General features: G+C 39.5%; 1 long non-coding RNA gene across 1 annotated transcript; it reads right to left on the reverse strand.

The window, feature by feature from the left end:
- Nucleotides 1-5,661: 5,661 nt before the first annotated feature.
- LOC119705353 lies at nucleotides 5,662-42,656 on the reverse strand. Its single transcript, XR_005258194.1, has 3 exons — nucleotides 42,401-42,656; nucleotides 15,898-16,082; nucleotides 5,662-6,029 (listed from the first exon to the last, which is right to left on the reverse strand). It is a non-coding gene; the product is annotated as an uncharacterized LOC119705353 (long non-coding RNA).
- Nucleotides 42,657-72,089: the final 29,433 nt, after the last annotated feature.

Genomic DNA, 72,089 nt, shown 5'->3' on the forward strand with positions numbered 1-72,089 from the left:
GCCTCCAGCTTTATACCAGGCTCTTGTCTTGGACCTCACAACGTGCAAATCTCCTGCTGGTGACTCCCTCCATAAAGAAGAGGAAGGAAAACTCTGTGTTCCTTACTCAAACTCTTGCCATAGTGAAGGGCACAGAGATGCCACACAAAGAATTGGCTGACCAAAGGGATATCCATCCAGCTGCAGAGCTGGGATGCACTGCCAGGATGGGAACAATGCACAGCAGGAAAAAGAGCAGAAACGTCCTCAGCTGAGCTTGGTGCCACTGGAAATGGCTGTGGAACAGCACCCAACCAGAGCCCCTACTAAAATGTACCAAACAGCAGCAAAACAGCAGCACTGCCCTGCACAGGGAGGGGTCCTTGCACCCTCCCTGCACCCCAACCCAGGCAGAAATTTCCAAGCGAACTCAATAACAAAAAGATCTGTCTTTCCAAAATGCTTTTCAAATACAAACCCCATCCTCTCTCTCAGTACTCGAATTTTCTTTGAACAGCTGCTGTTTTTTCAGTGTAGTCATAGATTAGAAATTATATGTCTGGGGTCTGTTCTGATTATTTTTTATTGGGCGTGTGAATCACACAGAGTTGTTTCTGTTCCTTGATTAACTGAGTGCGACTCTTAGAACCAAGTTTTTAATAATAAATGTTGTATTTACAAATTCACAATTTGCAAATACTCTCCAGGCTTCTGTTAAATTGCTGTTTTCATGGAAACTTCTCTTGGCAAACTGACTTGTATAAGTTTAGTTCGATTTGTAGAAAGCAGACACAAATTGGGAGTGAAGGCAAAAAAAGATAATGCTGTTGGGCTTTTCTCCCTTGAATGTAAATTCTTGGAAAATTTGTTGTTAGGCCTGTTGTAGGTGTCTGGAAGATTCAAAAATAATGCTATTTTTTCATATAAAATGACAAATCTAATATATTTGGGCAATAGCAAAACCACTGACAATAATATTGTACTACTGATAGGCTTTAATAGCAATAATTATTACAAATATTATTAGTGATTTAGCTGACTGATCTTTATATATAGATATATGTTGTATACACACTAGAATTAGCAAAACAAAGACCAGAATTATGTACTGACATCTATATTTTCATGTAATCAACGTAACAGCATGCATGGACTCTATGTGAAAAGGCGTAAATGTTTTCCTGAAAATTATGCCAGCATTTGTTTTGAAGTGCCAAGGTATGCATTGTTCCTTCCAGACCTGAATAGGAAAGTACAGTCCAGGAACAAATATGAATAATTGAAACAGATTCTCAGTGTATTCCATACATGCAGTTGCTATTAGCATAAGAGAAACATTGCCTTAAAATAGGTGATCTATCATGACACAATTAGCAATTATTTATCACAGTAACAATCCAAATTGTGTCCTCAATATGCTTCATTGTATATTTAAATTAAATACAGGCAGTTGGTGTAAAGTAGAAATCAATCAATATATTGTAATTAATATAATCATATCTCTCAAGAGGTCTAGCAGGTGTGTTAAGACACAGGCACAGATACATATTGTGCAGCTTCTTCATACAACAGGACCTCCATGTGGTAGGAGAGCCTGAAATACAGACAGTAAATGCAGATATATTAAGCAATATTAAGCACAGGTACATCGTTATGGCCCATGAAATCGTTTGCCTTCATGTAGTCCCTGCATCTTTTCAGAGTACAGTAGAATTATCACTCTAGGAAACATTGCGTGTTGACATCCAATTGGTGCTTAACAATAAAACAATTGCCTTATTAAATCTAAATTAAATCCTGCTCAAGATAAATTTAATTTCAACTGTGGCTTAAATGGCTCACGAGAGTGATGAATACTCAGAATGAAGCAATCCCAAATCATTTATACTGCCTTACCTTTTCAGACAGAGAGCTGTTTATTGTTTTTTGCATTATTATTTTAATTTACTGATATCCTTCTGCTTACATGGAGTTATTTAAACAATCAGAACTACAGAGCTTTAGGATGCTCTCTAATTCTAACCCAGAGCTGCTAACATTCCTCAGAAACTTTCACAAGCAGACAGAATCATTAGCATCATTTGACCATTTCATTTCAGGATTCCTTTTACACAGCTGGAGTTGAGCTGTTCTGTGAATAAGACATGCCTATAATTGACAAAACACAGGACTAACCCTGAGCCAGAAAAAAAAAAAAAAGTATATATATATATGTTACATCAGCTAAAGATGCTCCTACTTCTGGAGTTTCTTGCAACAGATTTTGTTTTCTATGTGTTATTGTGGATTTGTTTGGTTTTTTTCCCTAAGAAAGAATGGCTGCAACATAATCTTCAACCAGTGTATAATTTAAATAATATCAAACAATAATCTAAAATTAATGCAAGCTCTCTGTTGCCATTATAATATTCTTTTAGATTTTTCTAAAAAACTAACTATTTCTTTCTTAAGAAGAGAATTAGAAAGGTATGGTCTGCATTTTATATTCCAGTGAATGGAACCCCTCAGCAGTCCAATTCCCTGAAAAATTTCCACATTGATTTGTAACCTTTGGGGGAAAAATTCTTAATTCTCCATGGTTTCTGATCACTTAGGCTTTTCTGGGCTTGGGTAACACAGCATGCCACATGTTTTCCTAACAAATTGCATTCGGACACTTTCCGACACTTTCATTATTTTAACTCAGGTAATAATTAGTCACTGTCAGAGCTAAGACTTAGGTTGTGCAAATCAGAATAAATTTACCTCGCTGTAGCAGCAGTCACAAATGAAGCAATAAATTAGAAATAGCAAATTGTTACGGACTTAAGAGATCACAACTCAGAATCGCTACCTGAAATCCAGGAAATGTTACAGCCCTGCCAAGATTTCCTTGAGAGCTTAATTTTTCCAGATAACTTCATGTTTTGAGAATGTTATTGCAAAAGGCCCTGGAGATATTATACTCATGACATTCCCTAAGAAAACATGGAGGGACTTTGCTATTGCAAAAAAAAGAAAAAAAAATAAAATAAAATTACCAAAGACTGTTTCTTATTAGTATGAAATGCATGTCTTTTGAAGGTCTTCAGGGTTCAGAGTCTCTCCCCCTCCACAGCTTCCCTCTCCCTTACCCTTACAGTTTGTATAGATTAAATGCATAGTGCAACCCCATGGGTTCTCTGTTGTAAAGCTATGTCTAATATGAGGCCACTAGACACTGTCACATAAAATCCATTAAAGTCCATCAGATGCACTGTCTTGGTAACATTCAGCTCATTGTCATTGGGCTGCTGCAATGAAGCATAGAGTGCCTGCTTTGAAACTTGATTAAAACAATTCATTAAAAGTAAGGCAACTAATCAGAACACAAGGGTTGTCTTCATGGGACTTGAAAAGTTCATTAGTGCCCCCACTATGAAAAGCAGGAGTGGGAAAAAGAAAGAGGCAGGAAAGGGAAAGAGAGAGGAGTCCTCCTCCTCCTCCCCTCGTCTTTGAGCTGTTATCTAGGGGCTGGGAGCCAGTATCCTTCCCCAGTGCTTTAATTGGTTTGATCTGATCCCCTAGCATCATCCCAAAGCCTCTGTTTGAAATTGTTGGTCATTACAGTTTGATATCTCTTTTTTTTTTCATTTTCTTAAATAAGTGTAAAAAATCCATTCCTAGCAAAGTTATTCCCAATTTCACCTCTCACCAAACCCAGAGATTTCATTATACAAATACCCTTCTGTATGAAAGCCCAAGAAGCAGCATGTCAGTCTCTTTTACAGTGAGCACGCAGCTTGTTTGTATTGAAGATCTCCTCCAACATAATTTTTAATTCCCCAAAATAAAATCATTTAAAATTGAAAATTATTTTGAATTTGTTAAAACAATGCCAGTTCTAGAAACCAGAATTTAGGCTTTAGAATTCCTAAAAAAAAATTGTTTAAATTCATGGTTTTCTTCACAAACAAAATTTTTAAAATAAGAAAAAAATACAGTTATGCAAATGAAATACACATGGAGAAGCTGCTTGCTGGCATTCTAACATAATGTTTTAAGATGGAAGGGGCTGCTGCAGGTCTGGCACACTGTGTCAGCTGTTTGCAGAGGTGCACCAGTTCCCAATCTGAGCAGGTAAACAGCAGTAAATTCACAGAGACTATTTCAGTGGTGTTAATGTTCTTGTGCATAGTAATAGTGGAGCAGCACTGCAGACACCCTTCAGGAGGGCCGTGATTTACGGGCTATGGGAAAGGTCCATTCTCTTTGTTCAATATAGACCATAAACAAAATTCCTCCAAATGACTGTTATGAAAAGTAGCACCACAATATTGCATGAATCTTTCCACATCCTACACCTTATCTAAAGTTTATGCCTGGAAGATGGACTACTTGCATTGCAGGAACTCTATAGATTATCTCCATTACCGATTAAAGAGAGTGTCTTTTCCCGTGCCTCCTGCCTACACATTTGTTACCTCCTTAAATGAGTGAAGGGTCTTTTGATTAAAGGGTTCTTTGCCCAGGAAACCACCGTATTTGCAAACACAAATGCATATATACACTCTAATGAATAATGAAGGTTATTTATTGCTTGTGCTTGAAATAATGGTTGATTTTGGAGTGCCTTTCATAAAACCCGCATCAGAAAGTGTGTTATGTCCTGACATTTTCATTGCAGTTCAAGTAAAACAGTCCTCGGAAATTGTCTTGCTACCAAATTGCAATCATAAAGGCATGGCTTCAGACTCTCAGAATCACTTCAGATTGTGAACTTCTGGATAATATATAACATAAAGAGTTTAATTGAATCAGCCAGTTGGGTTTTTGCCCAGAAAAGTAGAAATTTAAATGCTGATGCAGCTTTAGCTTCCAATGACACCAGTCAGCACTCCTTAGATTGGATTGTAAATAATCTTATTTGAGGATATGCAGTATGATGGGGATATACTTGTCTGTAAACTTGCTAGCAAAAGTAATTAAATAATTCCATTGTGTACTAAGACATATGAAAAATCACTGACCCCAAAGAAAGATTCGATAAGTATTTACCAGCAGCTAGAAGAAAATACTGACTTTTTAGTAATTCTTGTCTTATTCTTGAGTTGCTAGGACAAAAGAAAACAAAAAGAAAATCAGGACACAGCAACAGTGAAATCTGTTTCTGCCCCATGATTGAAGACCTTTGTGGCAAATGCTTTTCAGCCCACCTGGATGGTGATGTGAATCCACCATCTGAATGCATGCTTGGTTCACATCCCAGTGTTTCAAAGTTCACCTGGATTAGTGTCCTGAACATCTCAATAAGTCAGATTTTTCTATCTTCAGCTGCAACTGACAGAAACAGAAAAATAAATTCAAAGTCTCCTACCTGATCTAACATAAAACATTGCATTAAATTAAATGGGAAAAAAAAAGGAATGTGGTCAGTGATTTTTACTGAAAAAAATAATTAGCCCCAGCTCCCAAATGTCTCGATTTTTTTTTTTCCAGAAGTTTCACACTTGCTTAATGAGAAATGCTAAAATTGAAAAATGGAACGATTATAGTGCACATTTAAACACTTGCAACACCTTTAATATTTCCTTTTGCTTTTTTTTTCAGAGACAATGTGAAAATGAACTATTGAAAGCATTAAGTGTAAATAGAAGAAAGTGAAGCAAAAATTCAAAAAAGTGAGAGCATTTATTCTGTTTAAAAAGTACAAAGCTGCACAATTTCAGTGTTGTGAGGTTTTTACAATTTAAAATACAATTCTCTCTTTAAAATAGAGTTTTCTGATCTTCAGTGAGGTGCAGCTACTCAATGCAAGAGGCACCTGAGCTGAAGAGGAAAAACTGTTGCTTTAGGATGAGAGATGATTGTCCTTTACTGCAGCTTTTTGTGTAGACAAGCTGAAGGATTTGTATGAAATATGAATTAAGAATTCACATTTCAGATGTTCTTGCGTCTCTGCCCAAACTCCTCACAGAGCTGAAAAGCTACAGCTGCTGTCACCCGTTCTGCTTCATGCTGTGCCATCGTTAGTCCATGCAACGTCAGCCACATGTGCCAGACTGGATCACTCATTTGGCTCCACTGGATCTCTAAGAGGAGAATTGGATAAAAACTCAGGCATTTCACAAAATTATTCACAGCTCCTCTAAGACATTGAATCTATACCCCCCAGCACCGGTACTTTGCTGCCAAGATTGTTGTTTACAGAAAAGTATTAACATAAGAGACTGTTGATTTGTAATTTCAAAGATCATGTTTCACATAGAAGCACAATAGTGGCAATTTTATGGATCTAGTCAAATTCCAGTTGGAGTCATCTTCCCTTCCTAGCGCAGTAATCCACATTTGCTGTTACAAAACAGAAAATTCATTCTACTTGGAAAATGGCTCCCTGTTGTAATAGCCAAGAATATGTCCTTGGGAGCAACCATTCTCTTTTCCTTATCTTTATTTTCATTTAAAAAAAAATAACAAAATACCTGCTTTTTCCTACTCAAACTTTTTGTTTATGCAAACTGTATGGAGAGCTCTCAAGCTATCTCATCAAGTTCCATTTTCTAATACCTTTGTTTTATTTCCCTGCATAGTCTTTCTGTTTCTTTTCCTTTTGCCTGTTTTTTCATTACAATTAGCACAACGCCTAACAAGAAAATAATCTGTAGCTGGTGCAAACCTCAACGCAGTTGTTTCATCCCACTAAAGATATGACCAATTGTGTCTTTTGCCAGAAACACTCAAGATGTCTCCAAAACATTATACTTGCTAAGTAAGATATGGATGCATCTTTTTTTTTCTTCTTTTTTTTTTCACCCCCAATATTCAACTTATCAAAAGTGTCTGAGGGCTGAAAAATGTGATGCAATGTGGTTAGCTCACCTTGGTCACTGCACAAGGTAAAAGGTACTTGGCCAAGGCAGTCTTGCTGCATTGTGGTCATTTTCTTAGTGGTCCAGATGTAGGTGGGGACCAGTGGTTTTGGTGAAAATTACACTGATTCTGCACTTCTTTTTGGTGCACAATTAGGAGTTCCTTCACCTGCTTCTCCAATGCAGCACTGGCCCTCATTTTTCCACAGCTTTGTATCATAAGTAGCTCAGCGAGGATGGAGAGCCAGCAGCCCTCTTTCTCCCCAAAACTTATTAGCCACCAGACCTACTTCAGCTCCAAAAAATGTCAATATGTATCCAAAATCAACTTTGCAGATGGGTTTTGCTTCCATTAAATTCCATGGTGGAAAAAAAAAGCCATATATAGGGTTTAATTTAATTGTGGGCATACAGTACTTGCAAAAAAACAAATAGCTTCATATTTGGATTTATGGAATTATTTTACTGAAAGAGAATTACGTTACATATTTCAATCCCTGATGGCTACTAATGTTTTATTAAATACAGTGTAAATCCAGCTGCAACCATGCAATAAAACCTCCAAGGGGCAAAAAAAGGAATGTTTTATATTTGAGTTCTGCATGCAACCACTCAGTCTCCTGAATACTGCCCATATGCCACTGTGCTCTCCTTGACACTGATGTTTAATGGGGGCTCAGTGTACTGAATCTCAGCCTCAATGTACAGAAGGAACAGGATAACCTGCTGCACCACCTCCAAAATTTCACATATCTGATCCACTCACAAAACAAAACCTTGTACTAAGCTGTCGTTCAAAAGTATTTAATGTTGGATAGTAAAATACACAGAAATTCAGTTTGTACTAAGAGAAGTTTCGTTTAATTACAGAACTTCAGGAAACAATGATGTGACTCTGAGGACAGTCACCCACAGTAATTAGCTAGAGAGTAAATCCATTTGTTTTCTGCATTTTTTTTCATCAGGACATGCATTTTCACTCTCATGTGCCCGGGGTTTGAAAGGTTTACATTACATAAAATTAGGACTATATAAACTATGAGCTTCATCTGTTTTCTAATATGATTGCCCCTTCTTTTCAGCAGAGTGGCCTAATTGATAGCCTCCATCGTATGCAATGCACGTCAATAAATACTGAACATGAATGTGAATCAATATTGTGTTAGTACTGGGATTAAGCAAGCTATTTTCTCTCTTTTTTTTTCCCCCCCTTTTTCCAGAAGAGATGAATATAAGTAAATAAAATGACTGTTTGTCTGAAATTCTGCCTGGGGATTTAGTTTTGCATTTCACTGCAGGACCACAACACCAGAAGTCAACCTGGTCCCTGGTTCTTTGGTCCAATGTGAACAACAGAAGCAAATACCTCAGCAGAGTGCTGGGAAGGACAGCTCTTTTTCCTCCTTCTCTGAAAACATAAGTGCAGTTGTAGAGGCAAAGAGATTTGACTTCTGCTATCTTTTTTTTTTTTTTTCCATTTTTCAAGCCACAAATTAGAGGACAATTTACGAGAGCTCAGCCAAAAATTTATAGGCCCAATATTGACTGCTCTTGACCCTGTGTGCTATTTTGCAGTCTAAACAATGCCAAATCTCTGAGATGACCCAACACCATGCCAAAATCCATAGACACCTGATATATACTGCACAAATTTTTAAAGCACGATAAAAGCACAACACAGTGATAAATGTACACAATATTTTAGATCAGTCCTTGCAAAATACAGAGCCCAGAGTGGGCAAGACTCAAAGGTTTCAGGAAATGAGGGCTGGAAAAGGAGGTCTATAACATGTGAGCTGTTGGATCAAAGTTCGGATCTAAGCCCAGAACCACAAGAGATTTTAAAAAATCTGTGGGCAGGTCGTTGCACACAAAAGCTCAAGTGCTTCATCTGTGGAGAAGCCTACTTGCTAAAGTGCTTTCCCTGTCCTCAGGGGAATTGCCTCTGATTTCCAAGGGGTCAGAACTCGTTATCCCAATGGTGACAAGTTGGATCAAAACCCCCCTGCATCCCCCTGCCCCCTCCACAGGCGCTGCTAAGTCTTCCTTGCACTTATCACCTGCTTTGAGGCAGAGGGCAATTGGGTTTGGGTTTGATTTTCCAAAAATACCCAAGTGAAAATGAGAAGATCTTAGATATTTAACAGACATAGGAATTTAAAGTAATTTTTTATTTCCAGAAACATTAAACTATACAGTCATCTCCAAAGATCTGGTCTTCAAAAGGGCTCAGCACTGACGTAAATACAAAGGTTAATGGATAAATTTTCTAAAGACTCTAAGGCAGTGACAATGTTTGGCTTTCTGAGAGCTAACTTTTGGATTTAATCTGTTCATCAGCAGCATATTTAGTTAGGAGGTAGAAACACTTCAATACAAATCCTTTTCATCCCAATTTTTCTACAGAAGTGAAATCTATCCTACATCTGAAACAACCGCCCTAAGCACAGGTCTTGGTAGAGAAAAAAATCAGTATTGCCTTTATAGCTATTATTTTGTACAGAATGGTTTTATTAGAGAAGAGGCTGGGATGTGGGTCCCCCATTTTGCTGTCCTAATTACACAGAATCATTCCTGCACTTGGTTTTCCATTGCAGAGACATGAAGTAATTTTCACTTATTCCTACCTAGATGTATGGAGATTTCTGATTTTCTAACCAAAAGTTAGCAAAAACTTTTTGATTCTATTTATCTGAACATCTGTATGCTCGTTTACACATGCAAATCTGCATTTTCTAAGACTGTATTTTGTGTATCCATAAATGTATCGTGCACAGCAGGTAAAAAGTCATTGCAGCGACCTCTTAAAGATGTGCTGCATTTCCTGCAACTGAATTTATTTACCTTAACACATTGAAAGGGAAAAGTACCATATTTTAAAGATGTATTTTGCAGATTATTTTTCCTGGAGCAGCAAACCATTTCTGCATAACTACTCATAGTAGATGAATTATCGTTTTCCTGCCTTGAATCTACAACAGTTAATTTAATCGGTGACTTGTGGAGAATGTATGGCTAAATCAAGCCTTCAGTTGAGGGCTCGGCTTAGTTTTCTTTGGCATCTTGTGTCACAATATGTCACATCAGTGTGGCTGCATGGGTGGATGGGTTACTCTTAAAGAAGGCATCAGTCTTAAATGGGTTTTTCTGAAAAGCCAAGAAACCAACCAAACAAAAAATGTTAATGAACTGGATCTCCATGTGTCAATCTGTTCTTATGGTTAATTACTGTACCAGTGGAGGAGTTTGGGGAGAAAAGGGGATGCAGATATGTGCTGCACAGTCATTTCACATGGATCTTTTGAATTCCAATCCGTGCTGACAGTGTCTCTTAATCTGGAGTACTGTCCCAAAGTACCTGGTACATTAACAGGACCACAAATTCCAACTTTTTTTTTTTTTTTTAATTTGCCTCCCACCCCTTTCCCCTTTGTTGCTATAGTAAAAATGTTTCTACTTTTCTACATCTGTCTGCTGTTGCCAACAAAACACTGGTGAACAGGAGGTGATCTTTCTGTTTTCGTTCCAGCAGCCTGGCCCTCAATGAGTTTAATCGGCTGAGAAACGCGACTGAAAAGGGCTTTGCTACCCTTTCTAACTTCACTGCGCTCAGGCTTTCTGTAGCCTAGAGAGTGACACCCTATGCCTTATTTCACTGTGGATTATTTAGAATGCTTCAATTGTGACTTGTCAATGTGGTCCGGGGTAGATCAAGGCAAAACCTCCGACAAGAAAACAGCAATGTGAATATGATGTGACTGACTGCCACACAATAGACTAATACCTCTTAATTTGGACTTTTAGCAATCGTTTACCATCCTTACGCACTTGAAGATTCCAAATCCACTCTTACAGAGAAGAAAAAAAGACTTTTTCTTCCCTCTCCCTCCTTCCCCCCTCCCCATAACTCGAGTGTATCGATCAATGTCTCTGTATGCATTTAATAGCTTTATTTCAAAGCACTTTACTCTTAAAAGCCCCTCTCACCAAGGCATACTATTGAAATACTGTGCAGGTGTAATTAAATGAGCCAATTTTTTGGCCTGGACTGTAGCCCTGTTCTCTCTTTGGCATTAGAACTCTAAGACAAGGTTTGGTCATTTCTTATTTCTGTGCAGCACTGAATTTGAGTTTGTCTCTTTTTTTTCTTTTAATTAAAAAAAATAATTAAACTGAAATTAATTGGTTAAAGGTTAATAGATATAGAGATTGACATCCTTAGTAAAAGTACTCCACCTGAAATGACAGTACAGGAGACTTAATATATTACTAGCTAGTTATGCCTGTACTACACCCAGGAGTACTATGGCCAGGGCACCACTGAATTCCAAGTGTCCAGTGACTTTGCTGTGGAGACTGTTTCAAAGTTATTCAGCTACTGCTGAATGCTGTGACTCTATTTACAATGTTCACTGAGAAATGGAGGGGAACCACTCATTTATTTCACACGGGAATTTTTCACACGACAGTTTTTTGCTCACTTCAAGATCGAGGGAAAGAGTTCAAAAATAGCATTTCAGAACACCAGCATGAATAAATTTCATACATCTCTTCAGATATTGTTTCTGTTCTTCATCAGGCACTTTTCACCAACACTTGTCTGCATGAAATTTCGCCCACAAAAAAAACCTGCAGGAGAGCCTTGTGGGCACTTGTGCACATATATTTTCACCAAAAGGGTTAGAAGGTCAATCAAAGGCTCTTTGCAGTACGGGTGTCATCCACTGAAGCCAAATGAAACAGAGCTATGCATCTTAATCAGGCCTCGTGAATAGGAAATACTCAAAGCAACAGTCATGGTGAATAGTCTGTGATTAGTCCACAAGCTGAAATCAGCCCCCACAACCCACACACCAAATAATTTTGGATTGTGCACATATTTGTAAAAACACCAACTTTGTCATTACATAAGTCACAAGCAAAATAAAGATATAAATTTCTTGGATTAATTGTTCAAAAAGGATAGAGTGCAGAGCTAGAACCCGGGATGGTATTGAACTCGGTGACCTAGAGGTGAAGGGCTGAAGGGCCCATAACCAATCACCTTTGAATTTGATGTCCAGGATTGTCTTTTTGAAAATTAAACAAAGACCCAACTGTAGTAATTGTGTCATCTTATGTACTTAAAGTAATTTCCCCACTCAGCTCAATATCTGTAGGAGCAAATGGAGAAATTGCCTGTTGTGCCACTTCTCTAAGGCTTTATATCTACTCAATTTTTTCCTCAGTGCTTTCCTACTGCTCTTCACAAAAACATTGCAAAGTTCCTGAGAACAGGCAATAAAATCCACAGATGTCTGAGCCAACAGAAATAAACAAAAATAAGACTTTCACACAAATCCATAAAGGAGACCAAAAAAACCCACTTTTGCATAGCTGTTTTCTTTAAGCATTGGTCCATTTTCACTGGAGTTACTCAGAAAATACATTTATTTGTCAGACCACTGCTCTAATAAAATTAATTTATATTCTTTATTTTTAAAAAAGGAAAAAAAAATTGCTGTTATAAGTGTCACTGGCTGCTTGAAGAAGAGTTTTCATTGGTAGTTCCCAGGTTCAATGTCTGCCTCGGAACCACACAGGCTTTTACAGCTCATGAAGAAAATCAGACTTGAAAGACCCCTCTTGCCCCAAACCCAAAGGACTACCCTGAGATGCTCCCAGATGAGATGCTGTCAGCATTTCTACCCTCTCTGTAAGGGACACATGTGAGATGCCCCAAGGATCCCAAAACCAAGGCAGCAGGGCTAGAGAAAGCACCTACACTGATTCACAGGCCCTGGAAAAAGAAAGTCTTCCCTGATGCCTCCTACTTCACCCCAGAATTCTGGCTTTGAGTTCACTTCTGTATGTAGCATGTTTCCATCCTGGAGGAACAGACTAATAATGAAGACCAAATTCTGCTAAAAACACCATTACTTTCTTGGAGCAGAACTGTTTCCTTCACTTTTTGTCTAGAAAACCTCGGGCCATCTCTACCTCAGCTGAACCATGTGCTCAGCCAGGGTAAGCCAGCGTGAACTCCACTGAACTTCAATGTTGTTGATTTACAACACCTAAAACACTGCCAGAAGGCATAATTAGGATAAGAGCAGCTTAAAAAATAAATTTCCCTCTTAGAGTCATAGAATCATAGAATGGCCTGGTTTAGAAGGGCCCTTAAAGATGTGACCTAAACCAGAACAGAACCAGCTTTAAAGTCTCCTGCAAGACTAAAAATAACTTCCAACTAATTATGCTTATGTTACCTCCTCCAGCAGCAACTATTTGGTTTCATCCTAATCTTCATACTTACCCATAATTACCATCTCCTTTGACATGACTAACTAAAAGTGGGTATTAATATGGATTTAATGTTGTTTCTGAAATTGGTGGGGGACCGAGGGTGCCAATGACCCTACTTTAACTTTGTACTAAAAATGTGTTGATCTGTGGGTTTTGGCTGCTGCTTGAATTTGACTTGAAGGTTGAAAGTAAACACATCACTCAAGCACATGGTGCATGAATTAAGGTCTTTCTGTCACCAGCCTCTGCTTTTTTTCCCTACTCTTGGGTCACGCACCCCAGAGTCCCCCCTCCTTTCCCCTTTCCTCTCATGGGACCCTGGGGAAATATTTCTCTTGACATGAACTCCTGCATGGCAACACCTGCATTTCTTTCAGAGCACATTTCCATGGGGGAAAGTTTGCTTTTTTCTTCTTTTTTTTCCCTCCCCAGAAAATGTTTCTCTAAGAATGAGCAGATTTCCCTAGCCACTCTACAGAGACCTGTTGCATTTCCAACAGTGGAAAGCACACTGCCTGAATTTGAATTCCCATACAGGAGATTACTTTCCAAAAATATGTGCTTTAAATGAACACGTCCATTTTTAAATCTTTGATAGTATGGATTATGATGGAATAGGACACTTGGTAAAACCATAATAATAATACTAATAATAATACTACTACTACTACTACTACTAATAATAATAATAATAGTAATAATGCATTCAACACACGTTAGACAAGACTACATGTATGAGGGTTTGCTGTGTCAGAAACCTCCCCTTAAAAAGAAAAAGATAAAAAATGATCATTTGTTATAGTTGAAGTAGTTCCTTAACAAAATAAAACTATGCTGTAAAACAACTTTTCTCAACATAACTGTCTACACTAGGGCTTGTGCTGATATAAATGTGTTAGTCGAGGCATCCAGGAGGGAAGATTGTTCTTTTTTTTTTTTATTTTTACACACTAACTGACATCTTTATTCTGGGGAACAAAATTAAGTGTAAACCAAGCATTACTGTCTACAGCATTTTCTTGAGGTCAGGGTTTCCAGGGAATAATAGAAGGAGAAAGCTTCCTAAAGACATATCTTTGTGGAGTAGGGATGGGGGTTCCAATTTACTAGTCTTCATCTTATTGAGGGCAATAATTTCCCTGAAGACTTTATTGGCAGGGCATCACTGCAGAAAACGTTTGCTGCCGGCAACCCTATTATTTTCCATGAGAAATACAGTCCCGTGAGAAAGCACGTTCTCACTCTATTTCTGTGGGAAACACCAGGAGAAGAAGAATTCCAAATCCCGCGAGACCGAGCAACTGGAAACAACACCAGAAGCCCTCTTGTTTGTGTAACTTATTGCAAAAATATCAAAGGAGCTGGGGGGAGGAGAAGGGGGAGAGGGAAGAACATGTTTTCATAAAATTTTCAGTTTGCAAGAGCTCTGTTTTTTAAAAAAAATGGATTTATATTTGACAGGCCAAAAATCCCAAGGATGTTCAGTCTATTTCAGTTGTCAATTTACGATCTTTAAAACATTTTTAAAATTGACTGAACCTTAACTACATCCTACCTCATCTTGTACTAGCCAAGTTTTACAGATGCCATCTTAAAAATCAATTCAAAGAACAGCCATAAACTTGAAAGCTTCCTATTTGAAGTGTATATGGCAGAATGCAATTTTGTTTAATTTTAATTGACAGAGATGTCAGCCTAAGAGAATATTTTAGAATATTAGTAGGAACAGTAAACTCATGCCTTGACACTTTTATGATATAATGGTATAATTCTCAGGAAAAAAATCACCACTGTCAGGATTTACACAAAAGCAGTACATGTTTTACTTTTTCCTCAGTAAAGGAGTGACAAATGTATTACTAATTACACAATTACTTTATTATGGAGAACCAGTAATAAAACCCTTGATGTACCCTCAGAAAATCTTAGTTTCATTAAGAAAGACAAATTTTTTATTTATTATGTTTTTAAAATTAGTGCTACACGTTTTATTGGGAGGTTTTAGCCTATGGGATATAGCTCAGTTCACTTCCCTCTGCATTTTAGAATTCAAAAAGCATATTTGTGAGGCCTGTTTGTTCCTAAGGAGACAAATCCTCAAGTGGTGTAAAACTGCTGTTGCTCCCTGTTTGGGCAAGCTGAGAATTAAATTTGAAGTAATATAATCACTTACTACAAAAAGATCCAAACAAATTATTTGTCTTGATTTTCTTGGATACTGATTTTTATATGTCTATTTTCTGATATGATAAATCAACTTCATGTCCAGAAATAAACACATGACAAACTGTTGGTGTGTGAAGATCAGATGATACAGAACATAAATAGGAAACTTCCCTAATTGTGGAAGTGGCTAGATTCTGAATCTACTGGAGTGGATGATGTCCTGCTCCAAACTATACTCATTGCATCCTTGAACTGCTGCTGTAAAGAAAATTCCCAGGCACCAAGGAGGATGAAAGTGATGTAAAGGGAAACTAAGGAACTTGGTGCTGCTGTACAATAAATATAAATGTTCCCTAAGTCCTTGAGGCCTGATGCAGAAAACTACTTCAATATGCAGCTGACTTTCAGCACATGAGTAATCCCTTTGACTTTAAAGAATTAGTCATGTGCTTAAAGTTTAGTGCCCTGCTGGATTGGGACCCAGGCCTCTGAAACAAAGTATGGCTGCGATTCAGTGATTAATTATAGCCCTCAGATGGACAAGCCAGTTGGGTGAAACAAGAATTGGCCCAACCCTTTGCCCTTCTCCAAAAACAAATCTGAATAAAGGTCAAAAGAGTTTAGTTAAGGATGTACTTACCAAACTTTCCAACCTTTTGAGGATGCATCCACCACTAGTAAAGGCTCTGGCATTGTGTCCCTCTGGGAGTCCCATAGGCGTAGTCGGTTGTAAACTCATTTTCCTGTATGGTCAGGCACGCGTGTGGGGGACAGGAATGAATGACAATGTGGAATGGCCAAAGCTGCTGTCCTGTGACCATGGAGCTTTTAATATGGAGGCAACGGAATCAGGATTAAGAATTGCAGCTGCTAAGATGCTAAACCCCACATACAGCTCCTATGGCTCAGATGTTATCAAGCGTAAAATCTTTTGAATAAAGCCTTACATGGGGGCACCATTGTAAACTGCTTTCCCAGTTAAAGCCCTTGCGTAGCAGTAAGAGGGAAAAGGTTGTATTTTGCCGTATTATTTTCAGTAATATGTCAAAGGCCACTGAAATCAATTCCCATTAATTCTAAAGGACCTTCCGTAGTAAAAATAATGCCCAGTAAAAGCACTATAATGAAAACACTGTTTAAACTATTCTGCTCCTCTAAAGATGGCCAGAAACTGATTTTCTGCTGTGAGATGATATAGTAAAAATTCCAGTATTAATTTCTAGTATAGAAGCTTAAGTCAGACAGGTTTCTGATGAATTGACTCTGAAGGAGTCAGTGTGATTTTGAAGTAGTTTTTGCTTTAGTCTCTGTTTACATTTGCTTATATCTAATCCAGATTTCCTCTCTTTGGTATTTATGTCAATCTCTGTGTGACATGGCATCAAATTCTAATCCCAGCACTGCCGCTAACTGGAGCCGTGGTTCTTGTCTTGAAGTGACATGAGGGGAAAAAGAGACACTGTTAATATTGCAGCCTATTTAGGAAAGAAGTGGTGGAAGTTATGGTTATGTAGAAAAATGACACAAGATTTCTGTATCCCACAGCCAAATGGATTGGCAAATCCAGGTAAAGGCTCCACATCATGGATTTTAAATAAATCTTTTTTTGTTAAAATCCTGTTCAACATAATGTTCTAATGCTATCTGATGCCTTCCCAAAATCTTAGGATTGGTCCCTACATCAGGAGCTTCCAATTTAAAACCCATATCCACTGAAACAATGCCAGATTCCTGCAGCCCAAAAACTGTTTTCACACCAAGCCCTAAACTATCCCCTGAAATCCATTAAATGGTCCCCAGAAAATCCAACATTCAGATCAAGCTTTCCAGGATTCTTGTAACACAAATAAAAGTTGTCTACAGTAGAAAACTTCCTGTTGGTTTTCCTCACCAGAGTTGTGCTTATTATACATGCTGGAAGGGAACACCATGGGGAAACTACCAAATTTCCAAGGTGAGCAGGTACTCCCTGAAGAAATTGCTGGTCGTTGACCCAACATTCAGATGACTGACCACATTAACTACATACCTCATATTAATTTACAGCCTATGGTCACCCTCACTTGTATGCATTTATCCAATACACAAACCATGATAGAAAACTTCCTCCATACAGATGAGAATTGTATACAATATGTATCATGGAGATTCAGAGGACAGCACAGTGTTCAGTATTTTTCCCTTAAATATTCTTTTCCTTTTTGATGTTCAGCTTCCTCTATTTTATGTATAGAATTTAACCCCATGCACAAATAGTAAAAGTATTTTCAATTTAAATGGATTTATACAGTTTTGTTGACTGAGGAAAAACAACAACAACAACCAAAAAACCAAACAAATCAAGGCCACAGGCTTCCAAGACTGAGATCACAGTGTATAAGGCATCTCTGTGATGAGCAGCATAACAAAACCAGCTGTCTCTGTCTCCTTGAAAAGTTGAACTAGGAGCAACCACATGAGTGGAAACACCATCAACAAGGATAGACATTATGGGAGATGAGAAATGGACTGGCAAGAGTAGCAGGAAGGTTGAAGATGAAGAGATTTAAGACACGAGAATAGATAACAAGGAAAAGATAGGTTTATTCTTTATTTTTGTGACAGAGATGTGTGGGAAAACAAAAGTCTCCTCCACCAGAATTTCCCCTTCGCACTCACAACAGGCACTTGGCCCATGTGAAGGATTAACTGGCTGCTTGTAAACTGTCATGTTCTGATATTAAAGCCATTTTTAGCAGCAACTTGGCCAAGCAACGTGTGTGCATCTGCCACCCTGTAACACAGCCATGCCTTCCGTCACGCTTTCAAGAGAGCACTACACCTGGGTTGGCATCTCCCATGCCAGCTTTCAGCCCTCTGAGGCTTGCATCAAGTTTAGGGGATTATCACAGTTTAAAATGCAGGCTTTGTAAACAGAAAGTAAAAATAGTCATCACTAAAGCAATAGAGTCATGCTTTATGCAGATGAAAAATAACAGTGGAAATGCTTGGTGGCATGCCTTTTTCAGGAGCTATTTTTAAATGCATCTAGTATTTTTTTGGACAGTATAAAGAGTTTCAGTTCATGTTCTTGACTAATAGGCTATATAACCTCAGGTGTAATCAAACAGTAGAGCTGATTTTTGTGATCCTTAAAGGGTTTCAAAGCCATCACAAAGAACTATGTAAATGCCCTTTCTTTGATTGTCCAGAACTTTATATAGCTTACTAGATAGAGACCCTGGAATCAAAATCTGTTAAAGTCAATGAAAATATTTCCATTGGCTTCAATGAAAGCTTCATTTAGCCTAAAAATAATCCATTGTGTGAGGCAAATTTGCCCACTGAGTTCTGGCCAGATCTGATTTTAGAAGAGTTCAACTGGAAATCATCATTCATTCTTTTGGATGCTGTGAAGAAAAGGGCTTCTTTATCCCTCACCTCAGACTCATTAGGTTTAAGATCAACCACAGAACTTACCACATCTAACTAGCAACTATTAAGTAACCTTCTTTTTTTATTACTTTTGTCCTCTGCACTGCATAAAATCAGGGTCTTTGTGTTTGGGGATGCATTGGTTGTAGGTTTTTCTAACATCAGTATCTTACTCTGCTTTATTGGCTCCACATTTTTTCATAAGATGCTGCCAGTGTGGATACATGACAGCCAAGCCCTTCCTAAGTCATATCAACATTACAATGTAATACAAAAGAAAAAAAAGGGGGCAAAACAACCTGCAGCATCTGACTTCTAGTAATATCTGGCATGATATTTTAAGGTAAGCAATAACAAGAATATGTCATCTAAACATATAAAAGAACACAATTCTGAAATCTGTAAGAAAATCTGATTTGGCCACCAGCTTTTACACAGATTATCTGTTAGCTTCTATTTCTAACAAACCATGTTATGAGATCATGCTTCTCTGTCTCATTTATCAGCCAGTTTCAATTTTGATGACAGGAGGAGGAGGGAAAAAGTCTCAAAAGATAATAAAATCTCTCACAAGTCTCACAGATGCTGAAGTTCACAGAAATGAGGGTGGGTTAGTAGAAAAGGACTTGAATTAGAGCCCCCGCCACAGAAAAGGGTGAAGTAATCTGTGTGTGGTTCTACAAAGGACAAAGCTGTGAAAATTCTATACAGTTCTTTACATTTGGCTTTTGCTTGCAAGCAGCGTTTTGGGAGGCTCACATTATACAGAACAAACAATATTGAGCGAATACACATGAACTGAGACAAATTTATTTTGCTGTGATGATCACATCACAGTGGATGTAGAGGCTTGCTTATGAAGGCAAAGTTTTGGGAATGGACAAATGGTTTAGAAAGGCAAATTTGCTCTAAATTCCCACCCCCCTTGAAACATGAGATTCGCCGTTGCGTAGAAAAACTGGAGTGGTTTATGGATTTTGTTGCTTGGAGGCAAATCTCCCCACACAATGACCTTCAAAGTATATTTTTATACCCCCATGGGCCCTCAGATTCAAAAGCTCCTGAAATTATTGGTAGTCAAAAAGGATTTGCAATGGAGCTAAGATTCAACCTGCCTTCTGCAATCATTGTTCGTACGAAATAATAATGTGCTCCATGAGGACTTTTGCTGAGGGCATATGACTGTACTCCACCAAATCCACCCCAAAGCCTAGAGAGAAACCCAAACCATGGTTTGGCACCTCCCTTCTAAAATAATACTGTTTTATCCACAGAAAAAAAAGTTCAAAATGGGGAAGCCATCCAATTTATCGAATGACCTAGGGTCTGTCACCAGTCTTCACAGTGGCTCTGGATTTCACTTCATTTCCCATGCCCTCATTTCCTCAGCAATAAGTTGTATAAACCTCCACCACGGATCAGTGCTAGATCTGAAAATGGAAGTCACTGCACAAAGCCCAGGTGTTATTAGTTGGGTTTTTTAATAGAATATGAAAAGTGGTCTGTAAACCCCAGCAACAGGAAGCACATGGGAGAGCAGAAGAGTAAAAATAGATAAATTGGATCACTTAAGCAGTAGAAATAGAAAACCTTTCTTTCATTTTTATGTGATACAGAAGGTTCATTATGTGCCGTATCGACAATATAGTATTTTTCAGTGTCACCTGTTCATTAAAGAGTCATTTTAAAGGCAGTTGATGGATTCCAGTATCCCACAATTCATCCAATAAAACTATTCATTAGTTTGTATATTATATCTCTTTTCCTGCTGTTCTAATAATCCTTAAATAAGATGTCCCAAAGGTACTGATTCGGATCTCACATCAGTGTGTATCAGTAAATCCATTAAAGTTAATAGGTTATTGTCCATTGATGTAAGAAAATCAAGGCTAATGAGGCTACTTGAGTATGCAAAAATTACAGGATGGGAACCTATTGTCATTAAATATTTTGGAAGCTTATGTGACTTTTCCAGATAGGACATAATTTTCCTTAACACAGCTTTCAATAGAGGTGCATTAGCCTCTAGTGGCAGTAGAGGTGATATATTGTATTGCTAATTTAAAGGATTATGCATGAAAAGTGAATATATTGCAATAATTATGAAGTCTTGTTTGACTTCACTTTTCCACAAGTGTACTTCGTCATGCTTTAAATACTTCACGGATTTGAAAAGCACAATCAAGATGCTGTAAATTGGGGTGAAATAAAAAGCTTATTAGCACGTTCTTAGAGCAGATTTAGGTTAGGAATATTTTCTGTGTGACTGCCATCATTACTGCATTCATACCCGAGCAATGCCTCCACCTCTTTGATTGCGAGCATGTGTGAGCCCGTGTGTGCACGCACGTGCAGGAGGGGTCAGGACATTTATTAAAGCAGTCAATAAGGCAAGCATAGGACAGGCGTCTAACCCTGGAATATATTTATATTTATACTCATTTCTGATATGGAAACTAAAGAGGAAAAATCAATTGGAATCTAACGTTTCATTGTCCTTCACCTTGACTCTTTGGTTTAAAGTAAGCAGTTAAAGAATAAACATTGCTGGGGAGAAATAAATAAATAAATAGATGAAAAAGCCACTCTCTAACATTATTAGGACTTCCAAAGTAAATAAAAAGTGGTAGAGCTGAGAGCAAATTGCTGCAGTGGTGCTAGGGAGATTCCTGATTTTAGCACCGCTGTACCAAATTTGTCATTTAGGAAAGCTCTTGTTCCCTTTATTGAGTTCCACTGTAGTGAACAATTTCTGCCTGCATCCCTCGTGTGTCCTTTTGGTTTATTATCTTTCACTGTGAATTGAGCATCCACAATCAGTTTCACAGGAAGCCTAATTTCACACACTGCTTATACATATGATGAGGACTTCCCTCTCCCTTCCCCCCCTTCCCATCCCTTCTCCCAATGTTCTTATCAAATGAAGAATTGTGGATAAGGGTTAGGTGCAGATAAACATGAGTGTAGCACTTCCAGAAAGGTCATGATCCCCCCATAAGGTGCTTCTTGTTATGCCTGACCTTCAGATTTTCATCATCAGCCCGCCTGACAACTTAATAATGCAGAGGTGCAGGATTCATTTCTCCCCTCTGAGAGCGCCAGTACGGGACGCCCTTTTCCCTGATTATTTCCCTGCACTCCCGGCTGCCCTTTATAAGCCAACCAGAACTCCATCAATCATGCTCTTCTCTCCTTTCCTCCTCAGCCCCCAGTCCTGAAAGCTCGAAAGCTGCAGTGTCCCCTTTTGTCTTGCGCTGCCACACAGCTAAAACAACAACAGAAAGGGCTCGACGCCTGAAAACAGCCTGTGCAAAGGCAGCAATCCACTTTCCCATCTATAACCCAGAGCCCTTCAGCCTCCCTCCATGCTGATCCTGTTACCTTACAGAACAACTCCTAGTGGGCTCTGTGAACTATCAATGGAGGGGACAGATTAGAGTTGAAATTTGAAGTTTTCATCCCATTTTATTTACTTATTTTTCCTCCTTCCCCTTTATTTTCCCTTCCTATTCTTGAACTTATATTTCCTATGTTTAATGATAATGAAATGATATTTTAAAAAAACTTTCTGGAATTAATCGCTTACTTTTTTTTCCTTCCAAAGATAAGGGAGAGGCAAAGATTTGATATTTTTGTGGTGTTAAGCATGTCAGTTTATAGGAATGAAATAACAGAAAAGTTTGGAAGAAAGTCATTTTAGGATTAGGAGGATTTTGGTTCTGACCGGATTGTAAATACTGCAACAAACTTATGCACAAAATATGTATTCACTTTTCCCCCAGCCTTCCCAGTGCTTTTACAGCCAATGATTCCTAGAGTGAAAACAGGATGATAATGCACCATGAGCATCTGGTGAGAGCAAAGTACAGTATGTTCCCTGACAGAGCAGGGATATGCCAAGGCCATCTCCTATTGCCTAAAGCAGCTGCCACTTGTACCTCCAAGAGGGGAAGTATCCCCTGGTAAGCTCCAGCTCAGCTGGGTATGAGAGCTACACCATACCCAGCAAGCAAACTCAGATCCTACCCTGCCCAGTGGCAGCAGGATGCAAATCTGTGCCCAGCTGGATGGAGGAGTTAATGCTACAGCCCAGCTCACCCATTAAGGCACTGTGCTGGATCTGTAAGAATAAATAAATAAATAACAGAGCTGCATGAAGCACCGTAAAACCGCTCGTTTGCCAAGGATCAGCATTGTGGCTGAAATTAAGTTTCCCTCACTCCTCCTGTGCCTGGATGCACTCACATAGTGCTGGTGCATGAGAAAGCCTAAACTCATGGCTGTGGGGTTTCTTAACTGAACCATCACCATCCCATGGAAAGCAAAAACCTGCTTAAAAGCAGAGAAAACAGCCTCGGCGCTATTCAGTCATCCAAACAGGTATTGTGGGACTAATTGGGAAGCCCCTGAATAATGTTTTGCCATCTGAATTATTTCATACATCATAGACCTGGAAAATCCCAACACAGATTTAGAGTCTGTAGTGAAATATGGAATTATATTTACTCATTGTGAAGGCTAAATATCTCTTCAGAGCCTTCCTTTTCTTAGTAAAAATAAGGAAAAAAATAAAAGCTTTCTATGAAGACTTTCCTTCAAACTAATAACATGTCAAAGATTGCAAACTACCATCAGCAGAGGTCTGGAAAAACTAGCAAATGTTCAGGAGATTTGCTGAAAGAAAGAACAGGGAGTTCACCCTAAATCCCATTGAGTCAATTAGTGTTGCTTCTAAGTCCAGTATTCTTTGGGCAAAATCCCAAAGGATCTTCTGGTTCATTTTCAGGCTTTTCTCCAGTTCAGTCAGGGGTCTAAAACAAGTCTAAGGAACATCTTAGAAAGAACAGAAAACATGTGTCAAAACTAATCGGTTGGGGAAAAAATCTCAACAAACAGATGAAAGAAGGAAGGAAGGAAGAAAGCATAGAAAGGATGAGGCACAGCAGAGAAAAGGGAATGATCACACTGAGAGACTGGAGAAGAAAAACAGATAAGTGATAATGATCTACAAGTGAGGGAGAACCTGTCAGAGGGAGAGAGGCAGGTTTGATCAGTGAAGGGAAGCACAAACAAATGAAACAGAAAAACAGGAAGGAAAGTGAAGCAAACTTGTAGATACAGAGGAAAAGCAACAGGAAACCTGCAGTGCCCAGTATCCTTTCTTGAACACTGGGTGCAGGAAGTCACACTTCAAAAGGCCAGGCAAGAAATGGGGACCTGATAAGAGTGATAAAGATGCCCTTATCACCAGATCAAAGTGGTGGAGGGAGGGAGGGAGGAAAAGCGGGAAGGAGGGAGGGAGGAGATAGAAGGACAAAAATAAAAGGAATAAAGCACAACTTGATCTTAAAAGAGACTGGAGTTCTTGTGTTTGTTTTTCTAGGTTTCATCTCAAAATGTGTTAGGCCTCCTGTTATGCCTGCTTATGTCTCCAAGTGGGGAGCACTCCCTGGGATAATAAAACCACTCCCATGCCAAACTCCATTTAAGCTTCACAACCTGCAGCAAACGCAAACCCTCTGCTTGGCATCTCTTGTTCATTTCAGTCTTCATCAGCTGCAGCAGCAGTGCCAGTGGCTGCCCACAGCCCCTTGGCAAGGATTTCCTGGCAGTCCCTCACCTGGGGCCTCGACTGCTCTGCTGCCCTGCAGCCCCCAGGATGAGCACGAGGAGCTGCCACGGCCTCTGGGTGACACCTTTGTACAGCCCCACACAAATGAGCCACAAAAGGGCACCCAGGGTCAGGCTGTTCTCTGGGTTTGAGCTTCCCTCCATGAAGCACTGATTTTGTAAGGAGGAGGGAGGTTGTCCTCTACTAACATTTGCCAAGGGAAAATGAGGAATTGCTTGGAACCCGACCAGAGGGCCATGGCTACATCCAAGCCCTTGCAAACTGACTTGGCAAGAGAGGATTCTCTCGAGGAGTGAGGAAAACCAGAGAGATGTCAGTCAGGGAAGTAAACACCATATGCTTGTCTCCCAGCATCTGACGGTTGTGAAGTGGACAGAGCAGAGAGGCTGGCAGAGCTGAGAAATAGGGCAGAGTAAATCAAGAGACATTCTCCTTCCTCTGCTTCCCAGAGGAGCTGCACAGACATGAGCAGTGAGTTCCTCCTAAATCCAGGGGCTCTTCAAAGCCGATTGGTGTTTTCCATACTGATTATTTACGCTAAGCCTTGATTGAATGAACTGTAGGTTACAGAGAGGTGACTTTTTTTTGAAATGTATGAGATAAATCCTTCTTCGTCTAGAGGGCAAACAGCTAGTGAGAGAAAGGGAAAGACTTTAATATGGTCTACTTGGTTTTAAATAAAAAATAAAACCTTTTCCAGGTGTTCTTTATTTTCTTTTCTCAATGCTGCAAAAGTTTGCAGGCAAAGGTTGTCCAATATCTCCAATTTTCATAGCAAAATGTTGTCATTTGACTCACTTGAGGGTAGCAAAGGTGGGAGGTGACTGCTCTTTTTCCACCTATTGTCTCCTTCAGTTTAAATTTGTATCAGGACCGTGATTCCCTCTCTAGCCTTCTCCAGAAATGCTATTAAAAAGAGGGGACAGACTGCAGAGACACCAGTGAGATTCCAGTGCATGAGAAAAATTCATTCCTCGGGTCCATTGGTAATTACCCATCAGGTTGCTATTGTTTTAAGAATTGGTTTTAAGCATTTTGAAAACATTTTGAAAACACAGTGCAAAGGTTAGAGCTATGGAAATAAAGAGTTGAGAAGGCAGCCAGCAGACACAAAGGTAGGCTGTTGATAAGACAGGTCGGTGAGCAAGGAAAAAAATTGCTCTAAGAAATGATTGAACTTCAGGTTAGAGCAAAAGCTTCTGCAATGTGTAATGTTGTATTAACTCATCCAAGACATATTTTGACAGCTCGAAGAGGAAATAGCTGAATTAGAAGTTTTACAAGTGTAATCTCTGACAGGTTTTACACCAAATATTTACTTTTTTATTCATCAGGTTAATAAACTCATAACCTTCTCTTGCACTGGTCATTTCCTGATGGGATCCAATTTTCTCCTATCTGGCAGCAACATGCCCATGTGCTCAAAGCAAGTTTCATACACAGGTTTGGCTTCAGAGCAGCCATTCAGCTCAGAGGAGGTGGGTCTGAAGCCACCAGCTCTGAGCCTTTTCAGCTCATCACATGATGATGAACACAAATTTAAATTTTCCTGGAGTGTCATTCTGTTCAGCAAAGCTTTCTGTTCCTCTTCGCTTAGCCCAAGAAATTCCTGCCTTTTAACTTACAATTAGGAAGCTTTTCTGTGCTCTGTTCTCAGTTCTAAGCTCCAGGAAACTGATATTGAGAGTAAAATATTCTTCCTTTTCCTCTGATTCTGTTCTTTTGTTTATCACATATGCAATGCACACAGTAGGTCCAACTATCATTAATGACTTAGAAATGATACTTCAGGACATGAATTTTATTTAGTGTGGCAAAGCATGTTCTCCCAGTATCTGAACATGAGCAGCCATTAAAAATCTCCGAATTCACTATAGTAACAGGAATGGTGTCAGTGAGTAAGTGGGTAGTAAGCAATTAGAGAGTAGGCCAAATTGGAGAATCTTTAAAAAAAAAACCTCACCTAAATTATGTGTACACCTAACGCATATTTTGGTAACGAAAAATTCTATCAAGGAAAGGTAAAAAAAATAAAAGCAAAAGAAAATTATAAAAAAAAATACTGGGTCATATTCAGTAACACCCAGAAAACTTTTTTTCCTTTAAAAACACTAAAACTTCTTGAAAAAAAAACCTCTTTCATGTCAAGTCAAACCCAAAGGCTCTTCTTTACTGAGTTCTATTTTTGATTTATTATTTTAGAGTTAAAAATTCCTCCTGACCAAAGACATATGGAAAATCAATCTTTTGTCATTTTATTATTTTTATATTCTTTTTTAATGATATGGTATAAAAATCCAATTCTAATAAAGGACATATATAGCATAAATACACTAGGACACTTTTATATCAGTGGAAAAAATCTGTAGCCATTTAATACCCTGATATGATGGGTAAGGGCTTAAAAAAAAACTTCAGAGGAGCAACCTTTTTACTAAATTAACAAAAATAAATATTAACGTCTGAAATATGTGATAGAAAATCTTTAATGCAAAACCCCCAAAGTATTCCTTCAAAGAGATCTATCAGTTCCTAATCCAACTCCATAGAAAATGGTAATTTTTATCTGCTAAATATTTTCCCAGGAATAGTCATTGTATTTAGTGAAAAGCTGGGCAAAAGATAATGTACAAAGTAAAATTTGTGTAGAAGGAGTATATCCCACATGAAACTGAAGTATGAATTTCCATAGGAGTCCTTTATACCTTTCTGCTAAAACCTTTCTTTTTCAATTCTTCCTAAAACACTTCATCCAATTTTGTCATGTCCCAGTTCAGTGATCAGTACCACCACTATCAAAAATTTCCTTTTCTTTTTTTTCCCTGTTGGACTATTTTATGTCTCTGCCTTTTTTTTACCAATATATTCCAAGTTGTGTCTCTTTTGTAAACCAAGTATAGGCTTGTTTATAAAGCAAAACTAGCAGAAAGTATTTTTCTCTATGAATTATACATTATTATCTATTTTTAAAATATTTCTTATTAAAAACCCACAAAATAAAATTTTCAATACATTTTCCAGTCATTTTTTTAATTACTTCATTCTACTCCACTGCAAAGTCTTCCTAACACCTCCCAGCGTGATTGTTTCCTGCTAACAGAGACATTTTGCAGACAGATTGAGTGTCAATATTATTAGCAGCAAATTATTCACGTTGCGTGAATAGCCTTACAATCCTTATTTACTGCGAATATGCAGGAGCCTATTGTTTTTAAAATAAGTTTTACTAAGTTCTCAGGGGCATGATGGCATCTTCTGGGTGTTGTCAAGGCTTTTAGGGCAGCAGAGATGAAAAGTCATGTTTTGATTCAAGGGGTGACAGTGACACCAACACCAAGTTTGTCCCTAAAATCCTAAAGACTGCAGAAAATGTGCAGCAACCTTGTGTCTGTAATACCAGGTGCTTGTCTGCTTGTGTGGTGCATAGATAAAGGTAGGGAATGAGTAGCTGTATCAACCAGTTTGCTGCTGAAATAGCCTTTCACTGTTTATTTTCCAGCTAAGTCAATTAGGCAAGGTGGTGCATCAACATTCAGTATGTGCTGATTTCAGATATATTGGCAGGGTTTTAAATAAACACCAATGAAGGAAGTATACATCTGTTAAAAAAAGGCAAGCTCTTAGGGAAATAAATACCAAAGATGGCATGCTACAATCTAAAAACACAGGAGTTGGAAGACTGTTTTGTTGTTGCGTGAGTAATTTTTTTTCTGCAGATGACTTCATCTCCCAAATAAGTTATTTTTTGGCTTTTTTAAACACAAGACTTTAAGCTTTCTCAGTTACAATGCTGTCTTGTTTGAACGCATGCATAAATAAATTTTGCTTCTGCTAAATCATCTGCTTCAAATCTAACTTCATGTGAAAAAATCAAGAGGTAGTTGTGAGCTACCTAATTAAAACACTGAGACCTGCCCCACTAAGTGATTCCAGTTCTATGTCAACATTGTGCTGCTGTAAAAAAGAACCCAATTGTCCCAGTTGAGGTAAAGGTTTGTATAATTTTGGAGGCAGAATCTGTAAATACATTTTTAGAAGGAGATGCCCTGAACAGCAGGATTATGGAACCACGACCCTTGAACCTTGGCCTGAAAATAGATAAAATAGATAGGGAATAGGATAAAATAGAAGGGGACAGTTAAGTGTTTAAGGTCAGACAGCTACATATGACACAATCAGGACTAAACCCTGAAGATCCTAATCCCCAGATCAGTGTTCCTCTCACCGGATCTATAAATCAGTAATTATCCCAGTGTAACACATAAATAACATTTTTGGTGCATTTGGCCCACAGGCTGATGCACACCTTTCTCTCTCATTCCTGTCCTATGATTCAAAGCTCCATTCCATGGATTTCTTCCTGCCACGGTACAAAGGGTTGAGAGATGCAGCCCACCAGAACAATGGCTTTTATGGAAGGCATTTCTCCTCCTCATTCCCCCAGCTTCTGCTTTATTTAACACTTGATCAGTTGGCTTAAAAATTAACCATATGGTGCTGTTTGTAGGGTATACAGTCAAGTCTCAAGGAAGAGCATCATGTATTTAGCCTGGCTGGGCAAACATTTTCAGTATGGACATCACTGTCTACATACTGTCATTAGTGGAACATGAGCAGGAGAAGACTAGAAAAGTTCTTGAACCATGTACCCACAAATAAGGAAACAAAATTCCCTTCAGATGTCTGATGACTGAAGCTTATAGAAAAAGCATGAGGAGCTGTGAGTGCATTGATTTGTTTCCAGTGTGTTGCTCTACTTCAGCCCATTCACCATCACTTATTAATTGTAAAGTCACAGGATCTCGCTGAACTAAAACATCCATGAGCCCCCATCTTGATTCAGAACATTTGTTTTACTCATGTTCAGGACATCCTATTATTTTCTTTATAGAAACATAAGGGTACATAGTTTTTATGCAGATAAAGGTTTGGGAGATAGATATTTTGACCAGGGAAGTTATGTTATATTACCAGAAAAGTAGTGTTGCATGGATTGAATATTTTATGTTCTTTCTTTGGCTCAAAAAATATTATACTAATCCAAATCAAGACATGGGATCTAGGTTACTAGTCATCTGCCAAATAACAATCCTGAGCAATAAATATATGACCAGTTTATAGGATGAAATGTCCTGCTGTACAATCATACAATCACTAAAAAGTAACAACTTTTTTTTTTAAATCTGCATGAAAGCAGAAAAAATATTCATCCCTATAGTCACTGTAATATGAATAATTTAAGCAACTCGAATAAGCAACATCAAGAATCCTTTGCAATGTCAGTGAAATCATAGAAATAGCAGTCAGAAATTTTCTGTACTCTTCTGACTCTCTGACTCAAGGAAAGTCATGGTACCTCTAGATGACCCATGAGTTTGTCTGCCCATGAAATGTGTATTTTAAATAATATGAATCTAATCTCAAGGCTGTTCTCAGTCCAGCTAATTTTTGGGAAGTGTTCTCAGACCAACGGATGAAACTGCTATATTAGCTCAAACAATGATGATGATTATCTTTCAGGGATTTTTATCCTCAGTGAAAAGCAAAAGGAATTACTGGCCAATTTTGCCTAGTAAATGCTGAATACTTGGAACACTTCCTGTTCATACTCATTCTGTGGCTTTCCTGTGTCTGACTTATGTTTATCTTCATTAAGTGGAATAATGCAAGTCAAAATAGCTACAAGTAAACTGTCTGCTGGATAGGGAACAGTTGTTAGTTCATGGGAAATGGATCGTAAAAAATGTGCTACTCTGACTTCAGAAAAGAGCTCTAAATTGATCCATTTCCAGTTCAAAGCTCCTTAAAACATACTGAGCAATTCTCACCTGATATTTCATCACCATCATCGCATGTCTTTCTAGTTCGAGAGGGATGGATTACACTGGAAGTTTCTGTCTCTGCCAAAGTTCAGCAGAAAGTTCTGATTCACATGGGGAGGCAGGGAGAGCATCTTCAATCCTAACTGAAAGGCTGCTTGAGCAAGCAATTGTCCTGGGTTCTTTGAACTTTGGAAGAGGTGGGGATGCAGTCATATAGAAGACGAACTACTTCCCTTGAAGGAGTACAGCACAGATCTGTGCAGATTGATGGAGTCATAAGTCACTGGGAGCTAACCTGGGTAGAGCCTTAGGTAAGGCTGAAAGCTAAAGTCATTCCAGGTGGGCTGGTGGAATGAAAAAAACAAATCCTAGACATTCACAGATGAGGTCGTAACTTCTGTTCCATTGCAGCCCACGTATAAATATTTGAGATTTATATTTTAGAAGCTTTAAGCCTCTCTATAAAATGCATTTAACTTTGGGGTTTATTTTAAAATGCCTCCCGAGTCAGAGTGGTGCCATGCTCTCTCAAGGATTTCAGGCAAATCTCTCTTGACCAATCCAAATCCATAAGCCAAACCATATGATTCCAAAATCCCTTCAATTGCCTCCTGGATCATATGTTCACATCTGGAAATGATGGATATTCTCTTGCCAGCTGCAGAAGAGGGAAATTCTGCATTAGGCTGAAAACACTGAGTAAATTGCAAAGGAGAAGGGTCAGCTTTCTAAAATTACAGTGGTCAAGGCAAGTCAAGCACTTTAATGGCAAGCTCAGGTCCAAGATCAAAATCATTTTACAAATCTCCAAGCAATTCTACCTGGAAACATGCAGAACCTTTTTGGTTGGTTTCACGGTGAAGAGAGCCAACGGACAACAAATTCTCAAAGCAAGAGACTAATCCCCCTTCACAAGGGACACAAAGCAGGTGCTCTCTGCAAGGATGAAACTGTGCCCCAAATTTGGTTGACATAAAGCAGGAGAGAACTTTCTGATGGGAAATGGTTGTAAATCACAGGAAGATCAATGGAAAAGAACAATTCAAAGCTGAAATCACAGTTTTGAGCTCACCTTGCTGAAATCTCCTTGTCTAAAATATTCTTAAAACATCAAATAATTTGTTGGTCAATAGCAACAGGAAAAGAAAGCTTTAACAAAGGAACAACTACAGAATTTATATTATGTATGACTGAATTTAAATTGCCCAGCTATATTACTGTTTCTTACTTTTTCTGTATAATTATCCATGCTGAGATGTCTCGTAGTCTCGCTCTCCCATTAAATGATACACAAATAGAGAAGTATTCATTGGAAGATACATCATAATATATTATTGTTAGGATAACACTACATAAATAATTAAGATGAAACAAACAGTCCACTTGTCTGTCTGTGCCTCTGAGTCATTACTTCACTAAGTCTTGTCTGGGAAAAGCTTATTATTTCCAAAACGAAGCCTCAGACCTTAGGTAGAATGAAAACATTCTCTAGAAAGGATCATGCTATAGACAGCATTTCCCAAAAGAAAATATAGGGTGGGGTGGAATTTCCATGTGTTTTTATTTTTCTTATATTTCTCCATTCAGGTATCTGGGAAATGTATGAAAATGGTGAGGCGAAAGGAAAAATGAACAATGTGTTGTTTGAAGATCTCTGAAACTACAAGAGCTCAAAGCTGGGGTATGCAAATCAATATGAATTACTACCAAGGCAAAGAAAACTATGCTGAAGTTTCAGGATTGGTATAACTGCACATTCTTGTCAGATATCCGCCTAAAAACTCTTGAGTGGGGAACAAACCTCACAAGATAGCTTTCTCACAATATTTCTAATAGCTTCTGTTTATAGAGAGGCTAGAGATAACAGGAAAACAGTACATATCCATGTTATTTTGACTCTTGCAGCTAAGTGCTGGCTGGAATACAGGGAACTAATTCCAGAGCTGACGTAAATAAGCTCCCTCAAAGACAGTGAGACAACACCGATTTACACAAAGCGTGGTTCGAGCCTGGGAAATTCAGATCCTTGCAGAAGTTTAGATAAGATACATCTAGGCAAATATTTTAGGTATGTATACAAATCTATATAAAACACTTTCTAAACCACTTTAATCTCAATCTACGTATATGAACTTCCAAAAAAAAAAAAAAGAATTTGCTTTTGGGAACTGAGTTGGAAAGATGAGAGACAGATCAGAGAAGCTGATTTATTTCTGACCCACATATTTAGCCCCACAATGAAGGAGGTTTATCTCTCAGCACCATCTCTGGAAGAAGAAGGAGAAAAGGAAAAGTCCTTTTACCAAAGGGCAGTTCAGAGATGCTCTGAGCTGCACTCTGGAGGATCTTTATCCCCTGTTTTTTTAAACATGGCTCCTTAGGAATGACACTCACATAATTTAATACTCTTAAATAACAAATTTCCCTAAAATTATGCCATTTGATAGCCCCAGAAAAATCAAAAGTATATGAAATGGAGATGATCAGCTTAAGCATAAGACTAAACACTCCTGTATTTTAATTCCATTTTGAAGACCAGACATACTTCTACTGCTCTGGTCAAGGGATAAAGTTGTTAGATTCAATTCCCCAGTCTTTAGAAGGAGAGTGGGCCTAGCTCCCAAAAAAACATAAAGGTTTCATTAGCATTTGGAAAGCGTGTCAAAGATGGATTCTTCAACATGTTTTACTTGTCCTGGTCCCCCATCTTTCTCAACCTATTTCCCATGCTTCTAGCAGAGCAACATGAAACAAGAGCATTGCAATACCGTGCATTTTTCTTGGCAAAAAAAAATTAACCACAAAGTCCAGGGGTTTTTTTTAAACAATATTCACACAGGGCTCAAATTATGTGCATAAACATTGCTAATATGTTTGCTATTAGTCTGTATGACACCTTATTCCTTTAAGTTTGCATCTCTTGGCACAGGCTAGGAGAAGTCACTGCTCTCTGAGAGGGCTAGTTAAGATGTATCTTGCTGTTTCCCCGTATCTTTAGTATGCAGGGAGCGCAGAGATGGAGATAAAAGGAGAAATGTCTATCTTTGAGTCCTCTGCAATACAGAATAAGTTATCAACCTACTAACATGCATGTCTGAATAGACTCCTTTGGCAGGAGGGAGATTTTATCTGTCCTGACATGTGAATTCCTCCCTCATGTCAATCCATGAAAGTACTAAAGAATAAACTCTCTGGTAAAATGAATGTGGCATACCACTGGGACTTAGAGAGCACCATATTTTCCCCTAGTTACTTTTTTTTAAAATTTTCCAACTGAATCCTCGATATCCATATAAATTAGTCACTCTGAAGGGCTACTTGAAAAACTATTGCTTTAATCTCATAGGCTTGGGGAGGGTGCTCTCCACTAAGGCTGGGGAGTTTGTTGTCTCTATTTTCCCTCTTCAGCCGAGCGATGTGCCGTCGCATCCAGCCCCCGCGCAGAAGCGTTCGAGGAGCATTTGTGCTGGAAGCTTTGCAGCTGTGCAAGTTAAATGAGCAGGCACTCGGCTGCCCTCAGATCTGGTAGGCCCCAAGGTATAGATATGAGCAGTCAAAATGTCCTATTTAGCATCCTGAACTGCCCACCCATGCGCGAGGGAAGAGGAGGCAAGGTTTTGAATGAAAGCTGAGCGCAGCTGCAGTTATTACATCGCGGGGGCACGAGAGGGAAAGTCACATTGGTCTGTTTGCAGATGAATTGTCAATCTGGTTTCACAAATACTTGTTTCTGTGCTCATCACCAGTGCAAGGACTCTTCATTCACCAGTCTCTATAGCACCTCAAACAAGGCTGCCTGGCTGCTGAAATGGATCCTGTACTCTTCATTTATGCCATAATTTCACATTGATAGCGGTCATACAAGGAGAATAATAATTATTTTTATACAGCAAAATGTAACTGAAACAGCAAAAAAGGAAATAAAAGAAGAGGTAAAATAAAAATGATCCATCTTTTCTTCTTTTAGTCTCCAGTGTTTATCCCTAGATATTTATGATGTAGTACATAACAACATATTGGTTGTCACTATATTCTGTTCAAGGAAAAACTTATACTTTGATTTATGTTTTGCCTGAGCTCTTGTGTCTCAATATAGGAATTTAAACACTAGACTATTCTTACTACTCTTTATTAACATTTTTAATTAGTCTCTTTAAAACCAGGCACACTGCAATCCATAATAGTCTTTTTCACTTTCCCTTAATTTATTTGCACTGCATACGTTATTATCACCTGTTATTTTTGTGTGGTGCAGCTGATCCAAGTTACAGTCCATGGACCACTTCTCTTCCACTCTTTTTTGTGTCCTGTAAATGTATAGCTGGAGTTCTGATTTCAAAACAAATGAAAAACTCGAAGAAAATCCATCAGCTATTTAATGACCTGGATATAAAACCACAAAATAATCTCATGGACAATGACAGCCTCTTCCTCTTTGTGACTGTCCAATGGATATTCAGCTATTTTGTAGGGAGCTACACATTGAATTCATTAACAGAACACCAGATTGTAAAAATAATGCAACTCAGGACTACATAAACAAATATAGCAGAATGTATGATCATATAGATTACAGGAATCAGGTGAAGATATTGGATTCAAATGAGATACATGCTGGATTAACAAGACTGTATCTATTCCCAATTAAACCAGGGATGGAAGGACCTGGAGAACAATCCTGACAAAGCCAAAGGATCTTCTACCTCTGGCAGCACATTCTTCTGCTCTTAGCTCTCTAATGGAGGACTTTGAAGCTTTGCCACAAAAATAGATTGATAGCAACAGGTTGTAGTGGTACTTCCCTCATTACTTCATAGAAATCATTTGCACCCAGGATGACATTTTCAAACTTCTTTTTTCAAGTTTTTTCAGCTTAGCCAAGCTAAATCTTAATCAAAAACTTACAGAAGAGAAAAAAAAAATAAAACACAATCCTCTTACTTTATGGATCAGAGGATTTCCCAATAGATTAAGACTTTTCCTTTCTAATATTGCAAATTTCTCATTTTGAGTGCAGAACTAGAAAAAAGAAGAGACTCAGGTGTCAGGTTTGGAGTCTGGAAAAATGTTGGTGGGGTTTCCCTTAGACCTGAAATTTAGTGAGGGAAATAATAATAATCATACAAAGGACAAATGCTTATCTTCTAACTTTTTCCTTTACCCTGAGCACGAACTGGAAAAGTCAAAAGACTGGAAATTTAAGTAACATTGAATGAAATCCTGGAATGAGTGTCAAAGGAGGAGAATCCCACACTGGGTTAAATCCAGAGCAGAGAAAGCAAACAGCAGTAATCAGCTGTTTGATGTCTGTCTCTCTCTGGACACATATGCAGATCCACACACAAACTCAGCCAAAGTCCTTGATCCTGCCCGTTTCCACTCAAGAGGGTCTCCCAGAGCAGGCGAAAAATCATCGCTCGGGCATGTGCACACAGAAGCCAGTTTGGAAAACACAAAGAGCAGAGGAATTGCCATATTGAATCAGCCTATTGGTCCATCAAGTTTGGTATCATTGCCTCCAGCAGTGGCTAAACCCTGATCCTTCAGAGGAAGGCAACCCTCAAAATCCACAGAGCACTTAGCTTGGGAAAAATATTCATCCTAACCCCTGCAGGCAGTAAATGTGTGTCCTATAGAGTGAGCTTGGGTTTTCCCTATGCAGAGCTGCAACTGTAATTATGAGTTTGAAGCAGGACAGCCGAACACTGTTTGCAAACATTCATTCACTTAAAAAGCCGCTAATTCACTTTGACATCATTTGTGACCCTTTTCCAGGAAGGTTCATTGGAGCAAGCAGTTTTGTTTATGGAAAGTAAAAGTTTGCTAACTACTCTGGAAGTGCTTCTCTGAAGGTTTGTTTCAGAAATGATGCACTCCAACTGTTCATTTATCTCTGTGTGACCCAGGGGGTGGAATCAGGGCTGGCAAATGGAAAATACTCGAAGTGAGAGATAACAAAATGCACAACAGATAAAAAATGGTGAATTCCTGAAGAGTTACTGCTTTTTTAAATAGAGGAAAATGCAGAGAACTACTTTTTCAAATAAACCATCCTGTGACCCAAAGTGTCCTTGAGGGACAGCCTGACATTCCTGGAAAATCATCCAGAGTATTTAACCTGACTTCCTGTGTCAGCAAAATTCACAGGCTGGATACATACTTCTGGGCTGAATCCAAAGTTAGCATAAAGCAGAGAGTCCTTGTCACCTGTTTCTAGATCAATTTAAATAAGCCATGTGCCACTGCTGAGTTAAACATTGAGGAGAAATACTTTCCTGTGTCCTTTCCTGTCCACTTACACTCACACATTTCATTGCCCCTGCTCCTTGTGTCAAATTTCCTTGTGCCAAAAGTCATCTGCAACAGAATCCTTCTACAAACCCCCAGTTCCCTTCCTTTTTATGAACGAGGCGGTAGCAGGGAAGCATGGATGGCTTTCAGAAGAAATTGGTGTCATATCTAGTTTAACAGCACATAAAGGTTATATCAAACTTTTCTTTCTTGTTCTTAACTAGAAGTGAGTGTGAGGGACAGGAGGCTGTGTGGATAGGGTGTAAGAACAAAAGGTGGGCTCACAAAAAAAAGTTAGGTTAAGAATGGCTGCTGTTATGTTTGTATTAAAAAAGACATTAAAAACTATCTTAATAAGACTGTAACCTTTAAAACCTGTTAGATCAAGTAGACAATTACTTGCACAAAGAGGTTTATCCTAAAACATTTATCTACTCTAACAGGTCATATCTTCTTTTTTTAACACCATTTAGACTCCCAGTGTCCCTAGGATTGCAGCCCAAATACTCAATTTCACTACTAGCTTTGCTGAAATTTCTCAGAGAACTCATCAATCTGATTGGCTTGAACTGGGAGATAGCAAGTCCAGGTTAACTTTATTAAAATGGAATAAAGCTTTGGTAGGTTGATAACACTTACCTACCTACCTGGATTTGTGCAGAAGAAGGGTAAGAGCCTCATCCTGCTTCCCCTAGATCCCTCTCAGCCTGTCTTTCCTCTCCCACCTCTTTGGGTCAACCTTTTTCATCAGGAATTTCCCAATGCAGGGAACAGAACTCAGTGCAATGTTCTTCTGTTAAATAAATTCCGATTGAAGGTATAATTTGTTTTGTAGCTTCTTTAAAAATAAAATTAAAAACAAAAAGAAAAAAAATTCTCCTGTTGAGATTTTTTTTCTCCCCCTGCTCCCTATCTCCTCCCCAGGGCCTCAGCTTGTGCCTCTGTGTAAGTCCTGGGGTCCTGGGTGTCAAATGTCAGGCCTTGTACAGAGCTGTCAAAGAGGAGAATAGGCTGAGATGATTGATGACTGCAAAGCCTGAAATCCAAACCTCTGCTGCAAATGCTTCTTTTACAAAAAAGCTGGGGCAACCCACAGTGGCTATATTCAAGGTCAGCTCGCATACCATTACACCCACCGCTTTGGGCTTCTAACAAGCCAACGCATTCATGGAGGATTTCTCGTCTCTCTGTCCCTGTGTGCGTCTCCCTCTCTTTCTCTCCCTCCCCTTACTCTCCTGGCAACCCCCTGCCAAAATTTTCAAGCACTTAATCCCAATAAAAAAAGGCATGCCCTTTTTTTTTTTTCTCCTCCCCTCCCTCCCTTTCCTCCAGGCTGCTTTCTCTACGAGGAGCCACGGGCTGAAGCTTAATGCTGCACAAGTCAGATGACAAGATTATTAATGGGAGCAGGGGAATGTCATATCTGATTTCATGCATATTCATGAACAGATTCATACAGCTGGGACCATGCGCCATGAAGAGACAAGAGCAAGAGAGAAACTTTTACACCCCCTCCTTGCCGTGAAGAATCTGATCCTGGAGATTAGAAGTCCTGCCTTGCAAAATTTAATTGTTCTCTTTATATGTTGATAATAAAGGGGAACTGCTTGCATGATAATAATGACGTTGTGCCAAGTTGGTGCCAATATCTCTTTTCTTCCTGTCACTAAAGTAACTGCCCTGAAGCCGATCTTGGCCTGGAGAATGCTTTCTACAGGAAAAAGGACATATGCCCTCACTAAAACCAGAATGATTTCCAAAAATACCAGCAAATGTTTAAAAAAGGGAACTAAAAATGGAAGAAAAATAAGGTTTTCAACTACCCCAGCATGCACACTAGGCAAAAGGGGAGGTGCTGAGTGCAGGAGGAGTTTATTAGGGTTCTGATTCGTACTCAGAAAGTGCCTGTTCAAAAGAGGTGAGACATGAGGGTTAAAGTACTAATACTATTTTACTCTGCAGCTTTAACTCTACAGCCATCTCCTTTTGCTTTTTCAGTAGTGTCTTACAAAACGCGAGGAATTTTATTCCCATTTTACACCTGGGTAAATCGAGGCATAAAGTTGTTATGGTTTATTGGCCCCATATCTGCCTTATCAGAAAGGATCCCATTAACTTAGCAGGATAGGACCTGTAGGCACTTGAGCTGAAGTCAGGAAGTGAACAGCAGAGCAGCAATGCAGCCATACCAGGTAGCTAATTCCATCTTCTGTTCTATGCTGAGAAATAACACACCTTCCTACAGGACACCAGAACAAATAGAAAAATGTAGGCGCTGTGACACTTAGCAAAAGATCTACAGTATTATTCCTTTTAAAAATCCATCAGTACTATTGCTGAGGCTTTGTGAAAATTAAACTCTGTTACACCTGCCTGGCACACTATTTCTATGTAAAAGTCTATTTTTGCAGGCACTTAAAATATTCTGTTCAGCTCTACAGCAGCATCTATTTATGAAGAGACAGAGGCACCCCATTTCCTCAGACAGGTGAGGACCAAAATAAATAACAGAAACAGCATGTGCAACTGTGAAATCAATTTAGAATTTAATTGCTGAAAACCATCTGACAATAAACTATAACAGTGCATGAAATGGTCCTGTAATGGAAGTGGTGGCTATTCCTGGAGTCATTTAGAATTAGTTGTGGATAAAGCACAAGATTACAGTAGGAGACCAGACAAGATACTGGCCCTAGCAAATAGACAGATGACTTCTTTGCACCTTTAATTGCTATCATTCAAGACCAGCAGCATATTCTCTCATGAGGATGCCAAGCAACCCACGTGATCCAAATGCTCTTTGGTACAAGCTGATCTGAGTTGCCCGTAGGGCTATCACAACAGGCTTTCTGGCACAGAGTGACAGAATGGGAATGCCTGGGCAGATTCAGGCTTTCTGAAAAGCACTGGGTTTTTTTCTGGTTTGGGGAAAGGGGAGGAAAACAGGGATTACTGTTATTTTTCCTGGATGGCTCATTTCATATCTACACAAATACATTCTCAGCTCTGCAGGCCTCATAGTGGGGTATATATAGTGAGAGAGACAATCCATATCCACACAGCAGCAGAAAATAAAACCAGAAGTATCTCTGGTAAGAACGACTGGAAACTTGCTGGGCTGTGGCTCCAGCAGGTACAGTTTAGCATGGGTTGGGAAAACTGGCCTCAATGTGCAGCTAGTCAAGTTTCACAGCAAATATAGGAGAAAGCTTAAACACATCACAGGAGTCTGGCTCTGCCACTGGACTGGGAAATGACCTCCTGTGACTCACTTAACTTCCCCATCCCTCAGTTTCCCCATCTGCAAAAGAACAGCAACAACTACCTCCATTAAGTGCTTTCCAAGCATTTTATAAAAGGAAGATACTGCTCTTATCACTGTGCAGATGGCCACAACTGCCGTAATCAACTATCAGATGATAATGACAGTCTTAAGGATTCCTCTTCAGCCCATACTTAGCATATGGTTAAATATCAAACCATGTTTTAATTTCTATATTTGAGGATGTCACCTCCTATCTCTAAGCATTTCTCAAAAGTGGTTAATTTAAAGGGCTGAAAAAAATGTCATTTTTCTCATTCAAACAAGCAAAAAAAAAAAAGCCCACAACTGATAGAGATTAGAGCAGTGGGAAGAACATGACAGTGATATCAGAACAGAGGAAATAACATGTTAATGACATTCAATATTCTCCCCGTGTCAAGTCATCAGCATTTTTATTGCCACTTTTCCACTGAATACAGTATCAGAATTTATTGAGACAATCTGTCTCCATCACCTGTGATATAATATATTTTATTCAATAAGATTTGGAATAATATTTATCTTTCAACTCCAATGACTAGTTATAAGGGCAATAACAGTTTTTTACACAACACTTACACGTGTAGAGTTTGTAAGTTTTTATACTAGACCTAAGGGCTATAAAGACTTCTCACCAGGTAGAGAGCAGTGAAACCAGTTTTCTGATTGTTTGTCCTTTGCTGTGTCTCTCATTCATAAAATAGCTGGTGCCAAAAGACAAAACAAATGGTCTGAATGCAGCTCCTGTGAGCAGCTGTTAATGGAAACTGAGGCTAGAAGAAGCTGGTCCTTGTCATAAATTCAGGAACTCAGCAGCAGGGCCTGTGTTTGATCTCCAAGGAGGAAGAGGACAGCCAAGAAAAATGTCTCACACTATTACAGAAGGAAGGCAAGAAGAAGAGGAGCTGGAAGAGGGAAGTGAAGAAGGCTCAGGGTTTATCAGCTCTGGCATGGAGTTCATGTCTGCAGTTGAACCAAACCAAGCCAACTTTTCACCCGGCCCCTCTGCGTACCCATAAGAGCACAGTTCTGCAAATGTAAATGCCAAAATCATCACCTCTGCAAAGCTTTGGGGTCCTCCTGTCTCCTGAGGCAGCTGCATTTTGCAGCTACAGAGCACAGGGCCATTGTCCCTGGTTGGGGGTGATGCCATGGAAGGGAAGCCTGGCTGTCTGCCAGACTCCACACCACCTTCCTTCAGGGCCTTTCCTACCAGCAGTCTGGCCACCTTGTTTTGATCCTCACTCATCTTAGGGTCTCTGCTCAACCACTCTGGCATTTAGGGTATCTCTTAAAGAGCTGTAATTCACTCCACAATCAGCCCATAGCAGCTGTGAGAACCAGCAAGGGAGCTGTGCTTGGATTCAAATCAACCCTCTCCATGTACCTGTGATACCACCAGTCTGGGGCACTTATCCCTAAAAAAGGAAAGAGGAAGGAGAGGAAGCAGAACCATGTAGGGGTCTTGGGAGGGAGAGAGGAATTCTTTTATTTGTTTGGGGTTTTGTTTTGGTTTTGGTTTTGGGATGGGTTGTTGGGTTTTTTTTTGGGGTGGGAACGAAAGAGCAGTAATGCAAGAAAGAAGATGGAAACCAACTTTGAAATATAGCCACAGCTGCTCCTGTTCTCACTCTCCTTCCTTCCCTCAATCACTTCACAAGAGAAGGCAGTGTACTTCAAATCATTTCCTGCCTGCAGCATCCTGATAAAGGCAGACTTCCTGCTGCTTGCCCACTGAGCTGGCACTCTGTCCTGTGCTTGTTCCCCTTGACATGTCCTAAGGCCTTCAATCAACCTGCTCTGCAGATCCTGGAGCTAGCTGTGATCAGAGACACCAGATGCTATCAAGGCCAAGAAGTAGCTTTGCTTGTGCCTACAACATCATCCAAGGCAGCAACACCGCTCTCTAAAACCAGTGAATCCCTCCCAGTTCTACTTCTCTGCCCTCTTTTTCAAGCAGGTCCAGCTTGTCTGCCTGGCTGAAGCTGCCTTCAGCAAGAATTTGCACTGCCTGGGCAGCCCTGGCTCATTCTTCTTGAGTGGCACTCCTGCTGCCTGCCAAAAAGAAAATTCACTTGGCTGGAAGTGAGGAGAATCACTCCCCCACTGGCCAGAGCTTTGGGACGGGGATGAAGAGTTTTCTTGTTCCCTTTGTGCAACTCCCAGCTCATCAGGGACAGACTGACACAAGGAGCAATAGCCACAGCAACAACTTCCAAAGCTGAGGTTCTCAAAAGAAAGCAGGGAACAGCCTGACAGTGTTGGGGTAGGAAAGCAGTCAGGTTTTTATAGTCCAAGTGTCTGTGTCTCCACACTTGCCAGGTTAGGAGGATTTTGGAGTTACGTACACACCTCTGGAAACCCAGAAATGCTGATCTGGCTTCTGCTAATAGCACTCCTCAAAAAAACCTTATCTCCACAAGGTTTAATCACAGTTCAGTGGGTGTGGTGGCAATGTGCCCAGCCATGGGTTCACCAGGTTCCCCCTCCCTCTGTGCTCCTTGCCCACGACCCCAAAGCAACAGGTGCAAGTGGGCCACATCTGCTTGGCAACAGGCAAATGTCATTTTCAAGCACATCATGTTAAGCCTTTGTCCCTGTGGTCACATCCATCTCAACCTACTGCCAGTTTATACCCTTTAACTAATCCCCTATTAAACAGCCAGTGGCAAATATAAACCTTGTTTTTGAAGTTGTCTTTCACGGGCTGATGGAAACGACATCGCCACAGTCGGCATCGGAGCCTGCTCCCCAGCCAAGCTCACTCCAGCTTCCCGCAGATCACAGGGGTTTGGTATTTTCAGTGTTCCAGTGCTTGCATCCTGCTGTCTGCTCCCACCCAGGTGTCTGGTGTCTGTTTGGCCCCTGGTGGAGGGCCAAACACAGAAGATTGGGCTCCTGCCTCCTTGGGGCTCTGCAGCTGGGAGACTCCCTGCATCCACAGCCACTGCTGAGGAGACAGGCCAGAGGAGCTCACAAGTGCCCACAAAGGTGTGTTATCCCTCAGCCTCTCCCTCCCCTCTGCTCTCTCTCTCTCACACACACTCCTCCTCTCTCCCCAGCAGTGTGGCTCCTTGCCAGCACATTGCACTGCCTCCGGGTATTTCTCACTCCTGTGCTTGGCTGACTCTTTACTCACCTGACCCCACTGGATCTTTCTGATTTCATTCCTGCCTTCCCTTTAGGCACAAAACTTGTCATTATTACGTTTTCTACTCCCCGCTGGGCTGTTGCTTTGCCTTCCTAATAACTCAGGATACTTTCAAGTAATTTGGGATGTTTAATTTGAGTCTTTCCTCAGTTCAGAGGGAGTGAGCAGGTATGGAGAGGAAAGGAAGCTGTTACTTCCCTCTCTGCACATGTGCACACATGTCATATGCATGTTCTAATGATAGCTATCAGTAGGTTATATGCATATAAATACATGGTTTGATCACTGTGAATTTCTGGCCACTCCCTTCTTCTGTGGCACTGAGACATGTTGGTCTCCCATTGCTTCCTTTGCACAACTTTTCACTCCAGAAAGGAAGACAGTGAAGTCTTTTGTGACTAACTTGCAGAAAGTGCTTTCCTATATCTGCTACCTCCCTCACAAACCTCAAACAGCATCAGTCTGGTCAAATCAAACAGGGAAACTTGGGGGAGGCGTAGAAAAAAAAATCTGCTCCAGTTATTTGGCATCCTACCTTCATTTACTGTGCACACATTATCACAGTCCCAGCTCACCTAAGAAATCTGGTGTGAGCCACATGGGCTGGATTTGGCCCATCATATTTATTCCAACAGAAGCACCCACAGAGTTTTATATGGTTTCAAATATTACAAAAGCATTAAAAGTAAAGCAAACAGGTGGACTCTAATTAAAAGCAAAAAGACCTCAGCTTTATAAGCATGTAATGGCAGATGATGTTCATAGGAAATGTAAAACTTGCATGGAGAGGGGGCAAGCAAACACTCATCAGATTTTCGTTTACAACATAAGCTCCCAGTCTCGTGCCTGATACATGAAATTGGACTGTTACTTCTCAATGGGGTACTGACAAGGGCTTGCTCTCTCCTGGGTTTCCCATCTTGCTGGACATGGTAGGAGGCCCTGTACCTGATTTTAGATATGACTGTCTGATGATCTCTTGCCTTCCCCCTGCAACACTGCAACAGTGGCAGTGCTTCACCCTCATCTTTTTGATATAAGGTGTTGAGCATCCTCAATATCAAGACAGATTTTTTGGTTGGCACTCTTAAGCCCAGGCTAATTTGCCCTGAGACTCCAGTTCAGAAGGTATTTCGGAAATTTTGCACATTTTTCCTCCTCTTCTACACCTTTTATGAGAATGAGAAATGGAAAACAAGGCCCACAAAACAGAAGACTGGATTCTGATCATTACTGAAAATCATCTGACTTCATGGGAGTATCTTCAGTGCTATAAAAAACACACACAAAAATGAAATGTGGTTTCCTAAAAATTTTTCCAGAGGCCAAAATGAAGAAACAATGAATATTTTGCTGAAAATTGGTATTGTCCTGCACTCCAAGAAACCTTTGGACTTTCAGATTCCATGTAGAATCTGTATGCCTCATGTTTCTTACTGGATGATTTTGGCTTCTTCAGAAGAAAATCTGAAGCTGTACTCTGTCAATGATTTCTAGTAGACTTCAAGTTGGCCACCTGCACAGCCATCCAAGCTAAGCAAATTGTTTGGGTTCTTGCAGTATACCACAGACAAAAGTTGCTCCTTTGACAGCACAATTCTTGCCTCTAAGTTATCAGAACGTGTATTTTTGAAGTGGAGGTAAATGCATCCTATGACAGATGTAATTAATTCTCCAGTCAAATGGCTTTTCCTTCTCCATGGTCTACAGAGAGAGGCTCCAAAACTGCTAATCACTGAACTAGAAGACTAACTTAGAACAGGATAAAATTCAGAGGAGAAACCCACCTTTGTGTCTCTGAGTCTCCAGTGAGATCCAGCTCACACTTCTACTCTGGAGCTGTGGCATCACATATATGAGGGCATTTCAAAGTGCTATTAAATCTTCATGAACCTGAGTGCCAGGTAAGAAGAGCCTAAACAACACCTCCAGGGATGAGCTTGGAGCAAACCTGTATTCCCTGTGTGCACCATAAACAGCAGTGATGCCTCCACCTGTGGACATTAACATTTTCCTGCTGCCTAATTTCCTGTTCTCTCTGGAGAAGGACTAATGACACCTTCCAGGTAGCCCCGTGGCATGTGGTGGTGGAAATGGGTGATGTAACAGACCCCTGTCAGTGCCAGCTGGCACAGGGATACCAAGAACATGTTAAATTTACTAATCCCTTTTCAAATGATGTAAATTGCTAAGTCAATGCTAATGCCAACCTGACTGCTTCTCTTCAACCAAAGAATTTAATACAGCAGAGGTCCCCTGAGAAGGAAAAATAGATTAACCACCCCTCTAAAACTTTGGTAGTTGGTTTTACATACTGTGAGCCTCAGGCTGCTACTTGAATTTCACTTCAAACGTTTACTGCAAAGTATCAGCTATTTTTTTTCTTATCCGCCTGGTTACTCTTTAAAGGAGAAAATTTCATTAACAAACCATGGATATAAAATATGAAATCAGAGATCAGCTACTGCAGAGAAGAAGCCAAACATCACTAAAAAGGATTAGTTTCTTTCACTGTCTAGAAATTTCTCATGGAAGACCTTGGCTGCCCTTTTGATATTAAAACTTCCTAACAAGTATTACACAGGAGTTTTAAATTAGAACTTGCTGTCATTGGGACAGTTATAAACTCTTAAATATGTCCCTTTGCAAGTTGAGCTCCTTCAAAATGCATGTATTCACAGTGGAAATCACTGGGAAATGGGTGTGTGTTTGTGGAAATCTGCCAGTCGAACCCATTAATTACAGCAGGAGTTCTGCCAGCTGATTTATAAAATGAGCACCCAAGTTATTCCAATTAATTCCCATAATTCCACTCTGGATAGCAAACCACTAGTCAAAGCAAAATAAAGTTTGTTCCCAAGTGTGACCTAGGAAAACCAATTTTCTTTCCTACAGTGAATTCAGTAAAGTTCCTCTGGTTTGTGCTGGGGGAGAGGATCATTGCTTCCCAGGTTGCTTTCTAATTAATAATTATATATAGTGCAGTTGGGCAAGGTTACAGGCCCCCTCCAGTGCCAGTTGGCACAGAAGCACCGGGAACATTTGAAATTTATTAATCCCTTTTTTTTTTTTTTTTTCCCAAGGATGCAAATTGCTTTCAAAAAGAAAAAAAAAAAAAACCATCAGAGGAGAGAGCAGTGCTGTGAGTTTTAGGCACAACCATGAGTCAGGGGCAAAGGCACCTGCCTGCTCCTAAGAAATATTGTCATTTCCATTTTCATGGCTTTCTTTTGCCCTTTACCTTCTGATATTGGCCACATTCCCAGCCATCACCTGAAAGCCTAAAGAGTGTTCCAGGAAGCTGTAATGTGCTTGTGTGTGTGTGTATAAAGGACTTTTGGCTCCCTTGAATGTCTGTATCAGGTCTAGAAATACATGAACTGTGACTAGCATACCAATCACTAGAGGTAACTGGAAACTCTATTTTCCATGGAAATTTAAAATTTGTATGTGAAAAGTCAGTTCATTTTGGTGTTTGAGCATTCTGTTTCAACAGGACATCAAGGTTTTCTGCAGAGTTAACATTTTATTTCAAAGGGGGAAAGGGGAAGAGTATATTGTTAACTCAGAAACACTTTCAGACTTTCAAGAGAAATTCCAAGCAGTCTGCTAATAACACTTCAGTGGGATCTGGCATAATTGAAAACTCCACTGGAGCCAATCAAGTTAAGCCAGTGTAAAAATGGAGTAAGCGAAAAGAAGCCAGTCACGTTAAAATGGAACAAATTTATAAAACCGCACTTCCTTTTCACCTGTTGTAGAAGGTCTTTCCCCCTTCCTGGGGAGTGAATCTAGTCTTCATTCAACTTCAATTCCATTTTCTACTTGTTAAGCCCATGAGCAATGTGGCACTGTCTGGCTTTGAATGCTTTATAAGAGCAAGGAAAAAAAATAGTACCGAGACAATGTTTTCCTTGAAAATATTTTTGTTCTAAACATACAACTTCTGGTTTGGACTGTAAGGGATTGGCTTTCAATGTAGGAGAGTGGGGCCAAGCAGAACCTGACTGTACAACCTGTTATCCAAAAAAACAGTGGATTTTCCAGAAGAAATTATTACATGTGATCTATGTCATCATATATTGGGTTCTTCACATTCATGATGTTATAGTCTCCCAAAACCACAAACAGGATAAAGTTTACTCAGGTCAATTGCAAATCTTCCCCTCCTCCCAAATTTTTCCTTTGTTTGTTTTATTCCATTTCTGACAACAATAATCTCCTTTAATTGCCGGTTCTGCCAGTAGCACAATGGACCTTGCCTTCTGTTATCTGACCAGTAGAGCTCATAATTAGTGCTTAATTATAGTTTATAGAGCCACTTTGGTCTGATAGGAAAAATCTGCTTTGTTACAGTCAATGAAGTATTTAAAGCTACGTCCAGGGTTGGGATAGGTTTATTAAACACTTGGGTAAGCAATAATAAACTAACATTGACTGAGCAACTCAATAGCTTTCTTTTATGCATTGGTTTAAGAAAAAAAAATTTAAAAACCAGATAGAATTAAAAATAACTTGGCATGGTGATGGAATGTCTCCGCTAAGAACACACGGCTGCCAGTGGGGTCTATCACTTTGGATGTAACTCAATCTCAGCTCCAGAAAAGAGCACTTTGCAAAATATGTGGCAGCATCATTGCTATTATCTGCAAAGGAGGAGGGAGAAAGAATTCACTAAGGTCCTCCAGTCTGTTCAGAGCTAAATAAAGAATGATACTGCTGAGTATGGGTGTGTTTCTAAGGGAAGTTGCCAGAACTAATGAAAAAGCATGGAGCTGATTTTCTTTTTAATTTTACTTCCCCGCTTTCCAAGTCATTCAGGGGAAAATTGCAGATTGTCCTGAAATCATGACAATTTGGAGTTCTCAACAGCAAATTCTGATACAAACAGAAACACATTTTATCTGCCTGCAGGTGCCCTCACACCTATCAGCTCACTGAGACAATATTATTGCAGGCTTGGTTCCAGTAGGTCTGCCAGGCCACACAGACTGAAATGGAGAAAAGTGAAATGAAATAAAATAACAAATTTTGAGGAACAGATGAGGGAAAGGATTGTGCAACATCATTTCTTACTAGTTTTCATGGCAGGCAGTAGCCTGTCTAACCATATCATTCACCCTTCTATATCAACAATAAGACTAAGAGGTGCATTTTAAAAGACACGATAACTTTTTTCAGCAGGTATGATTTTCATAAGGGAAATTATTTTAATGATCTGCATAGGAAATCAGTATATTCTTGGGGTGATGATAACTGTTGAGTGGGTTACATTTGTGAAATAAAACCCACCAATTATTTCTGTTCTATCAGCTCCTCTCCTCATCCAGGTGTTTTTCACACTTTTTTCCTTTTCTCCTGAAAATGTGATGCACTTTTGCATTTCAAGATGAGATCATCTTTTTCAGAGCAACGTGTTTTTTTTCAGCTCTTCTTGGAAGAGAGAGAAAAAGAAAGAAGAAAGAAAAACTTGCCAGCATGAAATCACCAAAAGTTGGGGTTTTTTTTGAGTTACAGCAGCATCCCTTCCTTGTTTAGCTGTGGACAGATGGAAAGCCACTGAAATGCACAGTTTCAGTCTATAGTAGGTTTATTCCTCTCATAAGTTTTCTTTCTTTTTCAGGGAGAGAAATTTTATCATACTTGAAATAAACAGCTAAACAGATGATTTATTCACCACACAGGGTAGAAAGGTGATTATACTTGACCTTTTATACACCTGGCTGTGGTTATTAAAACAGACTTGGATTAGAACAGGATTGGACATCTCTTAAAGTTGCATCTCCCTGCTGCTATTGAGTTTTCTTCTGTCTCTTCCCACCTGATGAAGTCATATCGTTATCCGTGGTGTATATAACACTGTACCATGGTATCACCACATCTTGGGGAAATGGAATTTGCACAGGATGCCTGTGCTGAGCTCGCAGATGAATTTCTATTGTCCGTTATCGTTTATATCTAATATGAACCATTCTACACAGCTCGTCTCTAATCCCCATGCTTGTTAAGGAGCTTAAAGAGTAAAATCAGTTGATTTCAGGGCCTTTTGGAGTTCAAGGTCAAAGTGATTATTTCCCTTTTTTTTTAAAGGAATGGACTCATCAGAGTCTCCAAAGTTCAGTTCTTTCCTGGTTCCCTAATTAGAAGCCATACCAAGAGCATATCTGGAGGCTTTTATACATGAGATCAACCCCTTGCCCTGGGACCAATTATGGAAAAATAGCTTTACACATTTCACTGTTTGAATGCCCAATGATCACACATGGTGTCGTGTTCTGTAGTGAAGCCACGATAAAAATCATGCCATTAGCAGTTTTGGTCCATACCACTATTGTAGTTTAAAACAAACATATGCACACCACAGCATAAGCACATCAAGCAGCACTCACAAGTACACGACAGACACTTCCAGGTATGAAGTCACATTCATTGGAAACTTAGTGAAAGAAAATATTTCTAAATTAAAGTCAGTTTTAAATTTTCCTCTCTCAAACACCTTGCATTTAGCAAAATGCACAGGAAGTCACAAAAAGCAAATTAAAAAAAAAAAAAGTCTCTGTTTTCAAGGAAAAACAGGTATTTCCACATAGAGTATATTTTTCCACGATTTTTTGTTTGTTTGTTTGTTTAGTTAAAATCTGATCACCCTCAGGTGTACATAAACATATATATATATACAAATCCCAAATTCATGCAGACTGCTAGTAGAAAAGCATGGTTAAATAAGTAAGAACTGGAATTACTGCACTGCAGTCTTGATGGCCTGGACACATATATTTGTACATATCATTTGGGTAGGTAGAGATTTGCATACCATGTAGATATAGAAAGACAATGAGCAGGTGAACCCATTGTCAGAACATGGCCCCACATCTAAGGTAAAGTCTCCTGTAACCAGTTATTTCCTTTCAAATTTAAGCATCATCTAAATGACTTAAAGCAAGGGTCAGAGATTGGGAAGGATTGTTCAGGATTCAGAAGAGAGCTTTACATTCCCCATTTTGAGAGGTAATAAAGCATCCAATGCAGAAATGTCCCTGCAATGCTCTTGTTGCTCCCTCTGCCCATCAGTGCTCTGGTTCCCAGGTTGCTGCCAATGTGAGTCCTGGTCATTGGCTTTCTATTTACCTCTGTAGCAACCCAGAGATATTTAAGTGGAAGGCATAGGGTGATATCTGAGCTGCCAAGGGACAGAATTACCTCTGGACTCAAACCCACGTCCAAAGCAGATGGTACAGGAGAAACCCGGGGACTCCTTCACTAAAGGGTTCTTCCATGCCATAAGCACTGGAAAACTTAGCAAGGCCCTGTTCTGTCTAGAAACATATTAGGAATTCAGAGCAGGCAATATCAGCATTTATCAGATATTTAACTTTTAAGAAAGTGCTGCCTAAGCGTGACTTCATGAGTGGTTCCATCCTCTTGAAATGCTGCTGAAAACCTGATGGAGACAGCTCTGTTACTTTCACCAGCTTTGCTCACTGCTTTATCACAGGACAAACACTTGACTTCCCTTTTTCTCTTTCTTAAAGTCCGTAATGAAGACCAAATACCACTTCTTCCATTAATTAGCATGGTTAGAGAGGCACAGACCCCCTTTCATCCTTTCAACTGGTGCTGATGCTGAGACCCTACTGCATCTAAGCCCCTAAGCCACTCGCAGTATCTGTCCTCCTCCTCCTCCTCCTCTGCTGTTCCCAGCTTACAGAAAAGAGTTGATACCAGGTCAACAGGGTCAGGATCTGCTGTAATCCTGCAGGAGAGTTCAGGATGGAGTCTAAGCATATCAAGAAGAAGAAAAAAATGTTTAGATTACCTCTCACCCAGACCTTTTTTACTGAAGTGATTTGCCCTCTGGTTTCACAGATACTCCCAGGGCAGGGTATCCTAAAGGAATATCATCAGTATTAGACTTCACAAACATATTAATTCCTTGGGATATTACTGAAGGAAATCCAACCTCATAAAAGGACTTAAGTGACACACAAGTGGTCAAGGTCCTCTCCAGTAGTAAAAGTTTAGCAAGATAGAAATAAAAAGATATTCTGTGAGCAGTGGTACCAATGATTCCAAGTTTCTTCAAGCACATCCTATACTTTGTCTAAATCACACAATAATCCACATCCCAATAGTCCACTCTGTATGTCTGCACTGCCCGAGTTGTCCTTCCTTCCAGCATGAGAAGTCTCCCCTCCACCAGCTGTAAGTTGTCCAAAAACATTTAGCAGCATAATGGTAATAAATATCTCCCCTCCTGTGCCAAATTTTGCTGAAACTAACCAGCAAGTTGGGAACTTATGGGGGAGAGACTGGCAGATGGATGGACAGAATCAACGATACGTTACCAGATATTAACAGGTTCTTCCCCAATGCCACTTTAGCTTAATTGCTCATATCAGCACCTTCTCAACTAAACAGATGAGTTGCATCATGGCCAACAGATCATGAAATAGGACCCTTGTTGAGCCAATAAGGGGAAATGGGTAAAGGAGTTCATGACCTTCAATTTGAATCAATCCTTACCAGCTTTTTAAATTCAAACAGCCATTAAAAGTAATTCCAAACAGATTTTATCTGCCATAATAGTGACTAGCATGCCCAGAGATGGTATTTAAAGTACCCAGTCACTCAATTTCATAGTGTTTTATAAATCAGCATCAACACCGTGAATTATTTCTGAAAGCAAACTTGGCCTCTTGCAAATTCTGGGATCAATTCTAAAAACAAAGAAATGTTTCTACCCACTTACAACAGCCCAAAGAGCAAGGTTAACCTAAATGCCTGAAATATTTACTTTTCTAAGCCCCACGGACAAGCAATTCAGTGAAATTCCAAAGGGAAAGAGGAAATGGCTATCAAACCACTGTCGTTTCACCTTGGAATAAGGGATGCATGTCCTTGCCAGTCCATCAATGCAGGGGCAGAAGAAAAATATCTGTTCTCACCATGCAGGAGCACACAGCAGGAGATGGGAATGTGAGAGATGCTGTGAAGAAAGCAATGGGGAGAAGAGGTCAGTTGGGACTGTTAAAGGCAAGAGTCCAGCCTAACAAGGCAATGAACATTCATCCAGCTCACACCAACAAAGACATACAAGGCTGAAATGTATTGACAAATCCCTCACCAAGCCAAAATGCAAGTTGCAACTTGAAAATCTAAAGCATGCACACACTTGCAAAATAGACCCTACAGCACTAATTCCAGCCCTACTCAGCCAGCTCAGATACTGCTCCTTTGCATGAAGCACAGATAGCTTATTTCTGAGAACTCATCTCCCTGAGCAAAAATGCAGAGTTTCTTCCCAGCTCTATTAAGGAAACATGCCAGTTTCAGGCTTCCAACAGGGGAAGGGAATAATAAAAAAAAAAAGAGTTTATAAATTATGAAAAGCAAGTTGACAGTGTGTCCTTATAAATATGAAGATTACCTATGCTACCCTCATGAATCTGAAAAGTCACAGTTTTAAAAAAATTGTAAAAACTACAGATTCAGCAAACTGAAAAATAATGGGTGAGTTTTGCTGACCAGGGAATAGTCTGCAATTTAGCTCTTTTTTTTTTTTTTTGTTTAACATTTACAGTATATTTCACCATCCATAATATTATTATGTTTACAGGAAAAGCCCCATTTTCCACAGAAAGGTCCCACTATTGACAATATGAATATCACAGTGAAATACAGTCAGATACCTGAGAAAATCTTCTGAGTCTATTTACAGTCCCCAAGGAAAATTCTCTTATTTCTAAAAACAAAAATATTTGTTATGTCAGCCAGTATATATTGACACACAGATCTCTATGAGTGCATGAGCCTGTATGAAAAAGGCCCAGGTACAGTTTCATGCTTACAGGATTACTATTTCTAATAGGTCACCATATCACTGTGTTAGAAAGTTTAAGGATAAATGATGGACTGCTTGGTGTAAAAAGACCCAGAAACATGCAGAGAAAAGTGGGTCCTTTCTCCCATCTGATTCTAAATATGAAGCACATTTTAGACTACAAGATTGGCTGATTTCAACTGAAGAATCTGGGCACTGCTATTACTAATATTTATTCTTGTTCTAAGCCATAGCAAGAACTCAATTCAATTTCATATTCACTAAAATCACTGGAGCCTGATGTGTCCCATCCAATAAGTGATTTGAAATTTCTAAAAGTTCCATAGCTCTAGACTGAAATGAAAACTTCATTTTAAAAGTCAGTTTAAAACTTCAGCATCAATTAATTCTGGCAAATCTTGTAACAAAAAGAGTATGTATATTTTGATTAGGAGTAGAAACATTGATACAGGTCACTTAATGTTTTTAAAGCTTCCTCCCTTGCAATATTGAGGGACTGAGAATTAAATTGAAGCTGGCCTTTGTAGCAGCAGAAGATAGTCAGACTTCCCTGAAACTTCCCCTGATACATCTGCTGAACCCAGCTTTGGTTTACTTGGGAATTATTTTTTGAAACGTACCAAGTTTTCTCTATTAGTGCTGTATAAATATCATCTCCAGTGGAGAACCTGGAGGGAGTTTGGGAGTATGACTTAATCTGAATAACTAACATGCATTCAGAAGTTTGGTTTGGAAAGTAACTGAGAATACTGAATAGATTCAGCCAGCCCTTCACCTTTCTTTGATTACACAGCTTTGTACTTTGTGAAGAAGACAGGTTTTCTTCACCATAAAAACAATCTTTTCAATTTGAAAAGATGCCTGTCAAATCTCTGTTTGCCTTCAAAGTCCTGTTGAATTTTGGAAGCAGAGAAATAAAGAAATGTTGTAAGAAAATTTAAAAAGGAGCAATTATTTTGAATTATTAAGGAAGGTTAAAATTTACATTTTCAATTTAGGAGATGAAGTATTTTCTCTCAGAAATATTTCCTGTGGGAAAAATAAAATCACTTCTCCTTAAATAGATGCTTTCTATAGAAAAAGAAAAGAAAATCTACTTTGTTTACCAAAGTTTGATTTTTCTGTCAGAATAGCTGAAATTATTCTTTCTGTAAACCAACATTGAAAGTTTCTGTCCAGCTCAGTTTAAAGCTTGTGAATTAATCCCACTGTGCAAAGCTGGAACTATAACTGCCTTGCATTGGTTAAACAAGATTAAATGCATAAAAGACTATTAAAAAAGCTGTATCCTAAGAAAATAATCCAGCTGGAATTAAACCTAAAGGATTTCATGTTCTCCTCCCAACACTTGGTAGAAGTCAGTGAGATACCTGCAGGAAACCCACCTCAGATTATACCTACCAGCAAATGGGACAGGTAAAGGCAATAAACTGCCTTCAAGGGAAGTGGGAGATGCTTTAGAGCCCAGATTTTAGTTTCATGGCCTGAGCACTGTCCAGGGGTGGACACCTTCATCCACCATGCCTCATAAATACCAAGAGTCCTTCAGCACCAAAATGCAGCGATATAATTTCATCTGAGCCTTTTCCTTAAGCTTTGCTTTCCCCCTTCTGCCTCAGATATACACACTTGAGAGAGGTTTTGATCTGTCACGTACAGTTTCACAGTGATCAAGTACAGATATCAGGACTGGATAAGTAAAGACTGATTTGCAGCCCAGTTCATCCTCAACAACTGAAGAATGAGCATAAGGCAGTTGTGAATCACCAGTGGTAGCATCTCATTATCCATTTGGAGGTCATTTGGTTTTGGTTTGTTATGAAGCATCCTAAACCAAGCATGGATTTTGATCATTGAATAAAACTCTTTTGCTTTGAACAACATAATCATCATTTCCTCATTTATTTTCTCAATACAAGTTTTCCATAGCGTATTTTTTTGAGACAAGAAATACATATTCTATATTTCATTGAGGCAAGTGCCTCTATGAGTCCAGCTCTTACCAAAAAAAGCATACAGACATATTCCTTGCTTCTCAGGAAAATCTGGTGTCAATTCTCCCCCAGCATTGTGTTTGGCTTCAGCCAGCTCCAGCTTGGGTGCCATGGCCAAGCTGGGATGCTCGTGCCAACCACCACTGCCTGCCTTGCAGCACCACACCAAAATCTGGGACCTGTCTCTCCCATTTTAGTGACTCTCTGAATCCTGGCTGTATCAGAGCCTTGGTTTGCTCCGTGTGAATCCAGAACAAATCCCTGGGGATCTGCAAATGGCTTTTAAAAGCAATTTGATCGGCCCCTTCAGTTTTGCCGCGTTTGTCGCAGGGCTCGGAAGGTGACGTGTTTAACGTGGCATGACAGAACACAGCCACCCGGCTGAGGTGGGGACACAGGGGGTGATCCCGGGGAAAACTCCTGCCCTGCTACCAAAAACAACCCAGACTTTATTCCTTAACCTCCAGCAATTCAACAGGCTTTGACTGTGAGCTGGAGGAAAGGAGGAAATCAGGCTCCCAAAATTGATTTCATTCCAGGTGATACTTCTTACACAACAATCTGTTCCTTTCAGGAGGACATAGATTAGGGAAGTATCTGGTCAAGGGGCAGTAGAGGGCACTCCAGGCCAGATCAGGTTAAGTTTTGGTCACTTTATCTCTTCTTGTTGACGTAAATGCTCGAGGCCATGGCCTGGGGTTTTCCTGCAGAAATGTGTTTACAAGCAGGTCAAGGACTTGCAGACAGATAACCATTAGCAAAACAACTTTTCTATTGACAAAAGAGCACAGAATAGCGTGTTGGCAGATGAATTCTCTTGTTTCATTAAATGAAATTCAAAAAAAAGAGAGAAAGTAAAAGAGAAGTTAAATCAAAGGCCTGCTGCCCATCTGATTCTCTCAACCAGTTTTCTCACTAGAATTTAAGAGTGTAACTTGTTCCCTGCCCACTTGCAAAATGACACTGAGGACTTAGGCCAAAGTGCTGCGTTCAGTAATAAATCGAGCTGGGATTTACTACTGGTCAGCAAGAGTGTGAGGCTTGTTAGCAGATTTGTTAACTCCAGTTCTGTTTTCAGATGAGAATTGCCTGCATGTCTGCAGCCCGAGGAAACAGTTTGGGAATCTCACCTGGTTTCGGGTTTCCTTGCAAACCTCCCCACACTGGCAGCCCTGGTCCCATCCCTTGCCTCTCCCCTCTCCAGCCCCCAGCAGGTTCATCGAAAGGTTTTGCCAAAGTTCAGGAACTTTTTGAGCAAACCCAGTCGATTTATGGGTTTGTGGACAAAGCACAAGAGAGCTGCAGCTGCGGCTCGGGGGAACCCGGATGGGTCAGGCTGAGTTTTGCCCTCAGCGTCCTCTTAGAATTCCCAGCCTCAGAGCTCAGTCAGTGGATGCCTATATTTCCAGAAAAATGTAACCAACCAAGATTTCTAAAGCCACATCTAGCTAAAAGCGAACACAAAAAGACAGGATTTTAAACAGCCATGAATTCAGCAGACAAAAATTTTAACAAAAAGTAAAAAACTGCCACTCAAAACCCCGATGGTTGTTTGCTACCTGTCAGTCAGGGTTAGGATATAACCAGAGGAGGAAGTGGCTTCTCAGAAAGCCTTTTTCAGTCTTACTGGAGGAATTTGTGGTCTGTTCTGTGTACAGTTTGTGGTATCTGAGTCACAACCTGACTCCAAGTCATGCTGGATTCCAAATGGCAAACGCTGTCTCTCTGACGGAGGCCGCGCATTAGTCAGAAACCAAATGTGTGTGCACTTGGGAGAGCTGGGACATTTAATGCCCAAACAATAAAGCAAGCTAAACAAAATGAGCTAAGCCAACTGGAATCAGCAGAAGAGGGTTCGTGTAACTCATCTGCCTGCAGGAGTGGATTAAATCAGCCCGAGGTGTGAGCAACTTCATACATGAGCTGGGGGAAAAGGCTGGTGTGTGCCTTTGGGGGACAACCACCTCTGGGGCTTTACACACGATGCAGGAAAAGTGAAACTACCTTCCAGGGCATGCTGGAAACTGAAGGGAAAGTACAGATGCTGTAAATCTGAGTTCTTTTTAAAATAGTGACTCTCTGCTCATTTTCCTTTTAGTTTCTCTTTTACATCCCTCTCTCACTCGCACACACAACTTGGTGCCAGCAAAGGGTCAGGAGGCTCTTGAGAACTTCTGCTTGTGGAAGCTGGACAAGGCACATGTGCACATTTAGCACCCAAATATCACTCAAAACTCCTGCCTTTGCCCTGGCCCTGCCTTTTAAAGCAACAGCCACTGTGGAAAAAGTTATTTTTTTTTTTAGCAAGAGCTGCCTTGTCTTTGTTAATCAAGACACTAAGTGCCACTCCACCACTGCAGCATTCCTGCTGCCCCAACACCACTCACTTGCCTCCAGTCCCATTAATACTATTAAAAACTCAATAACTTTTTCTATCTTCTTCATTTAAATAATATTCCTCTATGAAGCGTAGCGATTAAAAATGCCTGTAAACTCTTCTATTAAAATGACATTTTAAAAGGCTTGATTTGAACATGGCTATGTCACTTAAAGTGGAAAAGTTTCTGTGAGTTCCCTTCCAAGCTGTTAAAGATTAGCTTGATGTAGATAAGACTATTCCCCAAACTCATTATCTGTCTTCAAAATGCACCTTAAGGACTACTTAATAAAGTCAAGGTTACGTGAAGAGTATTTCAGTGAAAACCAGTGAATGACTATTAATAAATCTGCATTACAGATTGGTTATTTTGTCTCTGTCTTTCATCTGAGCAATAGATGATCCTTCTGTTCTTTTTTTTTTTTTAACAATAAGCATGTGTTGCCTCTTTCTGCAGGTCACCAATGAATCAGAGGCAGCAGCAGTAGCAGAGAGAATTTCAGCATGTTTACAATTAATCAGATCTAAGAAATGTAAAATATTTAGCAGAAAAGGATCACACATCTCTGACCAGGGCAAATTAAATTATAAGGATTCTTGATTGGGCCAAGCCTACATTTAAAAAGATCATCAGGCTACTCTTTGTGTAACTGCATTTTTATTTCTCCAAAGTCATGTTTCCTATTTCTGTCAATGTTATGGTATGAAATGTTAATCCCATGAGCTCTGGTGCCAGCTAGCAGCAAGTCCATCCAGAAGGGAAGCACTACAACTTCTTGAAATAGGAAAACTATTTGGCAGCATTTCTTCCTCAGACCTCCCCATCTGTTGCCCATAGCAATGCAGAGCTGGTGTTTTAAGGGTTAGACTGGTGGTGTAGGGTCCTGCAGCACCCAGTGCCAAGGATTCTCACAAATCTTCATCCTCATCTCATTCTCACAGAGCAGTCTGGGAAGTTTCTGGTGTCTAAGAGCTGGAATCTTCTCCCTGAGCTGGCCTCACAGCCCCACTCACACAGTGAGAGGCCTGTGCTGCCCTGGGTTCACATGGGGAGCTCCCTCTCTTCCTCTCTCCAAGGACAGGATCAAAATGTTCCAGGACACACTCATATGTCTCCCTAGGGATGGCCAAGGGAGTAACATAAGAGAGAAGGAGGAAAACTTATCACAGGCAAGCTTGCTGGAAATTTGGAGCAGAAATCTCAGGATGAATTCAGCCTGTCCTTTAGATATCTGAGTACATCTAAGGTCTAAATAATTTTTTTATTTTTTAAACTATTTCTGATTTCAGCTGAAAGCAGTCAACATAGAAGCTCACAGCTCTGTATGCATCAAAAGGAGCCCTGCAGATTTTTGCTGGATTGACTTGCTGGAAACTGTTGATTCACTCTACCTGGAACAGCTCCAAAATACAGTCAGTTACCTGTCATTCAACCATTCGAGAGGAATTTGCATAACACAGATGTTTCCATATTTGCCATGCTCTACCTTGTGCAGTAAAGATTAGCCTGATTCAAGGCCAGGGGGAAAAAAAAAAAACAAAAAAACCAAATCTGTGTACATAATCACCAGCTGCCCCTCACCTTTAAGTAAGTCCATGAAGTCTGTGTTTGTTAATTCTGGACCCTGTGTTTTTTAGATGGGTCTATGTTTTTGTCTTATATTTATCTCATGTATTAGGTCCCTCAAAAACTTATGGTCACATCTCCAGGGATTTCTGCACACAACTGAAGTCCCACTCAAGCCCATGCTCTAGACTTGCCAGATGGAAAGCATCTCTTGTCCAAGAGCCACATAGTTTATTAGCATGATGTTGAACCTGAGCCTCTCAGCAAGGTATTTTTCCTTGATTAGAGTAAAATTAAACCTATCCACACTGCCAGCAGAGACAAGCCCACCACAGCCTACGTGTGCAAGCATAAACAATGAGAGCAGCAGCCAATTACCCTGCAAAACCTTGGATCTGCTTTCAAACCACAACACAAGTTTTAATGTTGTATTTAGATTCTTCACTTCAGGGGTTTTACATATAAGTTTACATAAGTTATGGAAAATCTGGTAATTAGAAGACCTGCACGTTATGAATCTCCCTGTTCCACTCTACAGATGAAATCTGGTTCACCCTGTGTTTTAATCTTTGGAAATTTTTACTCCACGAAACCAAAGAGGCCGCACAAAAACCATCTCAGCCCTTCTCGTGCTGCTCACTTCCACTCTTGGTTAAAACACAGAAACATGTCAGAATAAGCAATGCCAGCACAGGTACTGGGACTTGAAGGGCAAAATTGCCCCCACAGAGCTGATGGATCCAAGGGAAACATCATTTTGTTACCCACATAGAGGCCTGGCAGCAGCCTGGGAGAGAACAGGCTGGAAGAAGGTGTAAACCTCCCAGAAGATCAGGAGCAGGACCTTGCAGAAATGCTGGGAGCTGTTGTCATTGCTGCCTGGGAGAAGAGCTGGGCCACACTGAATTATCCTGAAGGAGAACTCTTTCCGTATTTTTTGCACAGATAACAGAAGATTTAAAACAGGTGAGTGGCATCATACAGCCTAAACCTTTTATTCTGTATTTCACATCTTCCTGGTTTATCTAAAACTCATGCTACATTGAGTGAATTAGGAGGTTGATTGAAAAGTACATTATATACTAGTTACCTGTGAGATGTGCACTTTAGAAGTGAAGGTTTAGGGGCAGAGGAAAGGCATATAATAAAGAGTAGTGCACTTTGAAAGGTCTAGGCAATGCTGCAAGAAATAGCATTACTTCACAGTTGTCAAGGCTCAGAAGTTTTATTACCAAGGAATTTCACTTTTGCCTCTTATTCTTAACACATTGACCAGTTCTGGGACTGAGAGGATTTGCTGATCTAATATAGATAGTGATTTCGTAGGTTTGTTCAGATTTATATAGACAGCACCCTGGGATCAGGAATTACATTTAAAATGTAATAAAATGTTCTTGTGCACTTTTACTCACAAATACTGTACTTAAAAAAGTAAACATCAAATAATCTGAGATATCTTTCAAGAAAATGTTGACATAGCTCCAAGAGCTCATACAGATGACTGAATAGTTTTCTGAGTAAACTTAATAAACTCATATTCTTATTCTTTCAGTGTACCATGAAGTATCACATCATGGAGAAGAGAGAAAACTAAGCCATATAATTTAGCAGAAATCTATTTTAAACACATATTTCAACATATGAAGACAGAATATAGACATTTATGTAGGCATGTTTTTATACTACTTTTAGTCTTAGTGTTTAAATAATGGCAGCATTTGAGCGTTTCGCCCACATAAAGAAATCAGGTTCCCATTGCAAAAATTTTGTTCCTGCTCCTAAAGTGAGGCCTCAATCTTTTTCTACTCAGCAGCAATGTTACAATGATCTCAAGGGGCAGGATTTGACCCCTAATGTGTTCAGAAGGACTTTGTGTAAGTTAGGAGTTTTAGCACAATTGCTCCTCTAAGTAGTCAAAATGATTCATCTACATTATCTGTCTTTATTAAACAGTCATTTACCCTGGTGAGTCCCACTCAAGGGAATCTTTATTATTCAGACAAGCCCTTACAGTCATAATGACACAAAATATATATAGCAATAGTTAATAATACTGTTATTCCTATGTCTGTGGATAAACATCAGCTGGTAATTTTATATCAACAATCCATCAGAGCAGAGACAAAAATCTACAGCTAACATGAGCAGGAAATCCATAATAACATGCCAGAGATCTGGTGAATACTGTTAAGCAAGAGAGACCACCATGAGGAAACAAATTTGGATTCTTAATGTATTTTGGATGAAAACATTAAATGAAGGCTTTCTTACAAAATTTAACAGAACAGTTGCAACCCTTTAAGCCTATTGGAGTCCAAAGTGGTGCCAAAGCTGGTAGCATGGCTGAAATTCTCAACCTAAAATCATTAAAGGATCAAATATATATATATATTCTGTATTCTGCAGGAGATGGATTTGTTAGAAGCTACCCAAATCACTGATGGGGCAATTGTTTCTCCCTCCAAGAGTGTACATGGACAATGCAGCCCAACATTGGCATGTCTCCAGCCAGAATCCAACATGAAGTCTGAAGAGAGGCCTCAGGGAGGCTTTTCTGCTTTTGGGAATATCTACAGCTCCTTGAAATTTCCATAACAATGCCAGGGCCCCCACTTCTAAGTCAAGGGAAGGTGAAAGAAGGGAGTTTCCAATGTAACATCAGATTGGAAGCCCTTCACAGGAATGGGTGAGTGTTTTCACCTCCAAGGCACTTGTAGTTTCAGATGTGTTGGATGCTGAGAAAGCTCTTGATCCTTCAACTCTAATTTGATGGAACAATATATATTTTTAGGATTTTTATTTCACTTCTAGTAAAGATCTGATAAATATTTATTACAATCTCGAGGGACTGGACCACTGCATTTTGTGGGTTTGAATCTGCTGAAGGACTGAAACTTCATGCCTTCTAAGGCTTTGTCAAGTCATACATTTCTATGAAACTGTTTTTTTTAAGAAAAGGAAAAACTTATCATCCCTCATAGTCTGCTCAGATAACAGAGGTCTTAGGACAGCCTCCAAAGGCATTGTCCTGCTTCAAATCAGTGCAAAACACTTCACCTTGAATCTACATTTTGAATCTACTGCTAAAGCAGTTCAAGTGTTTGAGTGAAATAAACCAAATTTTTTTCTCCCCGTCTGTTGTTGGATGTTTTCTGCCAGCCCTGTGCTGTTCCTCGGCCATGTGCAGGTGAATTAGAGCTGCAGGATGAACACTGCAAGACTTTATGGAGTATCCTGCTCTTTGATCTCCCTGGTTCCTGCCCAGAGAGGAACACAGCAAGCTAAGCACAGCAATTAGCAGTAACAGCTATTAACAGGCTTCACAAAAGACACAAAAGGACACAAGTAGGTGGTTTACAGCTTGGCAGATAAAAACAAAGTGGGCACTTTCTTCTGCACACCACTCCTATAGCAAGTTCAGGCTAAGGGACCAGAGGACTAACTGGCTAACAGTCCAGTTCTGCTAAAGAGACCTCAAAAATACAAAATATATTGTATCTGTGCATAGTCCCTGGAGCAGAGGAAATATATTTTGTTTACTCTTAACAAAGTCATTTTGTGAACAAAGTTTTTTTAGGAAAGACCCAATATTTTTGCAAAAAAAAAAAAAACCCAAATATTATTGGTCTTTCTTTTGGGAAAGACCAATATTTTACTGTGTTGCTTTCTGAGTTAAAACTAAAGATATCAATGTGGATGTCACCATAAACACTTGGATTTCAAAGCATGAGGAAATTGAAAGGAAAATCAAACACTGACTGTAGAAACATAGCTGTTTCCATTGACACTGCTGCCCAAGGAGAGGGTGCAAACAACAAAACTATATTTTGTATTTCTGGCTAACCTACCCCAACCACCTCTCTGAAAAGCCAAGGAGAGAACCTAACCCAACCTTCTGCTGTTGGTTCTGGGACTCAGACCTGGGCCAGAGGACTGAGTTAGGTCATATTTCAAGGGGTTGCTCCCTGCAGATCCCTCAGTTGCTTGGTCCAAGGTGCATCCCCATCACAGCCCCTGCCTTCCCAAACACATCCCCCACTGCCTGAGAAACTGGAGCTGCAGGTGACACTTCTGTGCTGTGGTTGTGACAGATCACCCTGACTTTTCCTGCTCTTTTAAGAGCAGAAGGAAGCAGCCTCTCTCCTGCCCCCCACAAGTCTGTAAATGATGTGGCCACATTTGCTTGTTGTTGTTTTGACAAACAACACACCCTGACTACAGTACCCCCACCAGATGATAGATTCACAAATGTGGTCTAACAAAAACTCATTTTTCTATACAAATACCAGTCCTGAGAGGCATCTCATAATAGTGTTGCATCAGGGATATCCCCAAAGCTGACAGATTTCCAAATACGTATATTTATATTATACACATATATAGGAATAAGATGCTGGAAGGAAAAGAGGGGGAGAAAAAGAGAAAAGAAGGTGCCATAAGTCAGAGAGCATCTAAGGATTTTTAGCCATAAGCTATTTCTTAAATCAGGAAGCAAAACATGCATTAATCAGAACATTAGCTCCAGACAGTGCAACATCAAGAACATTGCTACTGTACAGAAAGTCATGAATCTTTACAGACCCACAAAACATTTATATAACTTCATCATCATTGGCTTTGATCAATCACATAACATGAGATGTGTAAAAATCTATAGAAAAACAAAAAATAATAATAATAGGTATTTTTTACTTTTTGTCCCTGTGCACTGTGTGTGAGGACATTTTGAAACAGAATAGAGACACACACATCTGATTCCTCCTTTCCACACACATCTGATTCCAGTGCAGTATCTTCAAAGTAGCCAAAAAGTTGTGCTGGAAAGCCTGGCTGATGCATGGAGCAATTCCTGCATCCTGACCATGCTGCTCAATGCATCCTAAAGAAAGAGTGATCTACAGCAAAGGTTTTGACCAGTAGAAAAATCCCTACATGAACTTCTGGGGGACTTTTAGGCACTGGGGCATTTTAGGCACTGAAGCACTCTGGAGTGTGGAAAAAGGCAATTCATTACCAATTTCTTTCTCACTCCAGGCTCTACCAAAAGTAAATCATTATCCAACTTTGCTAAATGGTGAAAACAAGACATGAAACATGGTTAGGAGCACAATGAATTCAACTATAAAAGGCTAAGATCCCTTTCCTGAGGACCAAAAATCTGTTCCTGACAATTTTTGCATGACAGTCAGACTACACATTTCCTTACTTTATTCTTTCCCCTCAGAAGTGACTTTATCCACATCCATGAAAGATCAAGAGTTGTTCAATTTCCCTGCTACAGTGCTGCTTCCTCAGGCTGAGAATCCCCTCACAAGAACACTTTATGATCATTTACTTTCATTTCAGCCACTGACTTCAAGTACTTATTCTGAATAAATGGAGAAGAGAACACACAGGTGCAGCACAAAATGTTGAGCTTTAGAATGCCCTCTTTAATGTCCTCTTCTTTTCTTTCCAATTAATAACTCTGGATGCTGTAACTAATCTAACTTGGACCTGGAAAAAAAAAAAACTTGGCTCATAACCCTTAATTAGTATGTCCAGCATGGTGGAGATGATTGTAAATTATCAAAAAGTCTGTTAAGTCTTTTCAGAATTTTAAGTTTAAAAAAAAAACCCTCCAGCTGAAGGAGTTTCCATGGCCTTCCTACGTGCAAGTATTTAAGATTGAGAGCTTCGGTGAGGTGGGAGTTGTATTTAAAAATTCTATATACATTTGTATCAACTTAGCCTTAAAGGGACACTTTATACTTTCCTTGCAGGGAAAATGTGTTCTTGGATTCAGCTTCATTTAATCACCTTTTAGTCCAGCTCTTAGTGAAATTTCTTAGGGCATTGATTGCTTGAGGTTTGCTTTAATTCCTTCCTTCAAGAATGAGCCGTGTAGCGCATTCACCACTAAGACACGTATTTGAGGGCTGGCTGGGGAAACTGATAGAAGTAGATGCAGCAAAAAGATAAATTTTCCTTTCCCCCCTCCTCTTGTCCTGTCACTGAAACACGGAGTATGGTTAAAACCTGAGAGGAAGTGGGTTTGTTGTTGTAACACCCTTTCTTCACATCTAATCTGTGGAGCCGGTTATCTGATCCCAATTCTCCTGTTATTGCAGCGGGCACAACACAGATTGCAATCCAGTGGTGGGATACAGAGAACATAAAACCTTCAGAAACATTTGTCAAGATATTCCCTTGTACTTACAGATGTTAAAACCAGAAGCACAGAAACAGAGAATTCAACACATATGCTAATGGGCACCGAGCTCTGAAATGATTTCTAATATTAATGGCTATAAAATAAAACTGATATTTCTACAAATGCATTTCTGTGTCACTTTGTCCACCATAAACTCTCCCTAATGCCTGTGCTTTTTTAACTTTATCTTCAAATTCTCAGAATCAGAATCACTAATACAGCTGCCTGACAATGAATATATCCCAAATTGTATAACAGTTTTGACAAATACTTTTCTTTGTTTGGAAAGTGCTCACTTTAACCAATCAACACTCGTCGTGGTGTGTCTGGACATGCTAATCACCTACTATTTTTTCCATTCCCTGATTGCAAGTGTGCAAGTTATTGTAAGAAGATAAATGTGTGATTATGCATGTGTTTGAATATTTCACAGATTAAAAGTTACTCTTGTATATATTCAGTGATTCAAAACCATGTGTATAAGTATCCACTGTCTGAATATTTGCAATAATTAATGATGTGATTTCCTTATATATACTAAATAAAAGCCAGCACTAGTATTCACAAAGATATCTGGAAATTTATTTTTGTTATTACTTAATTACACTCTCAAAATTATTTCTCAGCAGAAGAGTGAAAGCCATTAAAAAAAGATATATATTCCTTATCATGCTTAATAGATCACCATATCTTAATAATGAAAAAAGATTAAATAAGGAAAAACAAACCAAATGTGTGAGATGACTTTTCCAGCAGCATTAATGTATCAGTTTCTCAACTGTGTAAACTGGTGTAAATCAAGTTAGGTCAACAGAACAAAACCAGCTCCAGACCTCTGTACCCTCTTTAAAAAAGCACTTACACTTTCTGCTTATGAGTCTTAAAATACAACAGTGCTTGCACTTTTTTTTTTTTGGAGGTAGACAAGTGAGAATTTGGAGACTTATTTTCTTTTTGTTTTTAGTAATTCTCCCTAAAATAGGTCTCAACCTTTTTTTTTTTTTTTTTTTTTGCCTCTTGAACAATGATATGAGAAAGGTCAAATGCCTCAAGTCAAAACTCTGCCTCTAAAATACTAAGCAGTACAGCAGGGCAGACTTGTGGTATGTTGGTTTATTAAAACATATATATTAATTTGGTTATTAGTCATAAAGGCCTAGAAAATTCACTTAGTTCTTCAGACAGTGCAGAAATCAGTGGACCTCAACTGTCCTTAATTACTTTCTCAGAATGTGATAACTCTTCTCAATGGGTCTGACACCCAGAGAAGCCAGAGAAAGTCCACAGTCTTTTACACTTTTGAACTAAGATATATTCTCCCTATCCTTTCCCCTGCCCTCCCAAAACAAGAGAAAATTAAATATTCTGTTTACAAACCCAATAGACTGTTCAATATTGGCCCATTTTAATTACTCACTGAATCAGTACATGAAATCTGTATGTCTCAATTTGAGAGTGGTTTATAGTGGCATATGTTCTCAAATTTTAAAAGAATAATTCCCTCCTTAAAAAAATAAAAGAGCTTCAGCACAACTGAGTTATTTTCACTTGAATAAATTAATCATAATTGTTGCTGAATTAAAATCTCTTCCTTTGCCTTTCCAAAACTTCCACAGTCACAGTGAAGTTTTAGGTAATTCTGAGGTAGGGCTGAGCCAGAACTTGCTTTTTCTTTAAAAAAAATTACTTACAACAGAAGCAGCTCTGAGAGCCAGACTCTCACTCTCTCTTTCTCTCTCTGTTAGGCTTCATTTGATAGCTATGAACTGTGGATAAAGAATAAATATGGCTTTTCAGTGCCCTAGGACTCTCACCTGACTTATTTATGTCTGACCTGGTAGAACACCACTGACCTTGGAAAGTTTAATTGAGGCTGGGATTATATGGCACTGCTTGAGGCCACCTGAATTTAGAGGGTGTGACAGACACTTTCTCTCTCTTGCTGACTCTCATCTGCCAGGGGATGCACGTGTGGGTGCACATGTGTGTGTGTGTGTGTGCAATTTTGTGCACCCCAAATTGAGCCTGGCAGTGGGGAAATGCCCTGGTGTGAGCTTACAACACGCTGGGTCTGAAGGGAAAAGATTAGTACTGCCAGGCAGGCAGCAGGAATGTGTTAGGGTTGTTTGACTTTTTTTTTCCTTTTGGTAGGTTTGTTGTCTCTTTTTTCTCTTCTCAGCATGTTTTCTCTGAGATCTGATTTTTACAGTTGACTCTTAACTTTTTATAACCTGATTCTGCCTACGAACAGAGAGCTTAAAGCATGAAGGAGAAATAATTATATAGACACTGATTATACACTTTCACACATTGTTTTGAACATTCTTTAATTAAATTTAATTAAATTGTATGATAAATGCTGATTATTTTCAGTCCTATTAGTTTTCCAGAAAGTTATAGATACTTAAAACTCCCCACATTTAAGTTAAATGCATAAAGAGAGTGAGAGGAGGGAAAAAAAAGGCAGAAGAAAAAGGTCCATAAGATTGAAAGGTAGAATAAAATGAAATGGCATAGATATCCTGTAGCCAAAGAGAACTATCTTTCCTACTGGAGATTGTCCCTTGATGGACATAAACAGCTCTCATCTGGATTTCTTCAAGGCAGAGGCCAACAAATACGACGTATTATGCATGGAAGCTTTTTATGGCACAGACTATTGTCCACTGGAGACCGGGCAGACACCACTAAGCAAACCTCACCTAAGGCCACAGACAAACATCAAGCCCCAAGGGGATTCCTCTCCCATCAAAAACACTCTCCCTTTCCCAGCCTGTAACATATATTTTCCCTGTCATTCAAAGTTTATCAGTGCCAAAGCCCTGAGACAGCCTGGCTTGAACCACCCTGGTAGATGTGAACACTGAACTGTTGGAAAAGCTAAAATATTCCTGGATGGAAGCAGTCTAGGAAATGTCCTCAGAAATAAAACAACTCCATGGTGCTTTCAAGGCCAAAATTATCCATTCTCTGCTTTATTTCTAATGTGCTGCTAGGACTGGAACTGTGAAGGTTTTCTGTTTGTAGGCATCATAGGAAATGGAATGAGCAGGGGACTGCTGTTAAGAGCAGCCACAATTCCCCTACCTCTCCTCTCTCCAACAGGCTGTGCCATGAATCAGGATATATTTTATTATTTTTATAGTTCTATGCAGTGATGTAAAGCTTACCTGAGCCCCTAGTAAGGTGATGCCAAGATCTAGACACATTAAAATCCTGGCCAAGCCACCAATTAAATATGTGCTGTTAGCAATTCATGGTCTGATTCCCAGTCTTTATGTTCCTAAGTCCACAAAAATTACCAGTGAGGGATAATTGCATCTGCACGGGAAAATATCCAAGATGGGGAAGAAAGCCCAACAGTAAAGCTATCTGTGCTTGTCCTTCACTGGTGACATCCTACAGACATTGCAGACAAACTGAATTTTTTGAAGTCTCTTGCAAACAGAAGAGATTTTAGAATGAACAACAGAAGCCTTTTTCTCTCTTTTTCAGCAATTTGTCTTTTTCCACTTGAGGAAGCTCAAGTGGCAAAGACCTCTCCACCAGCCAAGAATAACATGGGTTTGTGTAGCTGAACTGCTTGAACAGGGCTGCACTCTGCACCACAAACCAATTCAGTTCCTGCTATCCCAGAGCCCAGCTCTTAACATCTGAGTACTGCTCCAAACTCAAACACTGCCCCTGCTGATCACAGGAACATTTGCACTGGTTCTAGCTCATTTTCTATCCAATTCATGAGCTACCAGCCTTTATCATGCTCTCAGAACTGCTGATTTCAGGGTCAATCTATAAATTTTATATACTTACATATATATATATATATATATATATATATATATATATATATGTGGAGTCTCATCATTAATCTGAACCTGTTATACCTTGAATACAAGATGATCTGCATTTATTTATTGCAACTGGGAAAACAACACCAGTACAGATACACTTGTGAAGAACTGGAGACAATAACAACAACAAAAAAAATACTGTCAGGAAAAAAATAAGATTTTTTTTTTCTGTGATCCTTATTTATTACATTTTTAATAGAAAGTCAGTGGAGGTCTTATCTGATGTCATTTGGTTTAGGTTCCATGGTATTTTTTGTATTTGACCAAATTCCCTTATCTTCTCATTGCTTGTGTTCTGCTCTGCCAGCATCCAGCAAACTGATATACTTATCTTCAGTTTTATAATAAAGTTTTAGCTTCCACAGGATAAAAAAAAAGAAAGAGAGTGGGGAAAGGAAAATTGTGTCTGAGATACTAAACATATCAGGCATGTGTGAGTGTTAAGGCATCCAGCAGTTAACCTTCTTCTTATACAGCATCTTTAATTGTTAAAAGACATATACTCGTGGCCTTTTTCTTTGATTTAATTTTTAGTTATATGGTCAAATTGAGAAAACTGTTTTGATCTCAGGCACTACCCAGTGAATATTTTGAAGTAAGGCTTGTGATCATTGGTTTTCTGTGATTGCAGTTAATAACCAAAGGTGAAATGATAATTAGAAGTGACAATTCTGAGGCAAGGAAAACTAGCCAAGGCCTAATGAGCAAGTTATTTTTCAAGCATCCATCTCCTCTTAAGTGCTTTATTTCTCACTCTGTCATGACACCTTTTCCTTCTCTTTCTTCCTTAGGTTTTGGTGCTTTCTATAGCTCCTCCTTATCTCCTCACCACTCATCCTCTCCATAACTCTACCAAAAATGACCTGAAATCATGATCAGATGTCTCCTTACTTACTCTGCTGGTTCCCTTGTTCTGCTCATTTCTTGTTGAAGTTGGTTTGATTTGGCTTGCTATGAACACATCTTTTCTTGGGTTTACCTCTTCCTCAGAGCTCCCATCTTAAGCAGAATCTCTTTCCAGTCTGTGGAATCCAAGATCAGATTTACAAACAAACCTCCTCAATCATCCCTTTGCTTCTTCAGTTCATGACTGAAGCACATTTGCTAAAATTTGAGGACAACAACATAACATCTTTGTCATTTATATTATAATTAAATAATAAATAATAAATATAATAAGTAAATAAATAAATAATAAATAAGTAATGCAGAAATCCAAATTAAAGGGCTAAAGAGAAGGAAGGGGACAAAGAATGAGAATAGGAGGCAGAATCCCCACTGAAATAAATCTGTCTCCTTGCCCAAAGTGTTTCAACACCAATTTTAAGCCCCTGAAGATCTGCTCCAATGTTGCTTTAAAATGCTCTAGTAAAAAAAATACACATCAATAAAACTGGAAAAACAAAGAACATGGCCTTGGTAGCTCATGCTGGGCTGGATCTGGAGAAAGGGAGCTAACTGCCTTATTATATAGATGTTATACTTTGACAAAATGTGACAACTACACCTTTTCATTTCCCCAGTGGCCTCCAGGAGACTTAAGATTTACTATCCTGTAGAACACTTCAAACTTGAGAAACTTCTTATAGTTTCTTATGAGTCCTGGAGGCTGTGAAAGAGATTACAATGTTTTATATTAACTTCCCTCAGCTCGCTAGAGATAAGCCAGTGGCCTGATACCAAAGTCTTCTCCTTGTCAGTGATCTGTAGAAGTGCTACATCTGAAACTGAAGTCCTTTCCCTCCAAGTCAGAAAATGAGCCATTTGCAACAACAGCTCCACTTTTTTTTTTTTCCCCCAGAGCCCTGCCAAGTTCCAGGCCAAAAGTGTCAGCATTGCCATGGCTTCTGCTCTTGTGCAGCCATCAGTTTAAAATGTGCAATTTCCATGCACATCTATGCTGGGCTCAGTGAAATTTCAATCCCCAGGGCAGCCGAGGCATGGGGAGATCAAGTCTGCTTACTCTGTTTCAGTCAGGCTGACTGAAATATTAGAAATAAAAAGGAGAGACTTGTAAGAGAATAACAAAAAGTTCTTCCTTTTTCCCCACCTGACAGGATCTGGTAGAATCAGTTGGAATATTTTGTTGTGGGGTAGTAATTGTAACATTGCCTGCACATCATTCTGCTGTCCTCAGAGGAAAGTGCACATGGGTTTTGATATCTGAACACACAGTGTAAACAGATTCAGATCTCCCCAACGTTCCTCAGAGGAGACAATTTGTTGTGAGTCATCTGACCAAGTGAGGTTGTGTCTCTGCTACACGTTGTGCTCTCTCCATTTCTCAGTTTCAGCCAATGAAGGAATACTAACATTTTCTAAAGACTCACCTGGAGCCTAGAGAATCCTTCACAAGTCAGAATGAAGTGCTTTGAGCAATTTACTGACAGCTCCTAAGAGATCTATGATCTATTGAAACAATGCTGATTTCCCCTTGTCCAAATGTCAAAGACCAGTCCTGACATATTTATTTTCCCTGTCATGACATCTCTCAAAATTGTTATGTTCTGGGAAGAAGAAGCATCACCCGATGTTCTTGATTGGTGCAATGAATGACCCACAATGTCTGTTCTTCCCAAGATTCTGAAAGCAGCACCAGACTGGAGAGAGCTGGGCTCAATGTCGCTCCTGGTTAATTAAGTTCTGAGACTTTTTATACCTACAGTGGAGACCAAATAGGGATGTCTGTCCCTGTGCAACAAAATGCCCAAAGGATCACTTACCACTGGCTGCTGTTAACTCCAAAAAATCAGTTTTGGTAAATCCTTTCCATAAATTTGACATTTCATCTTTTACATGAGGGAAAGTTTAGATCTAGGTGGTGCCTTATGCTCCATACCTCAGGAAATTTAAGTCCTTGCATTAGTCTTTTAGGCTAAGGATTTCCTTTCTGAGGAAGTGGGAAGTGGGTGATAAACATCTTGAGCTGGAAGACCACAAGAGAAACACAACACTATGGAAGTATTGAAGGAATCCAGAGGAAGTTCTGGCTTGTGAGGTTGTGAGCTGGTCCTGCTGCCCTCTTAAAAAGAAATAAGGCAAACAAGTTGATTTTTTTTAATTAAGTCACTTCTAATGTGTGTTTACAGTGTCTCTCATGGAGGATAATACCTACCTGGGCTATAGCTATATTGCTATATTGCTATTCTGCAATGGAATCTCTACCATGCAGAAGTTACTCTGAAGTTTCTCCCTTTTTCTTTTTCTCATGCCATGTAGAAAAAATTAAGGAGTTGCTGAGCATCCCTAGCACAGATCAGATCAAAAAATCTTTTTTTTTTTTTCCACAAGCTGAATTTCCTGAGGGCCTTCAGTACATTTTTATATAGTACTGCCAGCTTATATGTTAAGATCCTAGAAATTCAGCCAACATGTTATGTGACTACTTGGTCTGA

Source organism: Motacilla alba, chromosome 10, assembly GCF_015832195.1.
Source record: "Motacilla alba alba isolate MOTALB_02 chromosome 10, Motacilla_alba_V1.0_pri, whole genome shotgun sequence".
Lineage (NCBI taxonomy): Eukaryota > Metazoa > Chordata > Aves > Passeriformes > Motacillidae > Motacilla > Motacilla alba.